This window comes from Humulus lupulus, chromosome 9 (genome assembly GCF_963169125.1).
Source record: "Humulus lupulus chromosome 9, drHumLupu1.1, whole genome shotgun sequence".
NCBI classification, from domain to species: Eukaryota; Viridiplantae; Streptophyta; class Magnoliopsida; order Rosales; family Cannabaceae; genus Humulus; species Humulus lupulus.
Window position 1 is genome coordinate 71,813,835 of NC_084801.1, and position 72,089 is coordinate 71,885,923.

Here is a 72,089-nt window from a genome sequence, read left to right on the forward strand (position 1 = left end):
TCCTGATAACTGTTGTTGTACGAGAACTCAATCAAAGGGAGATATTTAATCCAAGATCCCCCAAAATCTAGCACACAGGCTAGCAACATGTCCTCCAATATCTGAATCGTCCTCTCAGACTGTCCGTCTGTCTGAGGATGATAAGCGGTACTAAACCGTAACTGCGTGCCCATAGCCTTCTGCAGACTCTCCCAAAACATGGAGGTGAAGGTGGGGTCCCTGTCAGATACTATCGACCTCGGAGCCACATGTAGTCGAACAATTTCCTGTCACATATAACTCAGCATATTGCTCCATAGTATAGGTCGTCCTGACAGGTAAAACGTGGGCAGACTTGGTATACCTATCCACGATCACCCACACCGAATCATGCTGTCCCACGGTCTTTGGCAAACCAACCACAAATTCCATGGTAATATCCTCCCACTTCACTCTGGAATCCCTAGAGGCTGCAGCAACCATGCTGTCCTCTAATGTTTAGCCTTGACCTGCTGACATGTTAAGCACTTGGACACATAATCCACCACATCCCTCTTCATACCTGATCACCAATACGAGGCTCTCAGATCTTGGTACATCTTCGTCGTACCTGGATGTAAGGAATAGGGGATGGTATGTAATTCATCTAAGATCTCCCGCCGGATATCAGAATCCATCGGAGATAGAGAAGTCCTTAGCCGCTTCGACTAAGACGTTCTCCCTGTGACCCTTCAATTGGGAATCTTTCCCTTGCGCCTCCTTAATCCTCTCAAGGAGGGTAGACTGAAGAGTTATGTTGGCTAACCGACCAACCACCAACTCTATTCCCACTCTAGTCATCTCCTCCACTAGCTTATAAGATATCTGTCTCGAACTAAACAACTGCCCTGGGCCTTTCCGACTCAATGCATCAGCAACTACATTAGCCTTCCCAGGATGGTATAGGATATCACAATCATAATCCTTAACCAACTCTAGCCACCGTCTCTGGCGCATATTTAGATCCTTCTGAGTAAAGAAGTACTTCAAACTCTTATGGTCAGTGTATATCTCACACCTCTCACCATACAGATAATGTTTGCAATTCTTAAGTGCGAATACCACCGCTGCCAACTCTAGATTATGCGTGGGATATCTCTGCTCATACTCCTTTAACTGTCTCGATGCGTAGGCTATCACCTTCCCAGCTTGCATTAGCACACACCCTAAACCTTGTCTGGAAATGTCACAATAAGCCACGAACTTCTCATTATCTGCCGGTAAACTCAACACAGACGCGGTGATCAGTCGCTGCTTCAAATCTTTGAAGCTGTTCTCACACCTGTCTATCCAAATATACTTTGTCTTCTTCTTTGTCAACTCTGTCAATTGCGTAGCTATCCTGGAGAACCCCTCAACAAACCGCCGATAATACCCTGCCAATCCTAGAGAACTCCTCACTTCAGGAACACTCCTCGGTCTAGGCCAGTCTCTCACTGCCTCAACCTTACTTGGGTCAACCAGAATCCCCTCCTTACAGACGATATGGCCTAGAAATGTAACTTGCGGTAACCAGAACTCACAATTGTTGAACTTAGCATATATACTATGCTCCCTCAACCGCTGCAATACTAAACGTAGATGCTTCTCATGCTCTGTCTCTGACCGAGAGTACACTAAAATGTCGTCGATGAACACAATCACAAACTTGTCCAAATAGTCCTTGAAAACCCTATTCGTCATGTCCATAAAAACTGTTGGGGCATTGGTTATTCCAAAGGACATAACCAAGAATTCATAGTGTCCATACCTCGTGCGGAAAGCGGTCTTTGGTATGTCCTCCTCCTTGATCCTTAACAGATGGTAACCTGACCGGAGATCAATCTTGGAAAACAATGTTCTTCCTTGTAGCTGGTCAAACAAATCGTCTTTCCTAGGCAGTGGATACTTATTCTTAATGGTCAACTTGTTCCGCTCCCTGTAGTCAATACACATCCTAAGAGATCCATCCTTATTCTTGACAAGCAACACTAGAGCACTCCATGGCGAGAAACTCGGTCTGATGAACCCCAAATCCAGTAACTCATGCAACTGAATCTTCAACTCCTTCAACTTCGCCGGTGCCATTCTGTGCGGTGTCCTAGATACTGGCTCCACCCCTAGTACCGACTCTATAACAAAGTCAATCTCTCACTATGGCGGCAGCCTTGGCAAATCTGCTGGAAATAAATGTGGGAACTCACATACCAATCTGGTCTCCCCCGGTCCAACCAACACAACCCTAGAGGTATCCACAACATTCGCTAGGAATCCTATGCAACTTCCCTGCATCTGGTCTCTAGCCTTCAGTGCTGAGATCATAGGCACACACGGTCCACTAGCTGTTCCCACAAATACAAAGGCTATCTCCCCTTCCAGTTCAAAAGTCACCATCCTGTGCTTGCAGTCAATCGTCGCCCCATACTTCGATAGCCAATCCATCCCTAGGATCATGTTGAAGTCATCCATCGCATGCTCAATTAGATCAGTGAACAACTCCCTACCATCTACCTCTACTGGTAAAGCTCTAATCCATCTCCTAGAGACAACCAGTTTCCCAGTCAGCAAAAAAGTTTGGAAACCCCTAGCATACAAAACACTAGGTCGACACAACTGATCTATCACTCTAGAAGATACAAATGAATGAGTAGCTCCCAAATCAAACAATGCAGTATAAGAAGAACCAGCACTAGAAATCAGACCTATCACAACCGAGGGCTAGCCTCTTCCTCAGTCTGAGTGAAAGTAAATACCCTGGCAGGAGTGAGACTGTCACCCTGCTTCGGCTCCTCTTTCCTGGCTTGTGGGCAGTCCTTCTTCAAATGATTGGCACTCCCACAAACAAAGCAGGTCCTAATCCTGCACTCACCCTGATTTTGTTGTCTGCACTGGGGACACACCGGAAAACTCCTCTAGTTGTCACCTCCGCCCTGACGGCCATCAAAAGCACCCCGTGCCCTCCTATCTGAGCTTGGAGGAACAAAAGAATCTGGGGCCTTCCTCTTTTGTTCACTGGAGCCACTACCCCAACTGGACCTATTAAAAGGAGGCACCACCCTCTTGACATCACGCCTAACATCACTCTCTTTCCAAATCTGATCCTCGGCCCCCTCAGCTGTAATGGCCTTATCTACAACCTAAGCATAGATAGTAGTCTTTGGATGCAAAGTGATCTTAACATCACGGGTGATCATAACTTTCAATCCCCATACCAATCTGTCTCTTCTTGCCACATCTGTCGGCACTAAATCTGGTGTAAACTTTGCCAATCGGTCAAATTTCACGTCATACTCTGTCTTGGTCAACCAGTTCCGAGTCAGGTTGATGAATTCGTCATCCTTTGCAGCTCAGACTGCTACACTATAGTATTTCTCATTAAAGATGTTCCTGAACTCTTCCCAAGTCATAACTATCGCATTCCTCCTTTGAACTACTACATCCCACCATATGCGGAGAGCTTCTCTGAAAATCTAGCTAGCACAAGCTACCCTCTAATTCCCCTCAACCCTCAAAAAATCAAGAATAGAGGAAATCATGTTCATCCACTGCTCTGCCCGCAATGGATCTGGCACACCCTCAAAGGTGGGAGGATGCTACTTCCTAAACGTCTCATATAAAGGTTCCCACCTGTTCTCTATAAAAGGCTAAACCGACACTGGCGCCACAACCTGCTGAACTAACAACCCAGTGACCTGTGAAGGAGCTTGCTGCCTCAGCTGTCGAAGTTCTTCCTCTGTTCGTTGCAATCTTACTTCCATTTCGGCAAACATCTGTTGCCAATTCTGTGGGGCAGGTGGAGGGTCCTGACCTTGGTTTTCATCCTCGACCCTACTGCCGCAAAGTCTCGATGATTGTCGAGGCATCTCAACAAATATGCCTGCAATCAACGACACCGCTCATCAGGCATGATAACAACATCCAAAACTACCTCCCAATCACATCAGTCAACCACAAACAACTATCCACATAACATACCAATAGCATATAACACTCAGTGGGCCATGCCTTGGAATCATGCTTATGTTAACTCATTCATCATACTCTATATGAAATAAACAGGCAAACATGGCATTTAAGCACATATTCAAACGTATAAGTCAATTATTACCAACCAACCCTTAGTCGAGCTTGTCACTGACAGCGAGCATACATGTTCGGTCATTCTCCAGAAAACATAAACCTTGGCTCACTCTGATACCAAGTTGTAATGCCCTACTGCCATATAGCTGTTACTAAGAGAGTTTTAAACATGCATTTAAACACGCTAATCGAGGTTTTAAGACAAAAGTGTAATTGAACCATAATCAGAGTCATAAACTTTGAAAATAACCATTTATTGAAAATAACCATTTATTGAAAATTTACAAAGCGTTTAACCTTTGGGATCCCAAAATACTATTTGGAAATATTTACAACTCAAAAATATAATCAAAGTCGACTAAACGACAAAACTCAAGTTTGGTACAACCATCTCCCAAAAATACCCCTGGCCGTGGCAGCCAGGCAGGCCAAACATGTACGCGCCGCTTCACGCTCTCTTTACTCATGTTTGGTCGACTTTCCCCTTGCCCTTACCTGCACCATAGAGCACCCGTGCGACAAATCCCAACAAGAAAACCCTCACAAGCAGATAACATATATATATTAAACACTTAACATATAAACAAACCACCATCAGGCTAAACACATATGGCCATGCCGTCCCAGGCACTTACCAGGCCCAGGGTTCGCGGTCCACATCGTGAGGATATCCCAGGTATCCTTTAGGGTCTCACCCTAGCAACTCGCACTCCACGTGCTAAACGCTGCTCCCGGCCCCTTGCCGTTCTCGGCTGTCGTTGTTCCCGGCCGTCACCGTTCTTGGCTCTTGCCGTTCATTCATATATATGTACACATAATATAACTAAACAGATACTTAAACACATATAAATTAAATCAAAGGGCTACGCCCTACAACACATTCATATGGGGTCGAGCCTTGCAACACAATCATATAGGGTCGTGCCCTACAACACAAGCTCTACAGGTATAGTAGCTTCCTTACCTGTGTCCCGGGCTTTCCAAGCACCGATGTCCCAAGCACAGTCCCCTAGTCTGAGCCTCATAGAAACCCTAGTCACAACGCACCAACAATATCCATCCATCAAGTTCTAATCCATTAAATAGATTTGGGTCATGCTGCTAGGATCACGCTAGAACTGTTGTGATGATTAAGTTGGAATGTTAGGATGATTTTTGGGGTAAATTGGCTGGGTTTTCGTGGTGAAAATGGAGGATTTTTTTTGGTTCGAGGGGATGGGCCGCGACATTTTTCTTGCTGAGCTGCGACTCTCTAGAACATGTTGGAGGCCAAGATGATGGGCGGGAATCCAAAATGCCAGGTTGATGGGGCCACGACACTTAGTGTGTTTTTGGGGTTCAAGGAAGTTTTAGGCTCGAGAATCCAAAAGTTAAGGCTCAGGATGGATTTTATCACCCAGATTGATAGAATTCAAGGTCCCGAAGACTAGAATTATGACCCAAAGTTATTTAATGGATTAGAACTTGATGGATGGATATTTTTCATGCATTGTGACTAGCGTTTCAACGACATTCAAACTAGGGGACTGTGCTCGGGACATCAGTGCTAGGAAAGCTCGGGACACAAGTAAGAAAACTGCTGTACCCGTAGAGCAGGACCAGGCCCTATAGTTTGTGTTGCAGGGCATGACCCTATATGGTTGTGTGCAGGGCATAGCCCCATTGATTCTATTTATACGTGTTTAAGTATTTATTTAGTTATGCTACGTGTTCATATATGTGAATGAACGACAAGAGTCAGGAACAGCGAAGGACGAGAACGGCGAGGGCCAGGAACGGCAAAGGCCGAGAACGGCAAGGGGCTGGGAGCAGTGTTTAGCATGTGGGGTGTGAGTTGACAGGGAGAGACCCTATAGGATACCTGGGATATACTCACGGTGTAGACTGCGAACCCAGGGCCTGGTAAAGCGCCTAGGACGACATGGTCGTATGTGTTTAGTCCGTTGGTAGTTTAATTGTATGCTGAATGATATCTATGCATATGTTATTTTCTGGTTCTGGTAAACCATACTGAGTGACTGGCAAGCAAGTCACTAATTCACATGGAAGAGTGGCTATTGGGTAGCCACTAGCCTTCAACAGGTTCTGGTAAACCATACTGAGTGACTGACAAGCAAGTCACTAATTCAAATGGAAGGGTGGCTTTTGGGTAAGCCTCTAACCTTCAAGCGCTTATAATGTTCATCGACCCTTGAGGTCGGTCTGGCATTAATGCTCTTTGAGTCATTCAATGCTGATAGTCGATTAGATCTAATCTTTGATGGCTTGCGTGATACACGCTAAGGCAGTTCTGACTAATTAGTCAGCGCAATGTGACCAGTGCCCAGTACCACTGCCGAAGTTGACTAGTGAGTCACAACTTTACAGTTGATACTAACACCTTTGCCAAATCTGACTAGTTAGTCAGTTCCATGCACAGGTAAGAAATGCTATCAATGTGTATCATATGCCAATTATCCAAGAATAGGGCATTCAGCATGCTTACTAAACAGTTGCTAGCATAATTACAATCATGCACAAACACTGAGACTCAAGCTCTGACCAATCTCATATTCATCGTTCATGGCATACCCTAACCACATATTTCTCGTGCATCACATGCATCACACTTATTCATCCAGCATGCCTCAATAATAACCTTATGCAAATGGGCAAAACTGCCAAGCATACACTATGCTATCAATGTTCACATTCAACATCCAACATGCATCAATCACAGCCATGCATGTCACATATGGGGTGCAGTTTCCTTACCTTGGGTTCGAGCAAGAATTAATAAAAGAAACAACCTTTGAGAACGATCAACTTTTAGTCCTTTAGCGGTCACCTTAAGCTTGGTTTTCAATCCCCTTCAATGGCTGAATCAAGTCCCTAAGCCCAAGCCTTGATTTCCTAGCTTATTCCTTCAAATTGGCTTCAAAATTCCAAAGGGAGAAAGAAGGGAAATGGTGTACGGCAGAGAGAGAAGGATGAGGTTGATGATGCTCTGTTTTTTCTGCTTTCTACAGCAATCTAAATGATACATATCCTTTGCCAAATGACCTAAATGCCCCTAGGTCACTTAAGGTTTCTAAAGCCACCCCAAGGACAAAATTGTCCTTTCCAACCTATACTGTTAATTATAATTAACGCTCTCCAATCCCCGTTATTCTCAATATTCTCAAATACCTATAAATCATATCCCATTACCCTTTAATTCCCGGTAATGTTCTAATCATCAAAGTGACTCTGAGACTCACCCCGAGCCCCGAACTTAATCCCGTTATGACGAGACCGAAAACTTGCATTCCCATGATCGTCTCATGCCGAATGGCTCGAACCAATCCACATATAATGTGGTAAAATTATAATTCACCCATATGCATGAGATTACACAATCACGCCCCCAACGGCCAAATTACCAAAATGCCCTTGCAATTAAAATATGATCCCAGATGCATGCATTCACCATCATATAATAATATAATTCACATAAACATGCATATAATCATTAAATACCATAATAAATCAATTATGGCCCTCCCGGCCTCCTAATCAAGGTCCTAAACCTTACTAGGAAATTTGGGGCATTACATGATAAGCCAGGGACTAGTTTACCCGACCAGTAGACACTCTTAGCCGGCCATAGAGCTTCCTATCCAACCACAAAGTTTCCTACTCGACCAGTGATACATGCTCAGTCGACCAAGGAAGTTGTATCTGCTCTCCTGACTAGGAAAACTTTGCACCTGACCAGCTAAACTTTATACCTAGCTAGCAGTTTATTATTTTTTCTTATACTTTAGTGAAGACAATTGTTTCTTAATAGCTTTGATATTTTTCTCGTACGACCGAGCTGTTGGCATTTATACTTTACTTTTCTTTGCTAACTTCAAAAATTCTAACTCTTTTTAGACATAAAACATTATAAGTTCTTTGTGAATAACAAAGTCACTCTGATGTATGCCTTATATTTTCGCATGAGTACTTAGTTTTCTAACATAAAAATTCTTGACATTTCATAAGTCCTTACTAAGTATACTTTCTCACACTCTTATTGCTCTAACATTTTATGAGCATAATGTTTATTGTCACACGAATATTTTCTTCTAACGTGAAATTTTGAAAAATTCCAAGTTACTTAAGCTTTGTCAAACAAGTTAGCTTAATGGCCTTTTTTGACTTCGAAAATTTACAAGTCAGCCTAAAAACAGATATCTTAACTCGTGTTCTTATTGCCTATGTTAAGTTATATACCAGTATACCCCATGTGCCCCCAAGTGATCGAGGCTTGAAAGATCCTTGGTCACTTGCTACTTGACCAAATTTGTTCGAGCAGTTATTTACTTGCGAAACACATAGGATATATGGGAAATATTCGAGCAGTTGAACACTGCTTGAACGTACCGACCAGTTGAACACTATTTGATTTTACTGACTGTTGACGGTGAGAACTCGTCAACGAAGTTAAGTTGGAAAAATGATCAAATCCAAATCGCTAATTGGAAAGCTGTAAAAACTTAAACAATAACTCAAGAACAATGATATCACAATAATGGAGACTTCAGTCTTTCATTCACACTTAAGCCTCTGCTACAGTTAAATTTCCAACCCCCTTTCAGGTGGTCTTAGGGTTCATTTTATAGTAGGCTTTAATGGCCTTAGATACATAGTGGTCCAGGGGACCAAGTGGTACATACGTACTGTGTCAGAGGAGTGGCTTCAGAGGTTGTGGTCATACATCCCGTACAGAAGCAGGTGTCAGGAGGATGTCTCCACTACTTGTCGGTACCCATGTCTAATGCGTGGTGGCAGGCGTAGTGGCACAGGAGGTAGTGGTGTCGTCTCTGACCTATGGCCGTAGACGTACGGACCATAACTCCTATCCTTGCATACCCACTCCTGGCGTTCCCTCTACTTGTCTGGTAGGGGTACTATATCCGTACTCTGACTTCTTTAGGTTTGTAGGCACATTCCATATTCATGCATGTACCTTGCCCATTGTGAGTATTCTCACCTCCAAGGTCATGGGCACGGGACCATGGGCGAGGCCATGGGAGAGGCCATGGGCGAGGCCATGGGCGAGGCCATGGACGAGGCCATGGGCGAGGCCTAGGCGTCTCGCGAGGCAACTTGGGTGGCATGGCCTAGGCATCTCGCAAGGCCACTTGGGAGGTGTGGCCTAGGCATCTCGCGAGGCCCTTTGGGTGGCGTGGCCTAGGCATCTCGCGAGGCCACATTGGTGGCGTGGCCGAGACCTTCTCGCGAGGCCACTTGGGAGGCGTGGCCTAGGCATCTCGCGAGGCCCTTTGGGTGGCGTGGCCTAGCCATCTCGCGAGGCCACTTAGGAGGTGTGGCCTAGGCATCTCGCGAGGCCACTTTGGTGGCGTGGCCGAGACCTTCTCGCGAGGCCACTTGGGAGGTGTGGCCTAGGCATCTCGCGAGGCCCTTTGGGTGGCGTGGCCTAGGAATCTCGCGAGTCCACTTTGGTGGCGTGGCCGAGACCTTCTCGCGAGGCCACTTGGGAGGTGTGGCCTAGGCATCTCGCGAGGCCACTTTGGTGGAGGGGGCTGGCGAGGCCAAGCGAGGCCATGTCGCCTTGCGCCTAAGAATCCGAGCGGGGCCGTGCGAGGCCATGACACCTTAGCATCCACACCTTGTAAACCGCGTGTTTTCCCTTGATGAGATTTTGAGCATCAACACTGACTAGTTGTGCATTGTTCGAATTATTAACACACATGCATATTTTTAGCAAGAATCGACCATGTTGCGCATTGTCTCTTGTATTACTCGTAAATTAAAAAAGGACAAAACGTTTCTAATAACGAGTCTTGAACAACAAAAATTGTTCAAAAATTAATGACTGATTAGCAAATAACCAGGTCTTAAACCAAAATTAAATAACAAGTTAAACAAATTGAAATTAAGCTACCATTCCAGTGGTTCCTGATTAGGCTCCATTCAGCCAATAAAGTTTGTTATAAGTGCCCGGAGGAAAAAAATTCTTGTTTTGATAAAGTCTTTCCCAATTTGGTCCTAGCACTCCAGCTAATGGGTCTATGATGAACACTTTCTCAGGAGCAAATCACCGACCTGGAACATTCGATCTTTCACACTGGAATTGTAGGAAGATATATTATATACCAGAATACCCATGTGCTCCCAAGTGATCGATGGTTAATTACTCATGAAACACATAGAGTATATGGATAATTTCTAAGCAGTTAAACACTGCCCAATTATTGTCAGTTTGTCTGATCAGGTGAATACCGACCAGTTGAACACTGCCTGGTTTTTACAAACCATTTGACAATTTTTTCGATTCACTAACTAGTTGAACACTGCTCGATTTGACTTTTCAAGGGGATTACTACGCAAGACCTGCTCTCTCCCACTGCTGGCAAGGATGTAATGACAACTTCTTGGCACGGCCCAGGCAGTCTCTTCCTCCTTGTTGATCATTACCCTCTTTCTCCTTTGGCCAATCGGTGTGATGACTATTAGCCTCATTCCGACCATATCTGTCTTTAAACTGTGAAGTTTTCTTATCTCGACGAGTCCTGGTATGATTATGCCTGGGTGGATTCTTCTTACCGCCTAACTGGTGATTCCTTGATCTAGAAGTGTCTGACCGGTGGCTCCTACTTTTGTCTGGACCCCGAGAATCTGCTCTGCCAGCAGGGGACTTCTAACCAGCGTTATAATTTCTTACTCCTTGGACAGCTGCTCGCGCCACAGTTCGGGCATTGTCCTGGGCCAATTGAGTAGTTGCATCTAGAGCAAGTGCTGCCTCGCGATGTCATCGGTCGACTTCCTCCTGTCATTGTCTGATCTCTTCTCTTTCGGCCTCCATATCGCACGTTTGCTGCTCGAATGTAGCTTTCTGCCTGGCCATTTCCTCAACAAAAGACTCTTGTCGAGCATTGGATTGCATCATCTCTTCTAGGAAAGCCCCCATGGCCTCCTGGAGTTGTTCAACTTCTGGAGTTGTCTCCTCGAGAAAGACCTTGGGCTTAGTCTCAAGGTTTGGAGGTCCAGGTCCTTCTGCTCTAGCAGGCTCTTTTGATGTACCTGACTTTTTGGAGGCCACACTAGTATTTTTGGGGGCCATATTGGTAGGATAACAGTGTATTTCTTGTGTTCAACTCTTAATGAAAGCACCAAAAATGTTGACCACGATTTTGGCCAACGACGAGTGACTTCAAAATGACAGTAAATCTTGAGGAGAAAGTAACTACACAAATAATTTTATAGTTTTTCAGCCCTAATTTATTGGTAATAGCCTAAGTGGTTCAGCCACTTAGAGTTGTGATATATGTAGTCTACACTTAAGATCAGATGAACCTGAGCCAACTGAGATTCTCCAGTGTAAGTATAAAATAGTAAGTTTACCTCTCTCGAGAATACAAGCTTTCTCACTCTAAGCTCTCTTAGAAAATGCCCCAAGAATGCCCTAAGTAACAGTACGAAAATCTCAAATTAGAGAGTTTCCAAGTCTCCAAAAGATTCGATCCCCACAATGATGCCATGAGCTGTTTATTTATAGGGTCATGATTCGTACATAAAAAATATTCCATTTTGACGAGATCCTTGGTTGTTTCAACCAACTTTAATTAATAAATAATAAAAAAATACAAATTTCAACAATATAGATATTACTTCGGGATATCTAAGAGATTTGTGCGGCAGTTGCGAATGATTCGGGTTGAAGCTGTTACTAAGGCTTTATTGACGAGTCACTAGACGGTAACTTCTGAGATTCTGATCCATCGACCAACCAAATCCATCCCTGGAGTGACTGGTCGGCCAAGACAACCCACCAGTTGGCCAAACCACACTACTGGTCGGCATGGGAAAACACACCGGTCGGCATAGCTGGACAGATGAAACCCATTCCTGAGATGTCTAGTTGGCTATATCACGTTGTTGAAGTAACTAGTCGGCCAAAGCACACCACTGGTCAGGCATGACACATCACTGGTGGGGCATGGCACATCACTGGTCAGGCAAATCACTTCTGACCAGCTCCTGACTAGTAATTTCACAACTTCCCAGGTCAACTCTCAACATTTGCACTTCTTTAGTCAACTCATTTATTGACTATTATTGTGTCATTTACTGACCATGCATTGCCACTTGTCCCATCTGATATTCACGTCATCGAACAAAATTTTGGGGATAACAATGGGATTTACTCATGTGGCAGGTTTTTTAATTTACTCATTTTGTTTTGAATGATCCAGATCAAATCAGAGAGTGGCTTTAGTAATTGAGAGTGATTTCTAGAAGGATGAAGAAAGATTAATTCGTCGGGAACTAATTTGGTTTGTAACTTTCTTCTAATTGTTCTTGATACACAATGGTGATTTTAGAGTGGTTCTTTAGATCTCTGTATATTACATTGGTGGTTGTAATCTCTTCTATTTTTCATAGTTAATCTTCTTTAGCATTTTGCCCTACCTTGGATGTACGTAGCAAAAGCATCTTGCTTTTGTCTACTGAACCAAGTAAACATGGTGTTGTGTGTTTATGATTTTGTTCTCGTTTATTGTGTTCATTTTTCATCTATTTTCTTTAGGTTTAATCCTAACATACTGGTATCAGAGCTAGATTGGTGTAATCAGCTGGAAGATTGAAGTTCTTAGTGTCAAAAGGTGGGTTCTAGTAGAAGAAATTTTTGTTGAAGATTTCTTTGCCAGAAGCTCCTTCAATCATGTAAACCTCTAAATTTGAAGTACACAAATTTGATGGCAAGAGCGATTTCAATCTATGGAGACAAAATAAGATGGTGGATTTGGTAAATCTCGAGTTAGATGATGCTCTCAAAGGTAAGTCCTAGATGGGAGATTCAATTAAGAACAAGGCTGAGATTCTCAAGAAGGCATGGAACACAATTATTCTGAGTTTGAACGATTCAGTTCTATGAAAGGTAATCAAAGAAACTTTAGCTTGTGAAATGTTGGATTAGTTATAAAAGTTGTATATGACAAAGGCTTTACCAAATAGAATTTATTTGGAGCAAAAGTTTTATTGCATCAAGATGGATGAGAATAAATCCATTGATGAAAACACAGATGAATTCACTAAGTTAGTTTCCGATCTGGAGAATCTTGAAGTTAAAATAGATGAGGAGGACCAAGCTATTTTTCTTCTGAATTCTCTCCCTCGAAAATATGACCAAATCAAAGACACTATTAAGTATAGCAATGGCACTTTCACTCGAGAGTAAGCGACAGGAGCTACTTACTCCAAAGAATTGGATTTGAAGGCTAATGGCAAACAATCCAAACAGAGTGAAAAAGGTTTGACTGTTAGACGAGGGTTGGAGAATAGGGGAAATCACAAGGAAAAGGATGGTCTAGGTCACAGCCAAGAAATGGTGCTTAAGGGTCAACAGTTTGTTGGATTTGTAATAAAGAGGGTCATTACAATAAGCAATGTCCTCAGTTGGAGTCTAGCAAGGATCAAAAGTCATAAAAAAGACTTTTGGAATCATAGCAGCTGTCTCAGATGAGTTTGGTACAGTTGATGTTTTAATTACCGTTTGAGATGTTTTAACAGTTAGTAATGCATATTCAAAGTACGAGTAAATCTTAGATTATGGGTGTACTTTCCATATGACACCTAGAAGGGAATGGTTTATTGACTACAAAAGAGTTCAGGGAAACAAGGTACTCATGGGCAACAACCAGGCATGTGATGTTGGTGTTGAAGGGAGAATAAAGCTAAAGTTATGGGATGGTACAATCAAGATTTTGACTATGCCACATACGAGGGTTGAAAAGGAATCTGATTTCTCGAGGGCAGCTAGAAAAATTAGGTTGTTCTTACAATGCTCAAAGTGAATTTTTGAGAGTGGTAAAGGGTTTTATGGTGGTGTTGAAAGGATTTCTTGAACATGAGTTGTATGTTGTGCAAGGTTCGGTCATTTTGGGTGAAGTTGGTGTCTCGATATAAAGGGATGATCAAACAGAGTTATGGCACAAAATGATGGGACATATGAGTGTTAAGGGTTTGCTAGAACTCCCAATTCAAGGTCTTTTGGATAAGAAGAAAATTTCAGATTTGGAATTTTATGAGAATTGTGTATTGGTAAAATCACACTCACTCAAGTTTGCTAAAGGAGTTCACAAAACTAAGGGAACTCTATACTACATCCATTCAGACTTATGTGGTTCAACACATGTACCATTATCACTCTCTAACTCTCAATATTTTATTTTTTTTATTGATGATTATTCAAGGAAATTTCTCATTATATTTTCTTAAATCTAAAGATGAGGCATTTGAAACATTTAAAACATACAAAGTTTTAGTAGAAAATCAAACTTGTAAAAGAATAAAAAGACTTAGGACAGATAATGATTTATAGTTTTGTAAGAAAGAATTTGACTCTTTTTGTGTTGAAAATGGAATAGCTAGACATCGTTCATGTCCTAAAATACCACAGCAAAATGGCGTTGCTGAGGATAAGACTATAATTGACAAGGTTAGGTGCATGTTGAATGATTCAGGGATGCCAACATTTTTTTGGGCTTAAACAACAACTACAACTTGTTATTAAATAAATAGATTACCATCTTTAACCATTGATTTCAAGGTTCCTGAAGAACTTTTGTTGGGTTCACCTCCTATTTATGATCATTTAAAGAAATTTGGTTGTTTAGCATATGTGCATGTATGTCAAGATAAACTCAATCCTAGGGCCAAGAAAGGATATTGTTTAGGCTATCCTAGTGGGGTTAGGAGTTATAGAATTTGGCTAGCTAAAGATAAAAAGTGCATTATTAGTAGAGATGTAATATTTGATAAAAATTCATATTATAAGACTAACTTGTAAGTACAAGTTCAACAAGCTACTGAACAAAGCAAGGCTCTAAACAAGTCTCATGTTGAGTTACAAAATCAAAATTCAGGTATTGATGGTAATTAAGGTGGAGCAAGTGATCAAGTTGAAAGTAAACAAGATGGTGATCAACAAGAAGCTGAAGAAGAAATCATGAGTCTTGAAGAACATTTTGAAGATTATGTCTTATAAAGATATAGAGTGGGAAGGAAAGTTCATATTCCTATAAGATATGCTCAAGCGGATTTTATAACATTTGCTATAGATTTAGCTGATATTTTTGAATTGGGAGAGCCAACATCATTCCAAGAAGCCAAAAGTAGATTCGATTGGCCGAAGTGGAAACAAGCAATGTAAGAAGAAATCAACTCTTTGGCTAAGAATAAGACTTGGGTGTTATTTCCTAAGAAAAAGGGACAAAGAGTGATTGGTTCTAAGTGGGTCTTTAAGAAAAAAGGTTGGGATACCTGGTGTAGAAGAAGCAAGGTACAAGGCAAGACTAGTGGTGAAAGGATTTTCTCAAATTGAAGGGATAGATTTTCATGAAGTTTTTTCGCTGGTGGTCAAACATACTTCTATAAGGTTGATTCTAGCCATTTAAGCTATTCAAAATCTAGTGTTAGAGAAATTAGATGTTAATTTGGAGGAAGGATCTTAATGACAGAAATAGAAGGTTTTGAGGATAAAGGTGTTGGAAGCATATTTTCCGAGTGCCCAGCGGAGTGCGATTTATGGCCCTAATAGATTGCAAAAATTATATATATATAACCATTTGTATAAATACGATCTTATGAGCTATATATATAAATCTAATAGAAGAAGTTTTCCCTTGAAGCCTATCAAGTGTCCTTGCTATCTTCTTGTATAAAAAACGATCATATAGAAACCACTCAGGCCATTTCACGCACACGGGTCGCTGCGGTTGAAGAATAGCGCTGCAGCTCAAACTCAAAACCCAGAATTTCCCAGCGTTTTCCCCAAAATTTTCCCGAACCAAAACCTCTAACATCAACATTTAAACCTAGTTCAATCATCAAAATAACACCAGCAACTCATAAAAACAACAATTAACAACCCATGGCCTCTAAGACACTCTAAAACCAACAACTCTCAAAATAAGAACCAAAACCTTAACTCGTCAAAAACACTACAGAAAAGCTACGAAAATAGGTCTTACCTATGAATTCCTCAGTGAAAATTCGAATTCCCTTAGTTGTAGGTACAAACAGTAGCAAGAAATCCTTAAGCTCCAACTCCTAAAAAGTGATTCAAATCCCATCATTGCCTCAAGAAAGAGAGAGAGAGAGAGAAGAGAGACTCTATTTTTTTTTCCTGATTCCTTATAGACTTCCTAAGGACCCTGGATAGATAAGGCATCTGAAGACTAAGCCTATCCTTTGCCACAAAAGACCAAATGCCCCTAACTTCTAGCCTTGCTCTTTAATGCACCTAGGGGTAATGCTGTCATTTGCGACCATTTTCCCACTAAGCCTCAAGTAGTCCTATAAATTACTAAATAATCCTGACATACCCAAATAATCATCAAATAAACTCTCATTACCCAATAATAAATTGCCAAAATATCCCTAGGCTCACCCTGAGATTGGTATTTAACCCAATTGTGACTATTGTGCTAATCCGCTCACTAAGATCACCTCGGACCACACTTCTCAAATATATCTCCACAATACCATGGTCTCACTCATAAAGCACATATATTTATATTACAAATACACCCTCAACAAGTCAAAAATTACAAATATGCCTCAATTAACATAAACCGGCCCACAAGCATATTTAATACACATAAACACGCATAACTATTCACATTACCGTAAAATTCATCTATACCGCATAATCACCCATAAATTCAATTAATTCCACATATAAATCCGATTATGCTCTCATGGCACAATAATCTAACTACTCAGCCTTAATAGAAAATTAGGGATGTTACAACTATCCACAACTTATTGAAATTTTATCCTCGAAATTTATTCAAACATATCGGGATATTAATCCCGCAAATCTGACTATAACTTCAGAGTCAACTCCTTTACCTTTGTATCTCTTATGACACTCTAACTAGAGTGACAATCTTATTCAGTAAAAATTTATTTCTTCAATCCAAGATTTCCACTAGCTTTTCCTTACTCAATAAATCCCACTAAAATTCCAGGGTCTCCTCACCCAATCAGGGGTAGTTCTCAACACCTCTTTCCTTAACATTAGCAACAGTAACACCTTATGAGCTTCTACCCAAGCTGGGGTAAGGCTAATCTATAGGGCCCTGGCCTAACCCTTGTTAGGATCTCTGTAACGCCCTAGGTAGCCAAGACCGTTACACTGTGTGTTTATAAAGGTGCAAGACTTGCTAATCAAGTCCTTTAGTTAGAAACATGTTACTGAAACTATAATTGAACTAGGGTTAAAAGGTTTTGGTTACAAAAGTTACATTTCATGTAATTAAACATTTTGTACATGGGATCCCAAAAGAAATAGAGTTTAAAAGTCAGTTTACAAAAATTCCAGGTTATAAACATGTACTTGCCATTCTAAGGGCAAAACAGACATTTAGGCTTCTCTCATCCTGTACCACTCCTCGGTCCTGGTGATCGATCAGCAGAATATGTTCATTCAGCCTCAAAGCTCTCCAACTCAGGATTGGTCCACTTTGCCCTTGCCTTTACCAGCACCATGTAGCGCCCGTGAGCCAAGGCCCAACAAGAAACCATAATACAGTGTAATAGCAATAAACGACTATAAGACATATAACAAGTCATACTTCTCACAAAATTAGTGATATCAAACTATAGACCAATAATCAGTTATTCCGATAACAAACTCGTCACAATCATCAATTAAACAACATTAAACATATCATGCCAAAATACAAGGTCGGTGTCCTTAGGCCGCACCCTCTGATTATCCCACTGACTCCGACTCACTTAGGCTGAGCTTAGTGATTATATATTTTACCTCAGTTACCAGTGGCTGAGCCGCGTCCTGTGCGCAAGTATTGATTCCGACACTCTTAGGCCATTTATCACATATCCCATGGCATAATACCATTTCATGACATCACATATAAACATAGGGAGATCTTAGTCCCAACACTAACACATAACCGAGTGCAGTTTCTTACCTTTGATTCGGATAGCTTTGCTTAGTCAAATCGACCTTCAAGCACGATCCCATCCGATCCCTAGCGTACACCAAGTCTGTAACGCCCTACTGCCTTAGAGTCATTACTAAGTGAGTTTAAAAGTGCAACTAACTCGCCAATCGAGATTTTAAGACAAAAGTGTACTTAAACCATAATCAGAGTCATCAACCTTCGCAGCTCAGACTGCCACACTGTAATATTTCTTATTAAAGATACTTCTAAATTCTTCCCAGGTCATAACTGTCTCATTCCTCCTCTGAACCACTACATCCCACCAGATGCGGGCGTCTTCTCTGAACATGTAGGTTGCACAAGCTACCCTCTCGTTCCCCTCAACCCTCATAAAATCAAGAATGGAGGAGATCATATTCATCCACTGCACTGCCCGTACTGGGTCTGGTCCACCCTCAATGTTGGGAGGATGCTGTTTTCTGAACCGCTCATATAAGGGTTCCCACTTATTCTCCACAACAGGCTGAACTAGCGCTGGCGCCATAACCTGCGGAATAGGCAACCCAGTAACCTGTGGAGGGGCCTGCTGCCTCAGCTGGCGAAGCTCTTCCTCTATTCGTTGTAGCCTTGCTTTAATTTCGGCAAACATTTGCTGCCAATTCTATGGGGCAGGTGGAGGGTCTTGACCCTGCTTATCATCCTCTGCCCGACTGCCGCGGAGTCTAGATGATTGATGAGGCATCTCAACAAATATCCCTGCAACCAATGACGCCGCTTATCAGGCATGATAACAACATCCAAAACCACCTCCCAATCACATCATTCAACCATAAGCAACAATCCACATAACACTCAAATAACATATAACACACAACAGGCCATGCATTGACATCATGCATGCATTAAATCATTCATCATGCTCTCTGCCAAATATACAGGCAAACAGGGAATTTAAGCACATATTTCAACGTAATGGTCAATCATACCAACCAACCCTGAGTCGAGCTTGCAACTGACGGCGAGTATACATGTTCGGCCATTCTATAGAATCCATAAACCTTGGCTCGCTCGGATACCAAGTTGTAACGCCCTACGACCATAGAACCGTTACTAAGTGAGTTTAAAAGTGCAACTAACTCCCTAACCGAGATTTTAAGACAAAAGTGTACTTAAACCATAATCAGAGTCATAAAATTGAAAATAAACCTTTCATTGAAAATTATAAGAAATATAGCATTTGGGATCCCAAAATCATTGTTTAGAAATGTTTACAACTCAAAATTTAGTTAGAGACAACTAAACGAAAAAATTAAGGTTTTGTACAAACATCTCCCAAAAACACCCCTGGCCAAGGCAACCAGGTGGACCAGACATGTACGCGCTGCTCATCTCGCTCGCCATACTCAGGGTTGATTGAGTCTCCCTTTGCTTTTACCTGCACTGTAGAGCACCCGTGCGCCGAAGCCCAGCAAGAAAACCCTCAAAAGCAGATAGTAAACGCATATCAAACACTTAATATAAAATGAAGCCAACACCAGGTCATACAGGTACGGCCATGCTGTCCCAGGCGCTTTACCAGGCCCTGAGTTCACGTTCTAAACCGTAAGGATATCCCAGGTATCCCTTGGGGTCTCACCCTGACAACTCATACTCCACGTGCTAAACGCTGCAACCGGCCCCTTGCCGTTCTCGGCCTTCGCCGTTCCTGGCCTTCGCCGTTCCCGGCCATCGCCGTTCCATCATTAATATATACACATAATATACGAAACAGATATGAAAACACACATAAATTCAGTCAAAGGGCCATGCCCCACAACGCAACCATATAGGGACTAGCCCTGCAACACAAGCTCTATGGGAACAGTAGTTTTCTTACCTGTGTCCCGAGCTTTCTAAGCACCAATGTCCCGAGCACAGTTCCCTAGTCCGAGCCTCGCCAAAAACCTAGTCACAACGCATTAACAATTCCATCCATCAAGTTCTAATCCACTAAGTAGCTTCGAGCCATAATTCTAATCTCCGGGACATTGAATTTTATCAATCCAGGTGATAAAATCCATCCCAAGCCATAACAATTAAGTTCCCAAGTCAAAACCTACAGGTCACCTTGCACCTGGGCTAGGGTCGCGACCCAAGCCCTTAAGGGCCACAGCTAGCCTCAAAACAAAGGCTAACACCTCCCTGGACACACACACGGGCCGCGACATGCTTGGCCAAGTGCTGCGGTGCCTCGAGCTCCATGGCCTCCCTAGGCCTCGCGTGCACACGGGCCGCACCCTTCGCCTCCAAACCCAGAAAAACCATTTCTTTCCCTGCATTTCCTTGGAGCCAACACTACCAAAATCACCTCAACCCAACACTTAAACCCAAAATTCATACTTATACAACCTAAACATAACAAACAACTCAGAAACCAGTTCCTACACCCATCAAGCAATCAAAACCAATCCTAGAATCTAATCCATGCATGTCTAATTCCTAACACCCAATATCAACAGAATTCAGCTGCAAATCAACATAATTAAACACATTAGGGAGCTTAGCTTGTATAGAATTGAACCGACCACTCAGTTCCTTAAGCTCCAAGCCTCCCAAACTCTAGCTTAAATCCTAGTTTCCAATTGGTTTTCACATAAAGAACCTCCAAGATGCCTCTAAATCTCCAAGAGTAAGAGAAAACTAGAGTAAAGGAGAGGGAGAGAAAGATTCAGTTTCTGATTTTCTAAAGGCTTGCTGGGCTTTGTTTTATTTAACTTAAGCTTTAAGGTTACCTCAAGGCTCGGGGTACCAAAAACATCCTCGAGGGAAAAATGGTTAATTTCCCCCATATTCCCTCCTAGACATTCCAACCTCAAATATTTCTCCAAATATATATTTGCATAACCCGGTAACCCCATAAAACATTTGATACCCACAATACCCATCGACCCGCCTCGGGTCGGATTCTCAACCCCGTTGTGACTTTTGACTAATGGCTCCCTAGGACTATCTCAAATCGTGCTACACAGATTTATCACAAACATATCACATTTATGACCTCGGGGCCCACATGCATATTTAATTAAACTAAACATGCATCTCCATCACATATTCACATAAATTCACATATTATAACAATAATTCACTTTGTTGACGGTGAGAACTCGTCAACTAAATTGTGTTGGAAGAAATTATCAAGTCAGGATCGTCAATAAAAAAGCTATGGAAATCAAAGCAATAACTCAAGAATTATGACAGAATAACAATGGAGAAATCAATCAATCTTTCATTAACTCTCAAGCCTTTGCTACAGTAAAACTTCCAACCCCCTTTCAGGTGGTGTTAGAGTTCATTTTATAGTAGGCTCTAGTGGCCTTAGGTACATAGTGGTCCAGGAGACCATGGGGTACTTAAGTACTATGTCAGGGGAGTGGCTTCAGAGGTTGTGGTCGTACATCCAGTACAGGAGCAGGTGTCAGGAGAATGCCTCCACTACTTGTCTGTACCCATGTCTGATGAATGGTGGCAGGCATAGTGGCGCAAGAGGTAGTGGTGTCTGCTCTGACCTTTGGCCGTAGACGTACGGACCATGATTCTTATCCCAGTAGTTCCACTGGCACTGGTATCCGTACCCAGCATTAGATTGTACAAGTATGTCCCATTTGACCCTTGGTGTATGGCTCCACTTAAGTGGCCACCATGCGGCGTGGCTCACGTTCCTTCGCGAGGCATCCTTGGAAGACCTATTGATGGCGCGGCTCTTTGGCTGTCCCTGAGGTTGAGTGTGTTGTGGATGTGGCCCCCATGAGGCCATGGACACCGAGGCACGATGACGGGGCTACCACGACGAGGCCACTCGGGCCCATGGCGAGACCACTTGGTCACTTCGGCCTACGGCGAGGTGAGGCCACTTGGGCCTATGGCGAGGCGAGGCCACTTTGGCTTATGAGGCAAGGCCACTTGGTCACTTCGGCCTATGGCAAGGCAAGGCCACTTGGGCCTATGGCAAGGCGAGGCCACTTAGTCACTTCGGCCAATAGCAAGGCGAGGCCACTTCGGCCTATGAGGAGAGGCGAGGCCACTTGGGCCTATGGCGAGGCGAGGCCACTTTGGCTTATGAGGCGAGGCCACTTAGTCACTTCGGCCTATGGCAAGGCGAGGCCACTTCGGCCTATGAGGCGAGGCCACTTTGGCTTATGAGGTGAGGCCACTTAGTCACTTCGGCCTATGGCGAGGCAAGGCCACTTCAGCCTATGAGGTGAGGCGAGGCCACTTGGGCCTATGGTGAGGCCCCTCAACGCGAGGAGGCTGGTACTAGATGGTGGCACGGGCTTCCCAGCTGGGCCATGACAAGGGACGTCGCGCGCGGTGGCCGAGCGAGGCCAGGGGGCGTCGCGCCGAGGTGGCCGAGCGAGGCCAGCGGACGTCGCGGCGAGGTGGCCGAGCAAGGCCATGGGGCGTCGCGCCTGGGCGTCCGAGCGGGGCCGTGCGTGACCATGCTGTCTTGGCATAACCCTCATGTTTTGCCTTGGTGGAATTTGGGCGTCCACACTTGCCCCCCAGTCTATGAGAGGACCTTTAGGTGCTCTTGTAGACTATTCACCTTACTTCTTATAAATAGGCTCTCATACATGGCCTAAAATCTTCACTCCACTTCTTTGGCTTATTGGTTTGGAGAGCCCTTCCTTTTTCAAGAGGTAAGGGGTTCAATCCTCCATGACCCCATTTTTGCCATAGTTTCATTTGTTTTATTTTTTCACTTCATTTTATTTCATTTTTTTTTACATATGAGCTAATTTCTTGGTGTGTCTATTTTGTGACTAACACATCTTTCTGGTCCATTCTTGCAGACACGCATTTTTGACTCTTTGTTGCTTTTCGCTCCTCGACCTCCTTTGGACCCCAACTTCGCTCTCTTAATCGCTTGAGGTATATTTTCTTTCCTTCTCCCTTTTATTTATTTATTTTTTTTATCGGGTGCAAACCAGCAGTACTTGGGATGGGGTACCTTAGCCCAAGCTTGTAGCGAGTTTGACCATATGCACGCCCCTCCTCTTTTTTTTTTATATCCTGTAGTGGGTCATTTAGGGCGTTTGCATCTAGAGATATTAAGCCTATTCCTTTGTGTTTTGTAGCCTTTCTCTCATTTATACGTGAACCCCTTTTTGCTGTTGGGACGTGGTTACATGGCCAGTGACGGCCCGTCTGACATACCCCCAAGGGCTGAGTTTATTGACCTGTCCTCGGACTTAGAGTCCCTTGAGGGCAACCGTCACCAGGAATATGATTCCTTAAGGCAAGCCCGCATTCACCACCTTGAGTGCATGGCCGAACTTAGGCGTAAAATTTGGGTGGTGGAGAGCGAAATTGACTCGGTGTCGAGAGGAGATGGAGGACCTTCACCCCTGGACCTTAGTGACCATATAGCGCGTCTTAGGATGACCCTTTTTGAATTGTGGTGGGAGTTAGAATTTATGGAGGGACACATTCCGCCAGAACCTCCCACTCCCTCCTCGCCTGATGACGGTCATGGGGCTGCTAGCTCCTCTCCCCAGCCCCTAGTCTCAGTTTATCCTAGCTTAGTGCTTCCGCCATCGCTCCCTCGATGGAAAACTCTTGCTAGGAAGAAAAAATGGAGGGTTAAGTGTTCTGCCTCTTCCTCACATATTTCTTTTGATTTTGCAGATAAGCCGAAAGCACACAGACAGGTGTCCATCCAGAAAGAGGACGACTCCCCTCTACTGGAGCGTGTATCACATGTGTCTCCGAACAAATTGAAGGAGATCGTGAAGCACTACCGCGTTGCTCCAGAACACACCCTATATGCTCCTCAGGAGGCATGCCGGGTCGACCACCCTAGGAAGGGTCATGTGGCTTTGAGTGAACATATTTTGAAGGCGGGTGGTACCATTCCTTTGCACCAATTTTTCGTGGCGGTTCTCAACTACTTCGACTTGGCCCCTCTTCAACTGTCACCAAACAGTTGGTTGACTATAAGTTGCCATTTCATTTGGTTCAAGGAAAAGGTTGAACGCGCCCCGACGGCGCAAGAGGTGCATTCCCTGTACAACCTCATGGCAGTGCACAAGTCCGAGGGCTTCTACTACCTGCAGAAGGCCAACAACGAGCTCCCCTTGATAGAGGGCTCAGTGTCCAACACAGGGTCTTGGAAACAAGACTTTTTTTGGGTAGAGGGCCCTCTCTCTGTTCGTGAAGACTTTCGCGCCGGCCCTAGTAAGTGCCCTGGTCTTTCTTTTCTTCTTATTAGAACTTACTGTTTCGTACTCTTGCTTGTACTGACATTGGCGTGGAACATGTAGAGCAATTTGCTAATCCTTCGGTCATTGGGCCAGAGGCGGTGGCTATAAATAACCTCATTGATGCAGACTCCGCCCTGAAGAAGGCGGCGTTCCTATTTACTGTGGCGAACCTCAACCGCCACCAGCTGTCCCCGGTCTCTGACCCCAAGCTCCTGTGGTCAGTTACTGGGTCTAAGAAGACTACGGCTGCGCCGGCTGGGCTGTTCCCACACGATGGTGAGGCCGAGGGGGAGCCAGGGGATGCCCCCCTTGAATGTGGGGGATCTCATCAACGCCCCCTGTCCCCCGAGGGATGCCCCCCTATGGCTCCTATGACCAGGATATGGCCTTTCAATCTCTGGACCCGCAGGCCGCAGCGGGATGTTACGCTCCCCCTGGCCTTGATGGCTGTGATGCCTTCCCCCAGGTTCCCCATGACATTGGCTTACCGGGGGCTGATTTCATCGACCTCGCGGAGCCCCCTTCTAATCTACCAGGGTCTCAGTTTTTCTCCTTTCCTGCGCCCTCTCCTGCTTTGGCGAGCGGGTCGTCCGTCCCTGTCCAACAAGATGCTCCCAGTACGGAGGCGGAGCCTTGGGTGACTAGGATGGCCCCATCTTATGCGCAGCGTTACATTCAAATTGCCTCGGGCCTCCCTGTCTCCGACTGGAGGGGTCTAGGGAATGTGACTCAACCAGACCTTGGGGACACTCTAAGGTGCGCCGCGACCTGGGTGAGTTCTTGCACCTTGCGTCGATTAGTATTATGTATAGATGTACATGTGTTTTTCTTTTTGTTACTTATTGCTGACGCCATTGACTTTTTTGTGCAGATCTACACTGTGTCTCTTCGGTATGCCGACACGTCCAGCACCCTCTCCGCATCTACTGCTGAGAGGGACTGTCTTATAGCTCGGGTCCAGGAGCTTGAAGATGAGCTTAACGAAACCAAGGTCAAGTTGTCAAAGGACTGGACTAAGTCTGCCAACTTGCTCTCAAAGAGGGAGAAAGCGAAGGCCAAGATCAAGGAGCTAAAGGGCAAAGCTAGACGCTTGGAGCGCGAGCTCCAGGGGGTCAACACTACTGCGGCTGCGTCGCAGCAGAGGGTTTCCCAATTGGAGACCGAAGCCGAGGCCCTTAGGGCCGAACTACAGTCGGCGCAGGAGAAGAACGCTTCCTTGGAGGCGGAGAGAGCTTCCTTGGAGGCGGCGAGGGCATCCTTGGAGGCGGAGAGGGTCATCACCGAGCGCAGGTCTATAGATCGTGCTCTTTACAATGTGTGGAGGCAGGACCCTAACTTCGACTTCTCCTCTTTTGGCAAACAGGCCATTGCCCGAGCGGCCTTGTGGAGTGCCCACTATAGGAGGCCTTGAAGTAGTCTTGCCCTTTTTTTTTTTTTTAACTTTGTAATACCATTATCACTGCTACTTTTCTTTTGGTAATTCTTGTACTATCTCAAGAACTCTTTTTTTTTTAATGTATAAATATATGTGTTGCTGTTTATTTCCTGTTCTACTGCATTTGAGGCCCTTTTAAGCCTGTGTGATGGGGTTTGGTTGGTTCCCCTCTTTTATTTACCAGGCTGGAGGTCCTTTGGAGCCCATGCGAGAGGGTTCACTGAGACCTCTTTTGGTGCCTCTTGATTACTTTTGTAAGGATATTTTGACCCTTGGGTTCTAGCTATCCTTTTATATATTTTTGTGCGCTCTTATTATTTGTTGCGAGAAGCGTCCTTCTCGTCATTATGCATAGTACTATTTTTACAAGGGTCTCTTTCAGGATCCTTTTTGGCTAGGCGGCTTGGCGGCCGCTCTAGACTTATTATTGTCGTTACCATATAATGGCTAGACTTATTATTGGCTAGACGGCTTGGTGGTTTGTGATGCCACCTCCCACCAAATTTACGCATCCTCTCTCAGCATATATGTGGCATAGGCCAATCTGTCATGCCCCTCTACCCTCATAAAGTCCAGAATGGTAGTAATCATGGTCATCCACTGTTCGGCTTTCAATGGATCAGGTCCTCCCTCAAAGATCGGGGGTTGCTGCTTCTTGAACTGCTCATACAATGACTCCCATCTATTTACAACCTCAACCGGTTGTACAACAGGTACCGCTGCAGGTGGCACAATAGGGGCAACGCTCCCTGATGGAGCATGCCGCCACAAAATCTGGATTTGTTCATCCTGGCTTTGTAGCCGAGCTTGCATGTCTGCCATGAGCTACTGCCAGTTCTCAGGAACTGGCGGAGGGGTCAGGCCCTGATCAACATCCCTAGTCCTAGACCTGCCGGCTATTTGTGAAGATTTTCTTGGACGCATAATTATCCAAGTCAATCTGCAATGAACGACACGACAATCAGACTATGATGACAGGGTAATTATCCTTTTAGGATCCATCACTGGAACCCCAATCATTCATAAGCAATCAAAGTATAACATTTTATCCAAATATTCATCCACATGCATAGTGTCACGGGCTGACATTTTGACAGCAGAAATGCCCGTGTGACACCTTGACTCCTCTGAGCCAAGGTCAGCCTTCCAACCATTCGAATAATAATGGGCACATTTTTCGCGCGACCGTGTGCTTCTGCACACTTCTGTCTCTCGAACAACTCTTGCTGAGTCATGCTCTCAAGCATCTACGAGTGCAAACATGCATCAAGGCTATCTAGCCAAGACACTCACATTGTCCATAGGTTCTCACTATGGCAAGGCAAATCCCAACACCAATGCTCACCCAGACATTCGCAAGTCAAGGTAGCATGTGTGGCCAAGAACCAACACCAAGCTGACATGCCAACACCTCTCATCATGCCCCATTCGATACTATCCGATTAGCTCACGTCACAGACCAAGGAATTGATACATCCATGGTCCAATCCTCAAGGCACCATACCATCATGCATGTTGGCAAGCCCTCGAGATTGGCTGCCAGACTAGTAGCACACACTGGACCTCTGTCCTGCTCAAGCATAGTGCACCCTCCAATGCTTGCATGCTAACAAGTCCCACGAATGACTTCCCGTGCCATCTCGTGTAGAAATTCATGGTCATGGTGCACCACGACATCTCTCGAAGGTTTGGGCCACGTTCCATGCAAGCGGCATCCTGGCAAGCCAAGGGAACCGTACCCTTAAACCTCTGGCAGCACACTTCGACGCACTACCGGCGCGACCCGGTAATGTCCATGAGTACTCCTACTCATGGAGACATATTAGTCCCCTCGTGGTCCTCATATGCCCGCCCTACTAGTCTTCCCAACTAGTAGTAGCTCACTTGACGCACCTGCGCCAGGGGGTGGTGGAGAGCGGACACCAGGTGCTCCCCCTACAAAGAGCCTTCCGAGCTTTTAGCCTTCTACTAGGAACATATATGATATTTGCTTGGGAGACATATTTGGCTTCCAGCTCGCCAATTCTTCGAATCTCCCAAATCCGATCGTACCATTACGTTCATTGACCCTTCAATATGGAACCTACCTAGACCCGTCCATTTCCGGGCAATATTAAAGATATTTACGAAAATGTCACTGCCGTACAAACTAGGCATCAGCATGCTCACCAGCCTGCACCCTCGCATGTGCATCTGACCGAGTGCCATCCTAGCTTGTAACATGCCCTCAAGGCTGGCAAGTTACACTCTCCCCCACTTAAATTTTTGATGCCCTCATCGACAGAACGCTGGTCAATCTTCATCTTGCCTCGACTCCTAAGCTCACTCCACGCTTCTTCCGAATCTTGACTCTGCACTAGTCCCTCCACCACTGTAGAACCACCAACTTGGTGATGATCTCCCACATCCACCCTTGGACTCGATCAAGGACCCCATGTCATCGTCGCTATTCAGAATCCTCCCATGAAGTATTGCTGCTGCACTCGAATACTCCTTGTATACATGAACTCCTCCGAGTCCATAACGGTGCCCCTCTAGTTAACCAAGCAGCTCTTGCAACACTGACCCCAAAGCCAACACATCTTTTGATTGTTGCTTTCCTGCCAATCTTCCAATGCCTACTCTCCTATTGACGAGGAGGAAATTAAGGTGCACCCCCTCAGGGTGAGGTTCGCAAACCAACCGTTCCCAACGACACCTACGAAAAATCCTTCCATTGAAGGCATGTCTCTATTCAACGTGGCACTCATGCCAACTGTAGCCTTTATGCAATATCTAGTGCATCCTTGCACACAGACTTCGCGAAGTAGTCTCCCAGACTTTTGGCCCTCCGGCCTTACTGCATACCCATGGCTTGATGCGAAATGGCCACTCCTGACCATAAGCATCACTGCTCCTCTGAGCTTCTACAATGTGGTCAATGATCTAACATCATTCGGAACCACTACACTGCCTTCTGGCTTATGCTCATGCTCACTCTCAGCATCGTGCCTCAATTTCTGTCCTCAAATCAACCTTGCCTAATTCTAGACGGCCTGTTGAATCTTGATCAACTTGACTGCACTTTACCTCACCCTTGAGGTCTGAAGTTGTCCCAATCCGCTGTCTCCCTTCGGCATATGTTCTCAGAATCATTCGGCTTGTGTTCCCATAAACCACTAAGCATGTCCCATAATATGCTGCAAAACCTGCCCAATCTTGGTCTCAGCCTATGCACATGCATACTGTCTATTTGTAGTTTCAATTGGTCACCTGACCTACTCGCATCAGTCATGCATGTCTTCACACTGTACAACCCATCTGTTGTTGTGTTTCTCTCTAGATTCACACACCAAAACTGAACAAGTACCCTGATCCTTCGAACATATGAATTAGTGGGCTCCCCCACTTCAACTTGGGAATAACTTCTCTACTCGAGGTGTACCTCTCAAGGTATAGATCGCAAGCTAACCGTTTTTCTCGTGCGGTCCCTCGTTCCATTTATCACTTTTGAAAATGATGTTGAACTAATGTGTCAGCCATTGTGACTCTTCGCCCCTCGACATCTCTACGTTGCCTTAGTACCTGAGTCCTGTTAACTTTCACCTTAGGCAAACGTTGCACTGATGTTACCTTAGTACTTGAGTCCTGACGACTTTCACCCTAGGTAACTAACTCTGTCTTTGTCTCTGAGTCTCCTTGACTTTTACATTCTGAACAATTAACGATCTCCATGATAACTCATCTCAATGCTTTTGTAATGGAACTTTGGTCTGCTATTTGGATGTTTGAACCGTGAAGGTCTCTCCCCCACTTCAACTGTTGGCGTCCTCGACAACTTGCCCACACGTAATAATTCGTGTAGCACCATTGTCGATTCCCTTATGCGTGAGCTCTCCACATAGCTATCCATCTTCTACATACTAGCATCTTGCCCCTCCGGGCAGCTTCTCTAGGCTTCTATGGTCACTAAGTCCTGATAGCAAGGCCCTCCGGCCCACATTTGAACTCAAGCACCATCTCTGCCTCCTTAAGCCTTCTTGTAGCACTAAGTTTCCTTGACGCGGCTCTCCAGCGCTCTCAAAACTCTAGTACTATTCTGACCACTGCTGTAACGACCCAAATTCGCTATTAAGGCTTAAGGGCCTTGAGTAGTGTGCCTGGAGGGCACAATGGGATTTTGTGTGTGACTTTAATGAGTTTAATGCATGATTATGATTTAATACACGTTATATGACTATTTGATTATTTGAGATGCATGACTATGTGAATTATTATGCATGTAGACCTGATTATCTTAGAAAGAGCATAATTGTAATTTTTCCATTTTGGGCATGACTGTGTTGATATCTATGATCTGTGACTCGAGACGATCCTAGAATGAGTGGGTTAGCGTAAAAAAGTCAAAGCAGGAATCTATACCCGGCTTGGGTTAAGCCTGGGGAGTTTAAATGAGAATTTGGAAAATATATTGAGGTTAATCTTGATGATGAGGAATGTATAATTGGTGACTAATCAGGTATTGGGTAGCAAGCGGGAAATTATTAGGAACACTTGAGGAATTAGTGGGAATTTGGGTAATATGACTAAAATGTCCCTACATTGACATAAAGGTTTAGAATTATTAAGGGAGGGAGTTTTGGTCTTTAGGCTTGTTAGAGATAAGTTTAAGGGAGCTTTATACTTAGTGGATTTTGTATAAAAAGAGTTATAAGGCTGAAAAGAAAGAAAGAAGGAAGAGAAAAGAAAAGAGAGAAAACAGAGGGGTTTGGCTTTAATGAATCGGTTTGTGGCTCTCCCAACCATCTTCCTTCATTTTTCTTGGAGTTAAGCTCAGTGAAGAGCTAGGGTAGGCTGAGCATCAAGGATCCTAAGCTAGACTTGAGGATTGGCAAGGATTAGCAAGATCACATCAGAAATTTGAGGTAAGTTCTTGGGGATTTCAGTTTTAGGGCATGACTAGTTTGAGCTGTGTATTTGAGCTAAATAGATGGGATTTTTGGGGAAATCAGGTCAAGGTTGTGAAGGAGCAAGCTAAGGAGGTCTAGGGTTCAACTCAAGGTCGAATTTCTATCCATGTTATGATTTCTAAGACCTTATCTTTGTTGTTTGAGTGAATTTCTGGTTTTTGGGTTCATTATGGTAGATCTTGAGTTTTGGGTTGCTTGAGCTTGGGGTATGAGTTCTTGGGATGCTTGGGATGAGTGTGAGGTGTTGATAAGTTTGTTTTTGGGCTTGGGAATGATTTGGACAAGTTTGGGATTGAAATGGTAGAAGGAAATCGCAAGAAGCGATTTTTGGGTTTTGCTGGTCTGCAATTAGCGCCACAGCGCTAGTCAGGGGGCGCTGTAGCGCTAGCCCCTATTCTGGGGGGTGTGGTTCTGCTTGTAGCGCTACAGTGCCCTCTTTACAGCGCTGTAGCGCTGCACTGTTCACAGAAGGGGATTTTTGGGTTTTTGTTGAGGGATTTTGACCTAGGGTTCGAGGCTCGATTCCACCACTTTGTTTTGGGGATCTAGGACTTCCCGGGGGCTTGGGATTGGTCCCAAGGCTAGGTTTTGGACTTGAGGTTTGGTAATGACTTTAACTTATGGATTTTGCTTAGGTAAGCGCTAAGGCTCGAGTAGGATCGTGCTCAAGGAGTCAGGTGATCAAGGCTACCAAATTTAAAGGTAAGAAAACCGTAACACCCGGGATCAGGGCATGGGCCCACAGTGTTATTGCAGGGCATGGCCCTAGATTGTTTTACTTGTAAATCTATGACCTTGAATGAATTATTATATGTTTGAACAATTATTTCGAAATGTATTATGTGTGCGATTATAATGAAATGAACGGCTAAGGCCGAGAGCGGCAAAGGTCGGGTACGGCCTTGGGGCCGGAAGTAACACTCAGCACATGGGGTGCTTATAGCCAGGGTGGGACCCAAGGGATACAGGAGTTATCCTTACGGTGAGGACCGAGACCCCAGGCTGTGGTAAGGCCTCTGGGGCGGCATGGCCGTGCTTGATAAGTCTGATGGTTTTCCTATTTAACAATGGATTATATGTCAGCTATATTCTATGCATATGTTATATACTGTATGGGTTTTCTTGCTGGGCTTCGGCTCACGGGTGCTCTGTGTGGCAGGTAAAAGCAAGGAGTCAGTCAACCGGCCATGAGTATGGAGTGCGTGGGGGCGGCGCGTACATGTTCGGCCTGCCCGACTGCTTTGGTTGGGGGCATTTTGTATATGGCTGTATTAACTCATTCTTTTGATAGTTAACCTGGTGTAAATCTATTTTTGAGTTGTAAATATTTTGTAAACCTTATTTTTGGGATCCCAGATGTTTGATACTTAATGTTTTCAATGAAACTAAACATTTTCAAAGAGTATAGTCTTAAATTCTGGTTTATTCACACTTTTGGTTTTAGAAACCACGTAGAGTCAGTCCAAAAGCACGATTTCTGTTTTAAACTCACTAAGTAATGACTCTAAGGTAGTAGGGCGTTACAACTGCGCGCGGTCTACTCGACCCTGCTGGCCTTTGATGCATATATTCCACAACTCAGCATCTCATACGATGCCACAGTGTTGCCCACACCAGTTAATCATTGTGAGGCCACACGTTCCACTCAATTGTCTCGACGCCTCCCTTCTTGGACGAAACAAGATAACATGTAGACACCTCCAAGTATGACTGCCCTCTGACGATCGCGGCCACGACCACCTTGGTCTCCCTGTGATGCCATTTGGCACACAAGTAGCAACTGAAGCATTCCATGTTCATCTTTATCTAGTTCCCCAAAGCTATCCACTCTCGACTTCTGTCGTGACTGACAAGAGTCTGACGGCCACTATTATGCTCACCTACTCTTGCGTACAAGTTCCCTTTTCAACAACAGCGCTCCACGCGACTTACACTGTCACTCAGGAAAACCTGAACTAGTGAACCCAGCATAAAACCTTGACCTCTCGATCAAACCTTGTCTCATGTCAATGAGTTCCAACTCTTTTGTAGCACCTCTCCACAATTGCACGTGGTTGTCTTTCTAGCATCACTGAACTTTCTGATTCGAAGCAACCATAACTTGTCCCCTCTCTAGGATATCTAGTATTCCCACGAAGAAGAGCAATTAAGTCTCATCCCACCTCAGTCTACTGATCCTTTCTAGGTGACTAAAAGGCTCAACGACATCTGTCCAAGCATCCAGACCTTTATGGTCCTTCAGCACGCCTACATCCTTTCTAGGCTGGGCCAACCAAGTTCACCCCAACTTGAGATGAACCTGGCTCTGATACCAACTGTCACGGGCTGACATTTTGACAGCGGAAATGCCCGTGCGACACCTTGACTTCTCTGAGCCAAGGTCAGCCTTCCAACCATTTGAATAATAATGGGCACATTTTTCGCGCGACCGTGTGCTTCTGCACACTTCTGTCTCTCGAACAACTCTCGCTGAGTCATGCACTCAAGCATCTATGAGTGAAAACATGCTTCAAGGCTATCTAGCCAAGACACTCACACTGTCCATAGGTTCTCACTATGGCAAGGCAAATCCCAACACCGATGCTCACCCAGACATTCGCAAGTCAAGGTAGCATGTGTGGCCAAGAACCAAGACCAAGCTGACGTGCTAACACCTCTCATCATGCCCCATTCGATACTATCCGATTAGCTCACGTCACAGACCAAGGACTTGATACGTCCATGGTCCAATCCTCAAGGCACCATACCATCATGCATGTTGGCAAGCCCTCGACACTAGCTGCCAGACTAGTAGCACACACTGGACCTCTGTCCTGCTCAAGCATAGTGCACCCTCCAATGCTTGCATGCTAACAAGTCCCACGAATGACTTCCAGTGCCATCTCGTGTAGAAATTCATGGCGCGCCACGACATCTCTCGAAGGTTTGGGCCACGTTCCATGCAAGCGGCATCCCGGCAAGCCAAGGGAACCGTACCCTTAAACCTCTGGCAGCACACTTCGATGCACTACCGGCGCGGCCCGGTAATGTCCATGAGTACTCCTACTAATGGAGACATATAAGTCCCCTCGTGGTCCTCATATGCCCGCCTTACTAGTCTTCCCAACTAGTAGTAGCTCACTTGACGCACCTGCGCCAAGGGGTGATGGAGAGCGGACACCAGGTGCTCCCCCTACAAAGAGCCTTCTGAGCTTTTAGCCTTCTACCAGGAACATATATGATTTTTGCTTGGGAGACATATTTGGCTTCCAGCTCGCCAATTCTTCGAATCTCCCAAATCCGATCGTACCATTACGTTCATTGACCCTTCAATATGGAACCTACCTTGACCCGTCCATTTCCGGGCAATATTAAAGATATTTACGAAAATGTCATTGTCGTACAAACTAGGCATCAACATGCTCACTAGCCTGCACCTTCGCATGCGCATCTGAACGAACGCCATCCTAGCTTGTAACATTCCCTCAAGGCCGACATGTCACACATAGCAGTGCTGATAAGCACGCCTCAATATCATCATGCAATAGTCAAGGGCCAGGCCCTATCAGTATCTCATGCTCCCTATTAATCAGGCAGATATCAACAGTCATATCTCATTCAAATCATTTAAGCACGTAGTCAAGTATACACAATTTACCAAACCCTGAGTCGAGCTTGTCTTTCACGGCGAATGTACATATCCAGCCAATCTTCAGGAACCCTTAAACCTAGGACGCTCTGATACCAAGTTGTAACGCCCTCGACAGCCAAGACTGTTACACTGTGTGTTTATAAAGGTGCAAGACTTGCTCGTCATGTCATTTCATCAAAACGTGTTGCCAAAACTATAGTTGAACTAGGGTTAAAAGATTTTGGTCTCAAAAGCTGCATTTCATATAAATAAACATTTTATTTTTAATGGGATCCCAAAAGCAGTAATCAAAGACTGTTTACAAACAATTCAAGATCTAAATACAATAATTAGCCACTTTAAGGCAAAACAGACGGTTAAGCATTTTTCGTCCTGTTCCACTCCTCGGTCGTGGCGGCCGAACAGCTGACTATGTACATTCAGCCCCGCACCTCTCCACCTCAAGGTTGGTGCAACTTGCCTTTGCCTTTACCTGCACCACGTAGAGGCCTAGGTAGAAAACACAATAACAAAGCATAATCATTCAAAATACAATCAGATAACTCATGCCACATAAGCATGTACTCAATAGTTTAAGCATTCATGTTAATCAAGTATTCGACATACCAATTATATCATTCCATATTAATAATCAATTCACATATGACAACTAGGGTTAACGCCCTTAGGCCGACACGATTAAACCGAGCTCAGTGAATATTAAGCTGTCCTCGGCTACCAGTGGCCGAGCTGCGCCCTGTGCGCAAGTATAATTTATGGCACCCTTAGGCCGTTTTTCAAATGTCCAATGATGTAATACCATCTATGACATTATACAGATATTGGGAGCACTTAGTCCCATCACAAACACATAACCGGGTGCAATTTTCTTACCTTTAGATTCGCTAGCTTTGTTCAATTGATCCTTAAGCATGATCCCTCTTGAGCCCTAGCGGACACCATGTCACAAACATAGATCAGAATCATCGGCAAACCTCAAGTCCAAAACCTAGCCTCGAGACCAATCTCGAGGCCTCGGGAAGCCCTAATTCCACCAAACGGGGTGGTGGAATCAAACCCCAAACCCCCGAGCAAAAACCCTTGAAAATAACCCAAAAACCCTTTTCTGGAAACAGGGTAGCGCTAAAGCTCTCTTTGGAGGGTGCATCAGCTCTACAAATAGAACCAAAAACACCCCAGAACTATTGGCCTAGCGCTACAGTGCCCAAAGGCTAGCGCTCTAGAGCTAGTCACAGAACAGCAACCCTACATTTTTCCCTCCTTCGATTTTCCCGAGCCAAACTTTACCAAATCTTTTCTAAACTTCAACCAAACTTGAAAAAAAGCTTATCAACATGTCTAACTCATCCCAAATGATCCAACCACATAAAAATTAAGCACATGCACTCCAAATCCCAAAATTCACCAAGGCTGGACCTCAAACTCAGAAACTCAGCAAAACAACCAAAACCTCAGGATTTTAGAGCTAGAATTTCATACCTTCAATGGAGATTCGACCTTAAGCTAGCCTCTACACCTCCTTGGCTTAATCCCCTCAAATCCTCAACTGTAATTCCCTTAATTCCCCATAAAAACTCAGTTAAGAAAATCATCTCAGCCAAAACCAGAAACATAAGAGCAGACTCTAGAAACTTACCTCAGTTGGATGCCTAATCCCTGCTGAATTCTCACACTTGATCAAGGTCTCAAGCACAAGGCCTTGGCAAAGAACTCCTCTGAATTTTAGCTCCAAAAGACCCCGAGGAATGGAGAAGAATCCTAAACCGACAGAGAGAAAAATGAACTTTTATTTTTCCTTCTTTCTTTTTTTACCTTCTTCTTTTCTTTTCTTTCCTTCAGACTCTAGAATTTTCCCACTAAGGCATAAAGCAATTTAACTCTTATCCCTTATAAGCAAAATGACCAATTTTCCCTCCCTTTACTTCTAAGCCTTTTAATCCACCTAGGGGCATTTTGGTCATTTCACCCAATTCCTGTTGTTATCCAGATTTCCGGATAGCGTTTAGATGGATATCCTCGGGGAAGCAGAATTATCAATGTCTTTCACGGTAGGTGACCAGAGCTCGCGGATGGACAGAAAGGCTTCGCCTCTCCCGTTTAGTGTCCGCTCCCGAAGGGGTATCCTTCGGGGAAGCTCCTTCCAGGAGAAGCTCTTCAAGTGGTCTTCGCGGAAACAGTTCCGTGCCTCGCATGGAACAAGACCAGGGGGTCGAGTCATGGAGGAGGCATAGTTGGAATGATATCCGCCTGACACAGAATCCCGCCTGACACGCCCGACAGGTCAAAGCCGCACACATCCCAGCACGCCTAAAAGTACTATTTCACCTACTGTTCCGCTGAAAACTTGGAAAAGACGGCTGCCTTTGTGCATTCCCCATACTTTCACGCAAATATACCCACATAGAGCCTGGTAGCCAGGTGACTACGGTAATTGTATCCCTTATTTATGGCTGGTGTAATTAAGACTCCTGTGAGTAGAGAAAAACCCTAATCCAAAGCCCTAGCTATAAAGACCCCCTCATTTTACAATAGGGGGGATGGCCAACAAATCACAAAGCAAGAACTCTACTAAAATCGCTGTAGCTTCATCTTCTCCAAGAGAACCCGAGAGAAACACTGTGAGGTTGTGAGTTCCTTATACACCAGCTGTTTGACTGTTATTCTCTACAAGTATAATAACATCGACTCGTGGACTAGGGCTCGTTAACGCCTGAACCACGTAAAAACACTGTTTGTTTATTTACATTTCTGCATTTCTATAGCTCTTGTCTTTTTATTATTCCGTTCGTATTCGTTTCCGAAAACCTCGGTAAACATTTTGGTGCTTTCATTGAGAGCTATAGGAAGTTGTTAGTCAGCTCTTTTTCTGTGTATTGAAAAGATGGTGACTACGAGAAAATCTGCGGTTGACAAAAGTGCTAGGGTCGACCCCGATACTATGATGGAAGATGTGGTACAAAACGAACCCTTGGACCACCATGGTGAAGACCCGACATCCCGCCAGGATCGGGTCAGCACTGAATATACGACATACCTAGAAAGCGAGGAAGAGTATGTCCGAGACGGTTACTACAAAGACGGCTACTACTACGAGAAGGATCCAGAACTGGTCCAAGTAGCCGAAGAACTGGTGGTCACTAAGGCCAAGCTTGCTGAGCAGGAGCGCGTCTCCGAAAAAATGCAGCGCATGATGGAGCGCCTCCAGAGCAAGTTCGGAGACCTAGGCGACTCGGACGAGGAAGCCTTTGTTCCAGGTGGTGCTGATGCCACCATGCCGGATCCAGCCGCCGCTGGACCATCCAAAACCGCCCCTAACAAGGGGAAAGAAAAGGTTGGGGAGCCTGTACGCACTAACGCCCCTGCACCTCCTAAAGGCGTGGATCACCAGGCCGACTGCCCCCCCCCCCCCCCCCCCCCCGCGCAGAAGGTCTCTGGCGCTTCTAAGCCCAGACGTCCTTCAGCCCCAAGGGGGCACTCTGTGCCTAAAGGGCCCGGTGCTAAGGCACCCAGGCCTAGGGGAAGGAACAACCGCCCCAGTGATTCCGTCAACCAGGACGGTCGGGCTGCGGAAACGCACTCCGAAGATAGCTGGTCCACGGTGGATCTAAGAAGAAGGTTGGAGGCCAAGTATGAAAAGGCCAAAGGAGAAAAGGCCCGGCCTCGTGGAGATGACCTGCGAAATCATCTTAATGACAAGGTCCGGGGACGTGACCTCCCGGAGAGTGATACAAAGAGGCTCGAGGAACAGATCGCTGCCTTGACCAAGCTGGTCCGGAAGCAAAGCGGGGCCCTGTCAGACTCCGAGGAGGAGGACCCGGAACCATGTATTCGGAGGATCGCAGAAACATCCCTCCCGGATAACTTCAAAATGCCCCACAAAGAATTATATGACGCGAGGACAGACCCGCGCACCCATCTAGCTAAATACAACAAAATGATGCAAGTGGCGCGCGTCAGTGAAGATGCCAAATGCATGTGCTTCTCACTCACCCTTACCAAGTCCGCGGAGGACTGGTGGAAAAGATTAGCTCCCGGATCCATCCACAGTTTGAAGGAGCTACAGTCCGCGTTTAGAAGGCAGTTCATTGCTGCCCGAGACCACGACATGGAAGTTGGTTCCTTAACCAACATCAAGCAGCTACCCAATGAGAACCTCAAAGCTTTCATTCAGAGAATGATGGAAGCTGCTGCAAAGACCAAGGTCAGCGATGACATGAAGCTGATCGCCCTTCAATCGGGCCTTACTGTCGGCTCCCTGCTATGGGGGGAAATGCAAAGGAGACGGGCAGAAACGCTGTTCGAATTCATGTGAAAAGCTCAGGGAATCATCAACCTTGAGGATGCCTACCAGCAAGCCTTTGGAGTTCCCCCAGCTCCAATGCCTTCCGTGACTGCGCTGAGCTTTGCTTCGCAAGCTCCCGCACCAGCCCTCACGCTTCCAAGAGCCCAATTCACTCCAAGTGTGTATGGGCCTTCCGCGTCTGCTCAGACGCCGAGTCAAACCCATTTCTCTGGGTACGGAGCTGTACAAACCGGATGTAGTATCGCTCCTGGCCTGCCGCAGTCGCAAGCAGAAGTCCCAGAACGAAATTTGAGCCAATCGCGGAGTAAACGAAGCGGAAGAAACTCCAACCGGGGAGACCATTCAAAGAAACCCCGGAAGGACTATGAGCCCAAGTTCACGGAGTATACCAGTTTGATAGACTCGCGAGAGAATGTCTATCGGGCGACCTGTAATATGGTCAACTACAGGAAGCCCCCGAAAGTGTCTCACGGAGGAAGGCGTCCGCGAGACTCCAATAAGAGGTGTGAGTTCCACGGAGACGTGGGGCACACCACGAACGAGTGCCTTCAGCTGAAGGATGAGATCGAGTCCCTGGCAAGAGCGGGACACCTCGGTCAGTGGGTGAGGATACCCATAATCTATCCCAGACAGGGAGTAGTTCACGGAGCTGCATATTCTCCGGGACAAAGGGGGACCGCTAGCGCTCCTGGAGCCGGTCACCCCCAAGCTCTCGGGTCTCAGTTCCCAGCGCTTCCTGCTCCAACCGCTCCGGCACCCATTGCCTTGTTGGCTCCAGGACCTGGCAACCCATATCCGCGCGGCCTTGCTCCGCCACCCGTTGACGGACACGTAGCCACCATTTCCGGAGGACCGCACCTTGCCGGAAGCACCCGCAACTCCCCGAAAAGGTACTTGAGGGAGTTAGAACACACCGGGGAGATGTGCGCCTTGGTTCAATCACCTGCTCAACGTCCCCGAATGATGGACCTTCCCATCACCTTCACGGAGGAAGACGCCCGACATGTGCACTTCCCCCACAACGATCCCCTCGTGGTGGAAGCCCAGATTGCCAATAGAAAAGTCTCACGGATCTTGGTCGATAATGGAAGCTCCGTAAACATCCTCTTCAAAGCGGCCTTCCACTCGATCGGATTAACCGAGACAGACCTGACCCCATGCCCCATCCAGCTTCAAGGGTTCAATGGGGATGCACTCATGCCATTAGGCAAAATTCAACTTCCAGTCACCCTCAGAGGAGAAAGCGACGCTTGTGCCTTCAAGCACAGCACATTCGTGGTGGTCGACTGCCCCACGGCGTATAATGCCATCCTAGGCCGACCGGTCCTAATAGATTGTGGGGCCATAACCTCGATACGCCACTTATGCTTGAAGTTTCCATGCGACGATGGGCGTATCGGCACCCTCCGAGGAGACCAACGAAGTGCACGAAGCTGTTATAACGTCTCCGTCCGATCCGTCTACACGGTCCAGGAGACGGTTGTTGCCATTCCTTTGGCGGAAGAATTACCAGAAACTGGGGGTGCTCATGAGGCATACTTTGACGAACTCGACCCAAGAGTGGGAATCGAGAAAGCGATAGAGCCGATGGAGGAAGTCGAAGAGGTGATCCTCAACCCGGGAGATCCCACCAAAGTCATTCAGGTGGGGAAAAACCTGCCGTCGGCCATTCGAGATAAGATCGTGGCCACTGTGAAGAATAATCAGGATATCCTGGCATGGTGCCACACTGATATGACGGGGATTAATCCTAATGTTGCGTGCCACGCACTCAACATAGACCCATCTGCAACTCCAGTTCGCCAAAAGAGGAGGCCGTTAGACCCAGTGAGGGCCGAAGCCGTCAAAGCTGAAGTGGACAAGCTGATGTCCATAGGTTTTCTCCAGGAGTCACACTATCCCGTGTGGTTGGCCAACCCAGTTCTGGTCCCGAAACCCGATGGGTCCTGGAGAATGTGCATTGACTTCACGGACCTAAACAAAGCCTGCCCGAAAGATTGTTTCCCTCTTCCGCGAATCGATCAGATGGTAGACGCTACTTCCGGGTATGAACTCTTATCCTTCATGGATGCGTACTCCGGATACAACCAGATCAAGATGCATGTCGCGGACCAGGAACACACCAGCTTCCTCACGGACAAGGGTGTCTACTGTTACGTGGTCATGCCTTTCGGTTTGAAGAATGCTGGGGCGACGTACCAGCGTCTAGTAAACAAGATGTTCAAGGACCAACTGGGGAGGAACATGGAGGTGTACGTGGACGACATGTTGGTAAAATCCAAGACCTCCGGGGACCACAGTGACGACCTTGAGGAAGCTTTCGCCGTGATCCGAAAGTACGGAATGAAACTGAATCCGAAGAAATGTACTTTCGGGGTCTCGTCTGGGAAGTTCCTCGGTTTCATTGTCATCTCCCGCGGAGTGGAGGCCAACCCTGAGAAAATTAAAGCATTCATAGATATGCCTTCTCCCCGAAAGCATAAGGACGTCGAAAGCGTTACCGGAAGGATAGCTGCTCTCAGCCGCTTCGTATCCAAGGCCACTGACAAGTGTATCCCCTTCTTCAATGTGTTGCGAGGAAACAAGAAGTTCGAGTGGACCCCCGAATGCGAAGCAGCCTTCCAACACCTCAAGGAACATTTAACCCGAGCTCCCATTCTGTCCAATCCTGTCGAAGGAGAGGCGTTGTTCTTATACTTAGCTGTGACAGAGCACGCAGTGAGTGCCGCTCTCGTCCGGGAAGATGGCCGTATCCAGCTCCCGGTGTATTACGTAAGCAAGAGGTTACTGGACGCCGAGTCCAGATATTCAATGATCGAAAAACTCTCCCTCTGCTTGCTAATTGCTTCGCGGAGGCTAAGGCCATATTTTCAGGCGCACACCATCAAAGTACGCACCAACCACCCTCTCCGACAAGTCTTGCAGAAGCCCGAGTCTTCTGGCAGATTGCTTAAATGAGCCATGGAACTGAGCCAATTTGACATCCACTACCAGCCACGTGTTTCCATAAAATGACAAGCTCTCGCAGACTTTATTGTGGAATGCTCAAGAATGAATGACCTCCCGGAAGATCCTGTCCCGGAACTTCCCGCATGGAAGGTCTACATAGACGGAGCCTCAAATGAAAAAGGAGCTGGAGCAGGGGTCATCCTAATATCTCCCCAAGGACATCAGCTCCAGAGCGCCATCCGTTTCGCATTCCCAGCGTCCAACAACGAGGCAGAACACGAAGCCATGTTGGCTGGATTACAACTGGCCAGAGAAGTCGGAGCCCAAAAAATCGAGGTATACAGCGACTCCCTACTTGTGGTAAACCAAATATCCGGGGAATACCAGACGAAAGGCGAAAAGATGGCTGCCTACGTGTCTCTCTCCCGCGGCCTCCTGCAGCATTTCAAAGGCTACCAAATCCGCCAGGTCCCCTGGGACCAGAACTCACTCGCGGACACGCTGGCCAAGCTTGCAATAGACCCGGGGATTGAACAATATGGCCTAGTGCCCATCGGGCACTTAGAAGCACCTAGTACCGAGACACAGAGGGTAAATGCCATCATCGACCATTCCCATTCCTGGATAGGACCCATCCTCAGATTTCTCACCACCGGAGAGCTCCCCACTGATAAAGCTGACGCAAGAAAGCTCCAGTATCAAGCTCCCCGATACGTGGTTATGGATGGAAAGCTTTACCGTAGGGGGTTTTCCATACCCTTTCTTAGGTGTGTTGCCGGAACCGAAGTCAGTGCCATCATCCATGAGGTTCACGGAGGCTTCTGTGGCGACCATACCTCCGGGCTGAGCCTCTCCAAAAAGATCCTTCGACAAGGATACTTCTGGCCCACCATGAAGAAGGATTGTGTGGATTATGTCAGAAAATGTGAGCAATGCCAGAGGTACGCCAAGGTTCCGCGAACGCCTTCTACAGAAATTACCTTAATGACCAGCCCCTGGCCGTTCGCCGTCTGGGGCATTGACCTAGTAGGTTCCCTTCCAACTGGAAGGGGCGGAGTGAAGTATGCCATAGTCGCGGTAGACTACTTCACCAAATGGGTTGAAGCTGAACCTATGAACACGGTCACGTCTAAGAAGGCACTGGACTTTGTCATCAGGAATATAGTGTGTCATTTTGGGCTTCCACGAAAAATTGTGTCCGACAACGGGAAGCAATTTGATAGTGAACATTCCACGAACTTCTGTGCTTCACATGGAATTATCAAAAGCTTTTCCGCAGTTGCCAGACCCCAAGCTAATGGGCAAGTGGAGGCAGTAAACAAAATCTTAAAGACCACGTTGAAGAAAAAACTCCAAGCCTGCAAGGCTCACTGGCCGGAAGAACTTCCGCGAGTACTTTGGGCCTATCGCACAATAGAGAGAACTTCGACGGGGCACACGCCTTATTCCATGACCTTCGGTTGCGAGGCCGTCATCCCAGTAGAAACTATGATCCCCTCTCACAGGCAGGATACCTACGACCTTACCCGGAACCACGCCCTTCTCCAGGAATCCCTGGACATGATCGAAGAGCTCCGGGAGCAGTCGCAGGTCCAACAAAAAATGTACCAAGGCAAGATAGCCCTACACTTTAACACAAGAGTCAAGAGCCGTACATTGAAAGTTGGGGATCTTGTCCTACGGAGAGTATTTCCTGCTACGCAGGATCCGGGAGTGGGAGTCCTCGGACCCAACTGGGAAGGCCCCTATGAAGTCCAAGAAAAAGTGGGCCATGGGACGTATCACTTAAAGAGACTCGACGGATCTAAAGTCCCGCGCGCCTGGAACGCGGAGCACCTCCGCCGTTACTATCAGTAGGCCCCGGACTATCTAGTCGAAAGTCCTTGGTGGACGTAGCAAAAGTGTAAAATGTGGAGATAATCCTCCCCGCTGTAAAACACATGCCTCAGGCTAATTTAATGAAACACGGAGAGGTTCACTCCGCTTTTACTGCATTTTTTATCCCTGTGTTCAAGGCTGCGTTTCAACAAGTGACCACGCGGTCCGGAGACGTTCGGACCCCACGCTCACTTGGGGGGGGTATACATGGCTAAGGCATAGCCATACGCCCCTTGAACAAAATATACGCAGAACACCACTCGTATGCTAGCATTTTTTAAATTGTTAAGCTTAGGTTAATTTGTTATTGCCATAAACATACTTGCATTACGTGTCATGTGCGCATTATGTGTTTTTGCCATAAACATACTTGCATTACGTGTCATGTGCGCATTATGTGTTTTTGCCATAAACATACTTGCATTGCATGTCATGTGCGCATTATGTGTTTTTGAGAAAATTGCCATTGAAATGCCTGCCATTATGCATCATGAAAATTATCTCCTGTAGCCCAGCGATGAACAGGACTGGGGGTTGGGGCACATTCAGAGAGCTACGCCGAAACACCCCCAATTCTCTGACAAGTCCTTTGCAGAATACTCCGCGACCGCTGTAGAGCTTTGCTTCGCAAGCTCCAGCTCCGGGTCCCGCAAGGCGAAAGATGGCAAGATCCGCGACCGTTGTAAGCCTTGCTTCGCAGGCTTCAGCTCCGGATCTCACAAAATAATTCATGGCGAGCTCCTCGACCACTGCAAGTTTCAGCTCCAGGAGCAGACATGGTCGATCCCCCACTCACAGTAGGCCTTGCTTCGCAAAGCCCCTGCTCCGGGATCACACCTGGTGGGCGTGGCAATTTCCCCGACAGCAACGAGCCTTGCCTCGCAGGGCTCCATGCCAGGTCCCTGAAGTCAGCCACCATGAGGTTCGCAACGACAGTTAGTTTTGCTTCGCAAAGATCTAACCTTAAGTCTAGCGACGCTCACCAAAAGAACTCCCGTTCCGAGCCATGGAACGGCTCACCTTAGCAATCCCAGCGAACAGTATGACTACAAGTCCCAGGATTGGATATTTGCCTTAGGAAAGCTAAAATACGGTGAAAGGAGTCTGGCCGTTGGAACCAGGAAACCTTCGTAACCTAGAAACTACGTGGGAAAAGACATCAGCCGTTAGAGCTTCAAGTTGGAAGTGTATAGGTTCTGGCCGTTGGAACCAAAACCTCATGCGCCCCTACAGCAGTTTCTACCGTATAAAAGTCTACCCTAAACGCAAAGATAAATAAAGAACTCGGCAGAAAAGAAAGGAGAATGCTATAATTATGGCAAATATGTCTGCAATGAGAAAAGAGTACAAGGAGCTTCGCCCCAAAGAAAAACTCAAATGAAAAATAATTAAAGATAAGGCCCCTTCAAGCATTAGGGGTGGCAGCAGTGTCCGCATCCAAGGCCTCGAGGTCGGCGGTTTCAACTGGGGCTGGCGGAGTCAGCTCGTTGGAAGGCGGAACGTCATCACGGGCAGGTTCAGAGGTCCCCGCCTCTCCGGGATCTCCTGCCTCAGGGGCTCCAGCAGGTTCGTCAATGTTGTAAGTTTGGACGTACACCACCGGGCCTTGATCCCACACCTGTAGCTTCTCCCTCATGGCGTCGGCATCCTCTCCCAGATAGCCTAGTACCTCCGGGTTCGTTTTCCAGAGTTGATGCATGAGGACCACGTGCGATATATTAATCGTCCTGTTAAGTACCATCTCGGCATCCTCCTTCTCCTTCAAACGCTCCGCCTCGGAAGTTGCCAGCTTTGCCTCCGCGATAGCTAATTGATCTTTCAGTTTTTCCACCTCGGTCTTGGATGCATCCCGCTCTCCCTTAAGAGAATCAATCTCCTTGCGCTGCATCTTATTCTGGTTCAGCACGGATTGCTTCTCGGTCACATGCCCCCTGGCGGTGAATTGCAAGGCTCCGATCTCTTTATCCTTCTCGGCGAGCCCCAGCTCCAGGCACCAAAACCCTCGTGGCTCTAACTAGCCGACTCGCCCAGCACCGACAGACGGTGCCACATCAGGCCTGGGATGTTCTTCAGACCTGCCTCCGAGGAGTACAGCTCCAGCATGCTGTAGTTCCTGAACAGGTTCGGATTCTGGTCCATCTCCCAGATTGAACTATTGGTAGACGGTGGGCTAGCCGCGACCACTTTTGTCTTTCCTTTCCCCTTTGCGCCGGCGACAGGAGAACCCTTCTCCCGGGCAGAATCAGCCTCTACCACAGGGATGAGTTGTTCCTTTGAGATGTTCGTCACTGAACAACAGACACAAAGAAGAAAACACTCTAAGCAGTCAGCACCCTTGTCATACCCTAGTGGTATCAAAGGCGTCGGGGAGACCCTCCCCGAAAATTGCTTGGAGAGGCTCCCACCGAGCTTGCCGAAGGGTTGGCACCATGCCACCCAAAGGGCAGCAAGGAACCAAACTCAGACTCCGAGCCTAAGCCCGCCGAGAGAAGTGTTTTTCCAGAGAAAGACACCCTAAAGGCGTTCATGCTTATGCCCTAAAACAGCAAACCAGAACAGCGCAAGCAAGACAAGGAACGACTTTCCAAACGCAAATCGTCAAAGCATGCAAAGAGATTACTTATCGACTCACATCAATCGCATGCCTATCAAAGCCCTATTCACGCATGCACATAGGCGATACTAGCAGAAAACTCAACTCTAACAGCTACCAACAACCTTAGGTTCGGGAGGAAAGAGCAAAGTAGAAATACTTACTGGTATTCGGGTAGTTGAAGGTTGAAGGAGTAACCGGATCACTGCACAACACGATCGCGAGAAGTAAAAGCTGCAAAGATGAACGGCGATTCCAACCCTGAACTTCGGCGAATAAACCCACTGCCAAATCAAAAGAAAAGTTTCTAAATTCCTTACCAAAAGAAGTGGCAAGTTCGAAGGAATGGAAGCTTGGAAGCCTGAGAGTTCGAAGGTTTGGGAATCTGAAAATCCGAAAGATAGAGAATTTGAAAGCGTAAAGAGGAAGAAAGGTCCGTTCCCTCGTTTTTATAGCAGGAAAGAAGTCGTTTCGAATTCCTTAAGTGGACGGTCCCGATCTTCCCATTCCGTGTGCATCGGATCCAACGGCTGGAGATGAAGCGACGATCCTATTTATGACTCCTCGGATGGGAATAAAGTATTTATTTCCCATCATTATATCACCTCGGGCCCGGTGTACCATTAAAAACCGTCAAATCATTACTCAGATGCCTGACGCACGCATACTCAGCCGGTCGCCTCGCGCACACATCTTGGTCGCAGAGCCATTCCCGGCATGACGCGTGGCTCTTGCCGCGCTTGAGTACTTGAGTTCAAACAGAAGAAATTTCCTTTCTTTTTCATACTAACACTCAAGCGGCAAAAAGGAACCCTTCCAGGAAAACAGGAGGTGGCCCCTCGCCTAATCTAAGAAACCGGAATACCCGGAGGACTGTACATGCTCCCGGATCTCTCAAAGCTCCGTGACCTTGGGGGGTAAATGTTATCCAGATTTCCGGATAGCGTTTAGATGGATATCCTCGGGGAAGCAGAATTATCAATGTCTTTCATGGTAGGTGACCAGAGCTCGTGGATGGACAGAAAGGCTTCGCCTCTCCCGTTTAGTGTCCGCTCCCGAAGGGGTATCCTTCGGGGAAGCTCCTTCCAGGAGAAGCTCTTCAAGTGGTCTTCGCGGAAACAGTTCCGTGCCTCGCATGGAACAAGACCAGGGGGTCGAGTCATGGAGGAGGCATAGTTGGAATGATATCCGCCTGACACAGAATCCCGCCTGACACGCCCGACAGGTCAAAGCCGCACACATCCCAGCACGCCTAAACGTACTATTTCGCCTACTGTTCCGCTGACAACTTGGAAAAGACGGCTGCCTTTGTGCATTCCCCATACTTTCACGTAAATATACCCACATAGAGCCTGGTAGCCAGGTGACTACGGTAATTGTATCCCCTATTTATGGCTGGTGTAATTAAGACTCATGTGAGTAGAGAAAAACCCTAATCCAAAGCCCTAGCTATAAAGACCCCCTCATTTTACAATAGGGGGGACGGCCAACTTCATCTTCTCCAAGAGAACCCGAGAGAAACACTGTGAGGTTGTGAGTTCCTTATACACCAGCTGTTTGACTGTTATTCTCTACAAGTATAATAACATCGACTCGTGGACTAGGGCTCGTTAACGCCTGAACCACGTAAAAACACTGTTTGTTTATTTACATTTCTGCATTTCTATAGCTCTTGTCTTTTTATTATTCCGTTCGTATTCGTTTCCGAAAACCTCGGTAAACACCTGCTAATTCCTCTAATGTCTCTAATATTTACCGCTTAATTCCCGACACCTAACTAGTTTCCAATTATATTCCTCAATATTAAATAATCTCCAATATATTACCTAAATTTCCCAAAAATACCCCCAGGCTCACCCCGAGCCGGGTATAAATCCCCGCCGTGACCTTTTCGCTAACTCACTCTCTAAGATCGCCTTGAGTCACAGATTATAAATATATCCACATAATAATGTGGTCTTATCAATTTATCACAGATATTTACATTTATGCCCTCGATGGGCCAATATTACGAAAATGCCCTTATAACTTACTAAGGGCCTACATGCATACTAATGCACATAGTCATGCATCACAAACATCCAAATAATCATATAAGCATGCTTTTCACATAATCATGCATTTTATTCATTTAAATCCCATATAATACAACTATGCCCTCCTGGCACACTAATCAAGGCCCTTAATCCCTATTAACAAATTTTGGTCATTACTTTTTACCTTGTACATAATTGAACCCACCACTCAGCTCCTTAAGCTCCAAGCCTCAAAAACTCTACCTTGATTCCTAGTTTCCAATTGGTTTCCACATGTAGAACCTCCAAGATGCCTTTAAGTCTCCAAGAGTAAGAGAAAACCAGAGTAAGGGAGAAGGAGAGAAAGAGTCGGTTTCTAATTTTCTAAAGGCTTCCTAGGCTTTGTTTTATTTAACTTAAGCTTCTAGGTTACCTCAAGGCTCGGGCTACAAAAAACATCCCCGAGGGAAAAATGGTAAATTTCCCCCATATTCCCTCCTAGACATTCCAACCTCAAATATATCTCCAAATATTTATTTCCATAACCCAGTAACCCCATAAAACATCTGATACCCGTAGTACCCCTCGATCCGCCCCGGGTCGGATTCTCAACCCCGTTGTGACTTTTGACTAACGGCTACCTAGGACTATCTCAGATCGTGCTACACAGATTTATCACAATCATATCACATTTATCACATTTATGCCCTCGACGGGCTAAAATCACAAACATACCTCTAATATCCAAACGGGGCCCACATGCATATTTAATTCAACTAAACATGCATCTCCATCACATATTCACATAAATTCACATATTATAACAATAATTCACGTATTTCCTTCCAGGCACACTAATCAAGGCCTAAGCCTTATTAGCAAATTTGGGTCATTACAAAGTCACAGCCATAAATTAGAACCATCACTAACTTCAATTCCAAAACCTAACCTCGGGACCAATCCTAAGCCCTAAGGAAGCCCTAATTCCACCAAACAGGGTGGTGGAATCAAACTCCGAGCCCCCGGGAAAAACCATAAGAAATAACCCAAAAACCCACTTCTGGAAACAGGGTAGCGCTACAACGCCACAAAGTGGGTTCTACAACCCTACAACAAGAAGCAAAATTCCCAGAAATAGCAAGGCCTAGCGCTGTAGAGCCCAAGAGCTAGTGCAACAACGCTAGTTACAGCACCAAACTTCCCAAAGTTTTCTCCTTCGAATTTCCTCGAACAAAATCCCCCTATAACCCCTCCAAACCTCAACTACACTTTAAAACAAGCCTACCAATCACTACATCTCACCCCACATGGCCCAACAACCTCAATTCTAATCACATGCATCATCAGACAAAGAAAATAAGCATTGAACTCTGAATTCAAGAACTCATTAGAAAACCAGAAACTACATAGCAATTCAAGATGACCAAACCAAAAAATCCTCACCTTTTATGAAGATTTCAAACCTAGGTTGCCTCTAGTATCCTTCCAGTCCTTAGCTCCTCAATCCCCAAAGCTCAACACCTTGAATTCCCATCCAAAGTTCAGATTCAAGATCAACACAACAGAGTTTGGCAGTCCCAGAAAAAAAAAACTAGAAACCTTACCTTAATTGAACTTAATTCCAGCAAAAAATCCTAGCTTCACCAAGGATCCAAGCTCCAAGCCTTAGCCTAAGAATCCTCTGAATTACAGCTCCCAAAAATCCTCAAGAGATGGTGAGAGAACAGTGATATCGATAGGGAGAGGAAGAGAGTTTCTCTGTTTTTTCTTCCTTCTTTCTTTCCTTCTTCTTTTCTTTTCTTTAAGATTCTAGTTGTTTCTACAATTCCCACTAAGACATACATGCAGAAAACACCCTTATCACCTCTTAACCAACAAAATGACAATTTTTCCCTCTCATTAAAATTCAACCCTAAAACACTCAAATGGAAATTTGGTCATTTATTCAGAATTCCCGCTAATTCTTTGAGTGTCCCTAATAATTACCGCTTGCATCCCGACACCTAACTTATCACCAATTAATTCTTCGAGTGTCCCTAATAATTACCGCTTCCAATATAGTTTGGTCCTCCAAACTAATTCTGAACTAGGATATTTCTAGTCCCTCATCTCATTCCCTTAGAATACGTAATTCACATTTTCTATCTCATAATATCTCATCCAGAATCATTCTTGATGTTGACCAGTATTAATCACCACGACAATCTAGTTAGAGGACCGTATTTGCCTCGATGTCCTAAAAACTTACATATTCGGGGTAAAATTCTTAAATTATGAGTCGTCTCTTCAGGTTATTAGTCTGTTTGAAGTTAACCAACTGTTCAAAATTCCAATCTCATACTCTTCCCCCTCTATGACCCTTTTCCAAAACTTGGGACATAAAGGGTCTCATTCCGATGCTATCGACTTTGGTGTCCCAACAGAGACGTACTATCTCCTTTTGCCTATACTTATCGTGACAATAATTTGCTCACACAAACAAAAGTGTGCTATCTTAATATGTTGATTCATATCTTGATTCATAAAGTGTACCATCTTACCTGTATTCTGAGGTGTTCCATCCTTACGGTCCATAACTACAACCCTCCATTCTCACTCCAGGATACCTTAGAGTCATAATAGCCTTTGTGGCTTCTGATTATCATTTCTCACTTGTTAACGGATCAGGTAGTGCCACTCCCAATATAAAAAATTTTGGTCTTAACACCCATTCATTCTTCCTTGATACAACAATCATAAAGGGTAGTATGAGACTCATCCATAATCTCTACCTTGATGCCAGCATCAATCGGATCAGTCGTCCAATCCTCGAATCTTAACCTATCCATAATAAAATGGTCGGATTCTTAACCATTCCTACAAGATCTTCTTTCTGTATTCCATTGTTCATAGAGGTATGTCTGCCAATTATCAATCATGGCGTGTGAATCAACCCTTATTTAAAATTTTGAGAATCTGGCACACAACTATCCGTTTAGACAAACTTTAGGTTTCTATGTTACTTCAATCAAGGGTATGACCATCCGAAAAGATGCTTCAAGTAAAAGCTGAGGTGTATTACCGATTCCTATTGCTTCAATCCCCAAAGGCGCTCCTTTTAAAAATTCCTTATTATTTCTATCTTTATTTACTCATACGCAATCCCATCACTTCCCATAATGCGACCTTAGACATACTATGGAGAAATCGAAACTTATCCCTTCTAGAACCTTACATGTAACTCCTCGCATCCTCTGCCTTGGTGGTATCATTGAAAAGTATTACTCGTGTTCTATTATTAATCGGAAGTAATAAAAAATATTCTCAATCGACCCAAATATGACTTGTCCACACCATTCTTGTACTCTCCACTTTTTGAATTTACGTGGGCTGCTAAAGTATTGGTCAGTTCGAGAGCCTTCAATGAAAACCCATCACCTCATACCTGGTGCGAGTGGTAATTCTTGAAATGTGTCTTTCCTTGATCCTTAGATGGTAATTATCAGATCGTGAGTCTTATCCTGAGTGCACTGTCCTACCTTGAAACTGGGCAAATAAATCCTTCATTCCTGGCAATGGATATGTATTCTTAATAGTTACTTTATTTGGCTATCAATATGCACTACACATTCTTGCAGACTTGGCCTTCTCCTTAACAAATGGCGTTGACATGTCCCATGGCAAGATGCTCCATCTGATCACCCTTATGTCAAATAAATTCTTCCACTGAACCTTTAATTCTTTCTGCCCAGCTAGCGTCATTCTTCATGATAACTCTCTGATACTGGTTCTATTCATGCCTTAATCCCATAGCACACTAAATTCCTTGATGTGACAGTGATCCTCTAGAATCCTTGTAAATCCATCTAAAACCTCACTGACCGATCCCATTTCCCTCTGGTTTAACTGACATAACCCTAGTGGTACCTACCACAATAGCTGGGCATCCCGTAAACGCAGCCGAGTCCTTTCCTTTTAAACCCGGAAGTCACCATCATCTCTTACAGTCCATGGTTGTCCCTTATTTGGCAAACTAATCCATACTTAGGATCATACCAAGATCCTCATGTAACCATCTCAGTTAATTATTACTGCTAATCTTCCACCCATAATCCTCTACCCCATGTCCTGGGAACTAACTTTCCTAAGCAGACACAAGAACTCAAGCCCCATAGCGTAATAACCATACAGTCTGTCCCACATATATATGTCTTCACTAAGAGATACACAACATCAATCTTAATAAGCACAATATGAAAGAACAACAACTCAAAAGCTAACATGTCGCCTCCGATGGACTAGCCTCAGGCTCTAACTCTATCAAGGCGGACACTCGAGCTGGATTCAAGCTATCTGCACTCCTTGGTTATCCCTTCATCAATCTCGCACAATCCTCCTTGAAGTGCCCAAATATTCCACATAGAAAACATGCCTTAGTTCGGCATTCAACAAGATGGCATCTCCTACACTTGGTGCTTACTAGAAAACTTCTCACGACCTCGTTGCTGCCTTGACGGTCACCCTGAATACTATGACTCCTCCTGTCAGAACCAGGAATAGTAGAACTGTTAGGGGTCTTTCATTTCTAGTTACTATGGTCTCTGCCCCTACCTGATCCCGCACATGGGGGTACCATTGTCTAAGCGTCTTGCCCTACGATACTCTCACCCCATATCTCATCTCTTGTGTCCTCTATAGAAAGAACCCTCCCTACTGCCTAAGCGTAGGTAGCAATCTCATGTCTTGGAGCAATCCTGACTCTCTGGACTATTCCAGAGTTAAGTCTTCGAACGAATCGTTCCCTCCAGGCCACATCTGTTGGTACCCAATCAAAAGTGAATTGGCCAACCCATCAAATTCTTTGATATACACTATCACCATCTTACTACATTGAACCAAGATCATAAACTCACTAGTCTTCGCAATTCGAGCTGTGTCACAGTAGTACCTCTCGTTGAATATTTGTTTGAATTCCATCCAACCCATCATGACAACATTATGAATTTGGGATACCACTTCCCACCCTGTTCTGGAATCCTCCCACAACATATACATGACGCAAGTCACTCTATCATTGCCAACCACTATTAAGCTCTAAACGGATCCAAGCCTCCCTCAAAAAACTAGAGGCTAATGCTTTTGAAATCTTTCATATAGTAGCTCCCATATGTTCCCATCCTCAGGTTGAACTGATCAATAAAAAATAGCAAACCAATACAATATACACATAACATAATCATATGACATTCAAGGGGGCATGTCCTAGCATTATACATGCAACATGCTCTTTATAAATTAATCAGGCAAGTAGGGCAATTCAGATAAGAAATTAGACAAATATTTTACTTAATGTCGAATAACCCTGAGTCAAACTTATCTCTGGCAATGAGTGTACATGTTCGGTCAATCTCCAGGAACCATAAAACTTGGCAACGAGCGTACATGTGTATTTGACTCACTAATCGAGGTGTTAGATCCAAAAGTGTAATTAAATTAATGTAAAGACTCATTTCATAAAACTTTCGTATAAAAGATTTGTACTTTTATTAAGATCGTAAAAGGGTTACATTGGGATCCCAAAATATTGTTTAAGACATATTTACACTTCAAAAGTTATTGTACAGTTGACCTAGGCAACAAAATTAGACATTTTACTATGCTCCTCAAAAGAACCCCAACTGTGGCGGCTAGGTAGGCCAAATAAGTATGCACGCTCCATGCCCTCCAACTCATGGCTGATCGACCTTTTCCTTGCCCTTACCTACACCTTAGAGCACCCGTGAGTCAAGTGTTAGACAGAAAACATCACATCACAACATACAATAATTTATTTCAATAAATGCATAACTAATCAAATACAAAACAATCGACAAGTTTCTATTAAAATTCACAATAACATCTTAAGATGGCCAGGGTGCTTTACCAGGAACCAAGTTCACGATCTTAACTGAGACAGTGAGTAGAACATCCTTAGATGGCCTTGTCCTAGCGGCCAGCATTCAACATGCTTAACGCCGATCCTGGCCTTTGCCCTCCAGACCTTTGCTGCTCCCAGCCTTTGTTGATCCTGACCTTTGCCTCTCTCGGCCTTTGCTGATCCCGACCCTTGCTGCTCCATCACAGAAACATGTATGATGTAATAGTTGCAAACATTTACACATAACATTAAGCACAATTTAAGAAAGAATAATCGGGTCATGCCCTGCTCTATGGGCACATACATTTTTCTTTCCTTGAGTCTGGAGCCGATATCGTATGGAAATCCTGAGCACGATCCCTATCCCTGAGCCCTAGTGATTAAACCTAGTCACAAGCCATAATGGGTAAACATCAATTACTTAAACTATTAAAGAGTTTCACGGTATATTTCAAATCTTCGGGATCTCAAATTCTACTAAACAGTGTAGTAGAATCCTTAAATTCTACTAAACTTGAAATAAATCATTAAATCCTATTCCCAAAAATAAGAGAAGTTAACCTTAAGAACAACATAGTCAGAAGCCTTCCTTAGGGGGACGCAAACAGAGGTGCCTCGAGGCCCATTCCATGTGCTTCAGTGTCAATTAACAATTGAGACCATATGAATTATTGTCATATCTCCTTCTCCCACTTACTCCTATGTTTTTTAATTATGATCAAATTAATCTAATTAATTATAGATATGTAAATGACTTTAATTACCAATCATAATGAGACTAAGTTCATTAATCATTTTAAATGAATTTCAAATTGACCATAAAACTATTAGGTGAACCTAAATGACATTAATGCCTTTTAAATTATTAATAAATCACATTTACTAATATTGATTTATGGGTCTAACATAAAGCAAATGTCCATTAGGTGTGACTTACCAATTTTAAACTATTAAAGTTAATTAATTATGTGCATCCTTTTAATAACATTAAAAATAAACAAATAATCAATTATATTGATCCTATTTAAAACAAGTTTCTAAAAAAATAAGATGCATGCTTTAAATATAAATTGTATGAGACTCATGTATGATATGTTATATGCATGAACATGTTATCAATCATATCAATAAACATAAAATAAAACACACTTGGAATTTGACGAGTCTCTCAGGACAATTACAACCCATTAAAATAAATCTAATCTATTACAAAATTAGAACTTCAACTTATTTTCATGTTACTTGAGCTTCCATAACTCCTCCAAGACCCAATGAGTCAAACTCATTATTTAAAATTTATTAAAATCTAATTTTAATAGGTATTTCAAAAAATACCACAATTTTTTAAACTTTATTTTAGAACCACCACTAAGCCTTAATTTTTTAAACAAATTAATATAAGAAAACCTAAAGCATGTTTCTAAAATTAAATTCAAACATAAATAATGATAAGAACACTTACATTATATGTTGCGGAATGATAGAGTCCTTCCTTTAGTTTTTCTAACCCTTGTATCCTTTCTCTCGCAAGGTATTACAAAGTGTTGACGCGGTTTTTAGTCAGCAATGAATTATGAAAATAGCTGGGATGGATTAGTGCTTAATGGTAAACCACAATAAGAAAATAATACTTAAGAATACTTGAAAAGAACTCTCGAGAACACTTGTCATTCTTTTACGTGGTTCGGAGGTTAAAATCCCCCTAGTCCACGAGTCTATATTATTATTGTTTGTCTCTCTAAATTTTTACAGAGTTTTTTTTAGTATTCTAAAAAAACCAAGCCTTTTCTCTATCCAAGATCTTAGAATTTATAGAGAAAATCCCTGGATAGGCCTTGGGGTCATCACGTGACTTAACCCTCAGTGTGACCTGCACAAAACTTAAATTATAAATATTACAATTTACTCTAAGGAATGGTCATATCATTAGGTAGAACTAATCATGGATCCTCAGAGACAATCAGACATGCGATGCTTGATCATGCATGATTATATTACGTGTCCAGGATTTCAGGGATTTGCGGACATGCTATGTCTGAACATGCACGTCTATAAAATGTCTACGAGTTTATAAAGATCCAAGGATACGTCAAGTCTCTAGCGTACCTCGAGCTGAGTGCATCGTCAGCTCGTCACGGATGCTATGCCTTATAAACGTTACAAGATCATGCTTATTACTTTGCATTCCCCAGCTCGTGCTATTGACCTAGGGTACCATGCTGCCTTTGTGGATAAAATACGGACTTGTTAGTCATGTACTACAGTTCTTTACTTGCCTCGTGCGGAATCTTAGGATACACATTTTCCCGCCAAGTCCCTACTCGTGTTTATATGACGTCACCTTCTGACTTACACGGCGGGGACTTTTAAACTTCTGTCGTGGTTGCCCAGGCTTGCCAACTATTCGAGTACTGGACACGTGGAACACTACGATTGGCGTCTGTTTAGGTTATGAGGACTGCAATAATTGCCTGGCCAACTTTTTGCCACCGTTTTGCCTTTTGAAACACTACCCTCAGATCTTGAACTGGTTTGATCCGATGGTCCACGTGGTTTTATGCCCTTTATGTATAAAAAGCGACAGGTCAATTCCACAGTTTACATTCTTTAATTCAAAAAATTTCCTCGTCTTCTATCTTCTATGTATTCAAACCTTCTTCCTTTTCAGAGAAAAGAAAAACCTTCAAAAACCCTCTGTGCCAAAAATCTTTCGAAGACCCAGCCGTTCAGCTGCCCAAAAGTGAGTTTTCCAAACCATACGAAGTACACCTCTTCTATCGACGATCATACTGTAAGTCCTATCACTTCTTATGGGCTTTTTCCTTATAGATTTCTGCAATTTATTTATCATGTTCTTTCATGCTTCGCCGTAGTCAGTATTAGGGGGTCTTCTTGATTTTTGGCACATAGGTCTCAATTTTAGGCTTACACAAAAGGTTTGGAACCTTTCCTAAGATTATGATACTCACAACATAGGATATTTTCTAGGTAGATTTGGGCGACCTTTGACAACTTTAGGAAATATCCATTCGTTGCATAGAAGATGAAAGGTTAGGCTTCAAAGAAAAATCAGATAGCTTAGGGAACATGTTTTTTTTTTTATTTCTGGGTGGTTTTTCTCTAAACCGCCCCCCAAGGACAATAGTGGTTGGATTTTCTGACACACGGATCCCTAAACACCAGGGGTCTGTTGGGAAACCTAGGCGCGCAGCGTAGGTAGCGCGTGGCACCACACCACGAGTTGAGATTAACTCAGCTTGGTAATAAAAAGCACTGATCTTCCTTCATGCTTTCTTGCCTTTATAAAATGTTATGTCGCCTACTAAGTGATACGTCGTTCTTGTTCGCTAGGCGATCTAATGGCACCCAAGAAAAGCGTACCCAAGAAGAGTGTAGTCGGCTCCTCGAATCAACAAACTAGAAAGGGAAAGAAGATTGCCCCCAAATCTCCTATTCCTCAGTTCCGTCTCGTGGTGGAGAAGGAGGTCGTGGTCGGACCTAATGCGTTCTTCGAGGCAGAGACAATTTTCTCCAAGATCACGACCCAAGGAATGGTCAACAAGATAATGTTGTCCCATAACATTGAGGTCGGGATTGGCATCCTTATAGCCCGACCTCCGTATGAAGGGGAAAGGAGCTGCGCGCCTCTCTAGGATGACTTCGCGACCTGGAGTGATGAGCATCTGAAGGCGGGGGCCTTACTTCCTATGGACCAGTACTTCGCCGACTTTCTCAACTACGTGAAGTTGGCACCGTTTCAGCTTCCCCCGAACTCATATCGACTGCTGGCGGGTTTGAAGTATCTTTTCTTGAAGCACGAGTGGGAGGTCCCCACTCCAGCAGACATTCTTTACTTTTTCTGCCTCAAGGCCAACCCAGAACAACGAGGGTGATGTGATGGGATTTATTACTTGACCCGATTCCCGAACTCGCCCTCGATCATCAAGCTTCCCAGCAATCCCAACAACTATAAGGATCAATTTTTTATGTCGAATGGGTTTCGCAATTCCGAGAATCGGTACTTCAATCATCCACGTAAGTTCTCCTCTCCTTTCTTAGCTCGTGAAATCATTCTCTTTGGTCATGGAACTATTTCTCGTGTATATACTAAATGAGTAGTATTTTTGTGCAGCCATATTTGCTAGGACGGAAAAATCTGTGACCCTCGGGGGTCAGTATGACACGCTATCTAGGCTTTCGTCTAGTTTGAAGGATCACCGCCAGCTCGTGATCGATGACACGATGCTGGCGTGTAAGTTAATTGCTGAAGGCCAGACTCTAGCCTTGAGAAGGACATTAGCTAATCTCCCAGTGGTCTGCGAACTCCTGCCTATCCTCGAAGGGGATGAAAAGGTCACTGAAGCCTAGGAGCAAGAAGAAGTGGAAGTACCTCTGGTGTGAAAGAAGCAGGCTCCTGAGGCTGCTCGGGACCCTGAGCTAGAGCGAGCTTCTTTGGGGGCAGCAGCAGGCCCCTTCGGCCAACGTAACCCATACCCCTATAGGGATTTAGATAGGGTTGTCGCAGACCTTAGGTTAGTTAGGTTTAATCCAAACCAGCTCGCCCATCGCCACCCTAACAACCCAGACCATAATTTAGCCATGCTCCAATGCGTAGACCACTTAGTGTTGCACCATGACATGGGCTATCCTAAAGGAACCGTAGTTGTAGACAACACCTTATCCTTTAGGTCAGTCTTTTTTGAAGAGTATGGGACCAATCTCAGGTCGTGGCCCTCTCTGCTCCAGGGGACCCTTACTCTTAGACTTACGCAATACGTAGAGGAGTCAAGCCCTGAGATAGAACCTGAGCCTGAACCTCCCCTAATTCAAGAAGTTGTAGACTTAGACTCCCCCTCTCCTCCAGCAGTTCCAAGGCCGGAGGTTGTGGCAATAGACTCTTCCTCTAGCACGGAGGGTAGGACTTTTTATTATACTGTATTCGTATACATATTTTATGTAAAATGATGACTTTATATGTATATTAATATCCTTCTCATTATTTTCAGGCAAGGAGATGGCACAACCAGGGGTTCCCAATATCCGCGCGATTTTCCACGAGGGAAAATCCAGCTCGGGGCCAGTCGTAAAGAAGCCCTGGTATACAACAAAGAAGGCGCCCCCTGCGGAAGGGACTACCTCCAAATCCCTGGCCAAGGGGAAAGGTCCTAGCTCGGTAGCTCCGGCTGCTGCTGCTCAGGATAAAAGGGGTCCGCCTCTGCCTCCTCCTCAATTTCCATTTGCCTCTACTTGTTATCAGGCAGCACAAGCTGATCCCCCAGCTTCTACTGTCCCTGACACCACCGTACGTATCCCAGTCAATGCTCAAGACTTGGAGAAGATCCCTGATACATTTCGGGGGACTCTTTATGAGACGGCAAACCATGTGGTGGAACATATCTACAAGGCCAATCCAAAGGACCTGAGGGTAATTAAGGAGAGGAGCCCGGAGAACGTCCTCGAATCAACGCTAGGGATGAATCTCATAGTAAGCCAACTTTCCTTAGTTGAACATATGCTCTTTTGATTTTACCCCAGTATGCGCCTAACTTGTTTCCTTTCTTTTTGCAGTCGGCCTTGGCTCAGCACCGCTGCATAGCTAGGGCCAAGTCTAGGAATGAAGATCTTTGGGCTGAGCTCCAGGCTGCGCAGACCACCTTGACTGCAGCCCTAGCTGCCCTCGCAGTTGCTCAACAATGTGAGTTCGATGCCAAGGCTGCCCTTGCATTGTCTCAAGAGAGCGAGCAGGCTACAAAGGTTGCCTTGGCTGCTCTTCAAGTTGAGGTCGCGGAGGCCAAAGCCAAGCAGCTGGAGGCCGAGGTTGCTATTAAGGAGGAGAAGGCGGCCTCACTATCCTCCATGGAAAGCAGGCTATATCACTGTTTGTCCTTCAACTAGGATGGCAACTTCTCCTTCCTGACTTCTGAAGTGTGGGATCCATACCTCGGGAAGTTCAATGCTCGGATCCTACAAGAGTAGTCTGAGACCGGGGATGCTTCCACTGTGGGCGAGCAGGAGACCAAAGAGATTACATCCTCAGTGTGCCATGGAGGGGCATGATTTTCTTTTTCTTTAACTTTTTTTTTGTAAACATTTTCTCTTTGGCCAGGTGCAAGGTTATTTTTCCTCGAGACAATTTATTTATAATTCATATATCTACTTTTTAATCTCTTTCTCTTTTCCTCAATTGTTTCTCATGTTTATGCTTTTGCACATTCAAAATCTTAGGAATCGACTTTTTTGATCGGGATAGATAATTTGAATTTGGTTATGTCCAAAATTAATGTGTTGATTTATATCATACATGTTAAGTATCAGGCCTTGGACTTGGTTATGTCTAGGATTTTAAATAATTCAAAATTAGTCCTAGTTAGGTCTACTGCTATCTCGAGCTTCTAATGAAGCCTTCGAATTTTCAATTTTTCTAACTTCTATGTTTTAGATCTGGTTGTACCCAGGGTTTTAAATGATGTAGAACTTAGTTCATGCTAGATCTATTGACAACTCTTATTTTCTTTTTTCTTTTTAAATAAAACATCGATTAATCAATTTTACTAACTTCTAAGTTTTGGACCTGGTTGTATCAGTATAGTTTTGTACCTGGATAAGTCCATAATTTTTAATGATTTAGAACCTAGTTCATGCTAAATTTATTGACACCTCGTGTTTTCTTAAAAAAAACATTGGTTAATCAATTTTACTAGCTTCTAAGTTTTGGACCTGGTTATGTCTAGGATTTTTTATGTTTCAAATGTTCCGATCCATCTCCATCTCGGGTTATATGCCCCCAAAGTAACCAGAAAGTGAACTTTCTCGGGTGCTAGGACAAATGCTATCACACAAACTAATACCTAAATAAACTATATAAAAGACAAGAAATACATAACGATCCCTTAATTTCTTAATCAAATGGCTTTTATAACTAAGCCTTACATAGATGGATGGTATCATCATTGATAATATTTCTTCAAGCGCATGGCATTCCTGGTCTGTGGGATTATTTCTCCACTAAGTCGGGCTAATTTGAATGTTTCTTCCCGCACAACATCCACGATTTGATAGGGCCCTTCCCAGTTCGGACCTAAAGCACATTCTTTGGGGTCCTTGTTTTCCATTAGGGGATATCGCGATTTAGCTCCGAGAAGTCTTTTGCTTATATAATATCTTGTTTTTGAACCCGGTCTTCTTCCCGGACCAATACGGCGCTGGCTGCATTTTCTGTCACATCCAAATAAAGGAATAGGGGCTCCCATACCACTGGCTTAGACAGTACTGGGGTTCGGCCAAATGCATTTTCAAATTGAGAAATGTCTGTTCACACTCCTCAATCCATTCAAATTTCTTATTCCCTCAGAGAAAGTTATAGAATGGCAAGCATTTGTCTGTGGACATTGAAATGAACCGATTAAGGGATGCCACTCTTCCAGTCAGGCTTTGGACTTCTTTACGCGAGCTGGGTGAAGGCATTTCAAATAACGACTTGATTTTATCTGGATTTGCCTCTGTTCCCCTTGTATTGACTATGAATCCTAGAAATTTTCTCGACGCCACTCCGAAAGTACACTTCTGGGGATTCAACCTCATGTTATATTTCCTCAGGACCTCAAAACATTCATTTAGGTCAGATACATGGTTGTTGGCAGTCTTGGATTTGACTAGCATATCATCGACATACACTTCCATGTTTTTTTTTATCTAACCAATGAACATTTTGTTAACTAACCGTTGGTAGGTAGCCCCGACATTCTTTAATTCAAAGGGCATGACTTTATAACAGTATACGTTTGTTGGATTCATGAAGCTAGTATGCTCCTAGTCCGTAGGATTCATCACGATCTGGTTATATCCAGAATACACATCCATGAAGAATATGAGCTCATGCCCCGCAGTGGCATCTACCAATTGATCATTTCTCGGCAATGGAAAACAATCCTTGGGACAAGCTTTGTTCAGGTTGGAGAAATTGATACAGGTCCACCATTTTCCATTTGGTTTCGGGACCAAGACAGGATTCATGATCAAGATCAAATATTTTGCTTCACGAATGAATCTGCATTTTAACAATCGAGCTACTTCTTCCTCTAACGCCTTAGCTCGAGTTGTTCCTAAACGTCTCTATTTTTGGGATTTTGTAGGTACGCTTTTATCAACGTTTAGGGTGTGCATGATCACACTCGGGCTTATTCCCACCATGTCTTCATGAGACCAGGAAAAAACATCTAGATTAATTTGCAAAAATTTTATCAGCTCCGTTTTTCTCTCCTCGTCAAGATTTTTCCCAATCTTAACGATTATCAAAGCGTCCTTGGGATCTATATTTACCTCCTCGAGCTCTTCGATAGCTTGGAGCTCTGATCTATCCTCACCCATTCGTGGGTCAATATCATCACTTTGGGTTATGCCTCTATCCCTCATTTCATGAGGTTCTTCCTTCCCAGAAGCAACTTCCATTTCCTGGGACTCCTCGCCTCCATCATTTATGGCCATCGCTTGTTGCCCAGCTTGGGATTTTCCCTTCATGGAAATGCTATAGCATTCCCTGGCAGCGAGTTCATCGCCCCTGATAGTGCATATTCCCGCTGAGGAAGGGAATTTTATTGTTATGTGGCGGATAGAGGTTATGGCTTCAAACGTCATCAACGCAGGTTGACCCAAAATTGCGTTATAGGCCACTGGACAATCGACGACCACAAACTCAAGGAGTTTGGAGACAGTTCATGGACCTTCTCCCAATGTCACCACCAGCTCGATTGTTGCGATGGCCGCCGATCTTTCATCAGAAAATCCATATAGAATCATGTTGGTTTCCTTTAGGTCGGTTACAGATAACCCCATTTTTTCCTAGGTGGACCTAAACAGTAGATTCACAGAACTTCCATTATCTACTAGTATCCTCCTAACTCTTTGGTTGGTGAGCTGAACTGTTACAACTAAAGGGTCATTGTACATGAATTGGACATGGCCGGCATCTTCCTCCATAAAAATGATCGGTTGTTTTTCTAGACGTTGGTGCTTTGACAGTCGTTGCTCTGGAATGAACTCCACTCCATTGTAGGATTTTAGCTCGTTGATGTACCTCTTCTAGGCACCTCTGCTCATGCCTGCCAGGTGAGGACCTCCAGAAATGGATGCTATATCTCCTCTCGTGATCGGAGGAGGGTTTTCCTGATTCACCTGACCTCCATTTGGATTAATTGGAGTCTTCGGAGTTGATGGAATGTTTTGTCTAGCATGTTGTCTAGGAGTTCTTCGATTGCGGGCGTACAGAGCCAACGGTCCTGCCCTGATGAGAGTCTCGATCTCATCCTTTAGTTACCTATAGTCATCATTATTATGACCGATATCATTGTGGAATTGGTGAAATTTTGAGGGATCTCTCTTCGCCCTTTGATTCTTTAACGGTTCTGGCTTCTTCCATGGAAGGCGAGCATAATTCGCTAACATGATGCACTCTCTAGTATCCGTGAGGTCGGAATAAGTTGCATAGATTGGTTTAAACTTCTCCACGGACTTGTTTTTCTTTAACCCGCTCTGACTACCTTCACCATTTTCCTTTCTTTTGCCACCCCCTTGGTTATTCTGGGCAATGGTCTGAGTTGTAGCACCAACCACAATTGTTGTTGCAACAATGGGTTGAGTAGGGGCCTGGCCAGTTCCTGCAACAGAAGCTCACGCTTCTTCTAGATTAATCCACCTTTGAGCTTGATTCAGGAACTCATCCACTGTGTTAACTCCCTTTCATTGTAATTCTTTCCATAGGTCGCCTCCCATAAGGATCCCTATTCTCATTTCCATGAGTTTGGAACTTTCATCGACGTCTCTAGCTCGTGCGGCAATGTTGGCAAACCTACTCAGGTATGCTTTCAAAGTTTCTCCAGGCTGTTGCTTTACATTTGTCAGGGAGTCAGCCTTAATCCAAGCTGCCTGAGAAACCTTGAAAGCTTTCTTGAAATCGGTAGAGAAATTCTTCCACGAGCTGATAGAGTGCTTTTTGTACTATTTGAACCATTACCTAGCTGCCCGATTAGAGTCGAGGGGAATATTAGGCATCTTAGCTCGGGTCAAATGTTGTAGGCCATCATCAGGGTGTTGAACATGACTAAGTGATCGAACGGATCTCCATCTCCATTAAATTTTGATAAACGGGGCATCCTGAAACTCGACGGGTACGCGGTTGCCGCAATGTTTGGGGTGAAAAGCTCGAGCTCATCCCCTGAATCATATTCATTTTTTTCCTTTTCTAGTAGGAGTCTTTTCATTAGCTCCTCCATCTGGGCTAACCTTCCGAGGGTTTGGTCATTGATTCCTTGGTTGTTCTGGGGCTGTTCCACAACTCATGTTCCATCATACACGTTCGCGGGTTGTTGTGCCTCCAATTTCGAGCTTGTTTTGGTGGGACATTCCCATTATCACGTACTTCAGAAGGACCTCCCTCTTGACGAGTGTAACTAACTCCATTTTGGGCTGAATTTCTCGTCTGTGAGTTTAGGCGATCTCGAAGGTCAGCCTGGGGATCGATCTGAGGGCTTTGAGCCGAACTCAGGTGATTTTGTCAAATCTGTATTGGACCTGCCACTTCGACGGGCCTCAGTCCAATAACTCCGATTGGAGAAACTTAAGGCCCATGACTGAGGATGAGGATCCGGGATATTGCCACGTGTCTGCGGGGCATAGGTAGGGGTAGCCAGGGGAGGATTTCTCCTGCTATCCGCATAAGCAGGAACATTTTGCGCAAAACGAGGCGGTGTTGGATGTCTTATGGGCGATGGGGGATGCCTAACTGGCGAGGCTCCCACAGGCGTTTTCAGGCTCATACGACGGTGGTACGGAACTTGGGGTCGAGGTCCTGACCGATCGACTTAGTCTGGATCAGCTATCCTGGCGGGACTTATGTGACCCACCTTGCCTCTTTCCAATATTAACGTCGGTTGCAAGAGGGGGTAGCCGAGCCAAAACCTCCTCGATTTGCTTGTTTTCTCTGGTCAAATGGCTTCTTAACTGCCTATTTTCCAGTTCTACCACAGTCAAGTAATCCCGGTTCAGATTCGACAGCAATGACGCTGAACTCCTAGTGTCTCCATGGTCCATCGATTGCATTCCCGATCATTGCGGGATTTCAGGGCTATGCTCATTAGAAATAGCGGTATGGCGAGGCTCCTGCCCACAAGGCTGATCCATTTCATGGTTGTGCCTGGATCGGGTGACCACCATGTTGAACTCTGACTGGGATTTTGATGAAAGCACTAATCTGAAGCTCTCAATGAAAGCACCACACTGTTAACGCGGTTTTTAGCCAACAGTGAATTATGAAGATGGCTGGGATGGATTAGTGCTTAATGGTGAACCGCAATAAGAAAATAATACTTAAGAATACCAGAAAAGAACTCTCAAGAACACTTGTCATTTTTTTTATGTGGTTCGGAGGTTAAAATCCCCCTAGTCCACGAGTCTATGTTATTACTGTTTGTCTCTCTAAATTTTTACAGAGTTTTTTTTTAGTATTCTAAAAAAACCAACAATTTTCCCTATCCAAGATCTTAGAGTTTATAGAGAAAATCCCTGGATAAGCCTTGGGGTCATCACGTGACTTAACCCTCAGTGTGACCTGTACCACACATAAATTATAAATATTACAACTTACTCTATGGAATGGTCATATCATTAGGTAGAACTAATCATGGATCCTCAGAGACAATCAGACATGCGATGCCTGATCATGCATGATTATACTATGTCTCCGAGATTTCACGGATTTGCGGACATGCTATGTCTGACCATGCACGCCTATATAACGTATACAAGTTTATAAGGATCCAAGGATATGTCAGGTCTCTAGCGTACCTCGAGCAGAGTGCATCGTCAGCTCGTGTCCCGGATGCTATGCCTTATAAGTTTTACAAGCTCCTACTTATTACTTTGCATTCCCCAGCTCGTGCTATTGACCTGGGGTACCCTGCTGCCTTTGTGGAGGAAATACGGACTTATGAGTCATCTACTACAGTTCTTTACTTGGCAGCTGTACACGAGCTAAATAAAAGACTCGTGCTAAATCTTAGGATACAAACAAGGAAACTGAACAATTCTTCAATTTTCTTCACAGCATTCCAAATTATCCTTAGAATCACCTAGACTACGGTGGACAATTCTGAACACATGAGATAGATACAGAGAGAAGAAGAGAAAGCAATAATGAGGCTTAGAAAAAGAGTTATGTTTGTAGAGAGAATCTAAAACCTAGTAGATCTTCTAATCTTCTTAGAAAGTTGTTCTTGTCATCTTTCACTTAGCACTTCTTTTATAGACTCAATTAGGCCATTTAATTTAATTAAAAAATTAATAAAATAATAGATAATATCAGCCATATGTTGAAATTTTCAAGGGCTTTAGGCCCGTGAAATTTCCCATTTAATTATATGCTTGTTGGACTTAAAATCAAGACCTGTATTATTTTGTATTGATTAATTAATTAAATAATTATTCAAATCTTTTATCAAATTAATTATTTATAATTTGAACCTTAATTTAAAATTATTTATTAATTAAGATACCCATTTATCTTAATTAATAAATCAGCCCTAATTTCTTTTTTCTCTTCTCTAAATTACATAACACTGTGAAACTATACCTGTACGCCCTGGATTTCCCACGGGCTGTTTAGCAGGACGATCCTCGGACTAAACATGATTTAGCCCGAGGCTCCCACAGGCCAGAGGCTTTATCTTCAGGACGGGCCCTTTCTAGCTCAAGGGGATGGAGTTTCCTGCTCCCTCTTGTTGTTCCAGGAGCTGGGAACAACATCCGGCGACCACTGACGGATCAGCTCGGGTTATGGATTGCTCCGGTAGCGAGCTTCTCAGGAAGCTCTGACCCTATGGGAAGTCAACACGCAAGATAAACGTGCATAATCCTGCCATCATGTGTCCGATATCCCCTTGACTTCTCGGACACACCGCAGGAACGTGCGTATTCAGACACCCACGGACGGGTTGGGCCGTGCGGCCCATTATCTCCTTCCATACTGATTAGACCACACTTGTGTGTCAGGTTTAGGAAGTAATCATGAATATCACAGACTTGATATGACAAATGGTAAGGTCACGGGATGACCTCCCTACCAATTTCCAGGTGCCTTCTCCAATAAATATGGAGACCCTGGGAATTGATAGGGGTTCGAAAAAATAGTCTTGTAAGAACTATATATTTGGTAAACCAATTACCCAGAAAAGATCAATAATATTGACTAGTGGAGTAGAAGGATTTTTAACCTTCGAACCACTTAAAAACGTGTTTAAGGTCACCTAGTTCTTTTCACAAAGATTTCATATCTGCGGCGGTTCTACTTTTAAGTACTAATCTCTTTCTCTTCTTCTCTTAATTACCTGTTGCCGAAGAACCGCGTCAACAGTTTGGTGCTTTCATTGAGAGCAAGTCCAATTAGTACTACCACAAACATACAACTATGGTGACCACTCGATCCAAACATGGCAACGAGACAGAACAGCATGATGGGCAGGAGGCCCGCCATGTTGCCCTCCCCGAGGAGCAAGTTCCTGAAGTCCAGCAAAGGCCAGGAAAGCAGCCGGCCGGCCAAGACGACACTGGTAGTTCGACGCCCCGGCCGCATAATCCGAATCCAGGTTATTATACTGCGGTGGAGATGGAGAATGCTCAACTGAGGAGCCAGCTAGCAGCAGCTGGTCAGCAAATCCAGGATATTCTGAGTCGACTACCCCCTCTCACAACCAACGGTAACGTTGGAGAGAGGCAAGGCGAGGCTCTTAAGTCTCGTCGGAGTAATCGACCCAGGCATAGCCGTTCGGGTAGACTCCCTGCAGCCAACTCCACCCCTTCATCACGCCATCAAGAGGCGAACTTCAGGGAAATGCCACAGACCGAACCGCAGCAGTACAGCCGTTCGGTTAGGACATCAACCCCTAGCTCTCAGCCTTCCTCGAGGACACCCGGAAGAGATAGGGGAAATTCCCAAAGGAGGGCCGAGGAGATCCGGAGACGTCAGCCCGTCCCCGAAGAGCGTCCAGTTCCTCGTCCAGATCGCCCAGCGCGAAACCATCAAGCTGGCAGGGCCGAGAGGCCCCCACCAAATTTAGTCCGTCCAGACGGCACTAGGATCGCCTCTCCGGTCAGGCATCCTCCTTCTCCCATCAGATATCCGTCTCCTCAGACCATCCGAGACATCCTGACCTACGGAAATAGTAGGAGAGACCCGCCATCGGCCGGGCCTTCCCGCAGCAGCAGGGCGCCGGGAGGAGGAGCAGGTCAGGGCCGCCAAAGACGCACATCGAGCCTGTCCAGCAGGAGTCACTGGACCGGTAGTGCACGGAGTGATCTTTCGGGAGGAGACCTGCGACAGCGGCTAAGTTCAGCACAAAGTCACCATAATACCCATGGAGGCGACCTTCGAGATCGCCTCAACTCTCACAGAGAGGATCGAGTTAGGGATGGTAGCCAGGCCCGCTCAGTTGGGGTCCGATCCGAAGTACGTAATGGCGGGAATGCCCCAAATGACCTATCTCCAGATAGGAGGGGCAATAACCCGCCTAATATGTACAACGGGTCCGGAGCTGTTGAACAGCCCCGGAATAACCCAGGATCTCAGGACAAAACCCTAGAGCGCTTAACTCAAATGGAGGAGTTGATGAAGAAGCTCCTGTCGGAGAAAGAAAAAGACGAATATGATTCAGGGGATGAGATGGAGCTCTTCGCCCCCAACATAGCAGCAACGGCATACCCTTCCGGCTTTCGTATGCCTCACTTGTCAAAGTTCAACGGGGATGGAGACCCATCTGACCACTTAGGGATGTTCAACACCCTAATGATGGCTCATAACATCGGGCCAGAGCTTCGTTGCTTGATCTTCCCTTCCACCCTAACTGGACCTGCCAGGCAGTGGTTCAAACAAAGTAAAAGGCAGTCAATCAGCTCCTGGAAGACCTTTTCGGCTGACTTTAAGAGGGCATTCCGCGCCTCTCAGGCCGCCAGGGTCCAGGCCGACTCCCTAGCTAACGTGAGACAGCAACCTGGAGAAACGCTAAAAGCCTACTTGAGCAGATTTGCAAATGTCGCTGCTCGAGCCAGAGACGCCGACGACAGCTCCAAACTCATGGCTATGAGGACCGGGATCCTAGTAGGCGGAGATCTGTGGAAGGATATTCAAAGGAGGGGGGTCAGCTCAGTTAGTGAATTCCTTAACAGAGCCCAAGAATGGATAAACTTGGAGGAAGCTGAAGCTTCAGCCGCGGGGACCAGCCAGGTCCTCGAGAAGCCCGCTGGGGCGGGAACAGAGATCGTAGTAGCGACTCCCGACGTCACGCAGAGCAACCAGCCCGGTGGCGGCAAAAGAAAAGGAAATGGTGAAAACGTCCAGCACGGTCAAAAGAAGAATAAGTCCGTGGATAAATTCAAGCCCGTGTTCACAGCGTATACCGAGCTCACCCAAACCAGAGAGAATATTTTCCTGGCCAACGCTACGCGAGTCCCCTGGAGAAGACTGGAGCCAATAAAGCACCCTAAGGGAAAGAGAGACGCTTCCAAATTCTGCCGTTTTCATAACGACGTCGGGCACAATACCGACGACTGCAGGCACCTCAAAGATGAAATCGAGACTCTCATCCGAGCAGGTCCGTTGGCGCAATACTCGCGGAACAGGGTCCCCACAGGTCGACCCGCTCCGGAGATCCCAGCCAGTCAACCTGGACCTCGAGTAGATCAGGACGTCCCTCCCCCCATGGTCGAGGGAGAAATTTCCACCATCTCTGGAGGGCCACACATTGCTGGCACGAGCAGAGGCGCCCAGAAGAGGTACATAAATGAGTTGAAGGCCCACAATGGAGGGGAGTTCGTCCCGGAACAGCGTCAATCAAAACAACAAAGATTAGAGAAACAACCAGTCACTTTCACGGAGGAGGACGCGGGCCATGTCCAATTCCCTCATAACGATCCCTTGGTCGTAGCAGTCCAGCTCGCCAACCGGAGAGTAAGGAGGGTGTTAGTGGACAATGGGAGCTCGGTGAATCTCCTATTCCGTTCAACCTTAGAAAAAATGGGTCTGACCGTCTCCGAGCTAAAGGCAACCTCGATGATGCTATATGGTTTTTCAGGCGGAGGGTCAGCAGCGATAGGAACGATCGAGCTGGTGATCACCCTATGCGACGAGTCCCGAACAGTGTCCAAACTGCTCGAATTCGTAGTCATTGACTGCTCCGCTGCCTACAATGCAATTTTGGGCCGACCAACGCTCGTTGCTTTCGAAGCTATCACATCCGTCCGGCACCTCGCCATGAAGTTCCCTACTTCGACAGGGGTCTGCACTATCAAGGGCGATCAGCTCGCTGCCAGGGAATGCTACAGCATTTCCGTGAAGGGAAAATCTAAACCCGGGCAGGTGGCGATGGCCATTCAGGATGAAGAGGAATCGCAGGGACCCAAGGCGGCCCCTGAGATTAAAGAACCACGAGCTCCTATGCCACTCCTTAGACTTGATGGATGAGAGGCGAGAGGATTCACAACTCCAGCTCGCCCATTATCAACAGAAAATCACTCGCTACTTCAACACTAAGGTCAAAAGACGTGCCTTTAGCGTCGGCGATTTGGTCTTGAGGAGAGTTTTCCTGGCCGGGAAAGATCCCAAAGATGGGGTTTTGGGACCAAGCTGGGAAGGACCATACCAGGTCATCGAAGTCATCAAAGAAGGGACGTATAAATTAGCTCGACTTGGTGGAGGGGCGGTCCCGCGGACTTGGAATGCAATCCACCTAAAGAAATATTATCAATAAACATTTGTAAGACCTAGAAGGTCACCTTGCAAGGGTAATTTTAAAGTAACAACGAAAGACCCTTTCCCAGTTACTTGGGGGGCATATGGTACCCGGATATATCCAGGTCTCCTTAACGACTTAGGTGTTAATTTTTATCTATGGATAAGAGTTATCACAAACTAAGTCCTATCCTGGTCTTAACCAGGTCATAAAACTTGGAAGTTAACAAAAATTTGTTGACCGTGGTTCTTCTTTAAAAGAGCCCGGGATACGGATAAAAGTTGACGCGATCTGAGTTTTTTCAAAATAAGCTCCTGGTCTTAACCAGGTCATAAAACTTGGAAGTTAACAAAAAAATTTTGACCGTGGTTCTTCTTTAAAGAGCCCGGGATACGGATAAAAGTTGACGCGATCTGAGTTTTTTCAAAATAAGCTCCTGGTCTTAACCAGGTCATAAAACTTAGAAGTTAGCTAAAATTTGTTGACCGAGGTTCTTCTTTAAAGAGCCCGGGATACGGATAAAAGTTGACGCGAACTAAGTTTTTTCAAAATAAGTTCCTGGTCTTAACCAGGTCATAAAACTTAGAAGTTAGCTAAAATTTGTTGACCGAGGTTCTTCTTTAAAGAGCCCGGGATACGAATAAAAGTTGACGCGATCTGAGTTTTTTCAAAATAAGCTCCTGGTCTTAACCAGGTCATAAAACTTAGAAGTTAGCTAAAATTTGTTGACCGAGGTTCTTCTTTAAAGAGCCCGGGATACGGATAAAAGTTGACGCGAACTAAGTTTTTTCAAAATAAGTTCCTTGTCTTAACCAGGTCAGAAAGCTTAGGAGTAAACTAAAAATTTGTTGAACGCGGATCTTATTTAAAGAGCCCGGGATACGGATAAAGTTAACTCGAACTACGTTCATAAAAATAAAGAGATAAATTATGACCAAATGCATAAAAATATATATGTAAAACTGGTTGAGCAAATTGTCTCGAGGCGGAAACGCCTCACATAAAAAAGAGAATTACAATAAAAAAAAAAGTGTTCAAAATACGAAAACAAGAAGCATCCTAAGCCCCATCAGCTGGCCCTTTGGAGGTCGCGGTCTCACCCTGCTCCGCCGCGGCAGAGGCCTCTCCAGTCTCCGATGGAGGAGCCTCCTTATTCAGGCGGGCTTGAAGCCGCGGCAACAGGAATGCCCAGAGGTCCGGCGGCATGAAGGAGAAGTCCGCGTCCGGATTGTGGGACCAGCAGTGATAGAATAGGTCCTGTAAGGACTGCTCCGACACGACCCGCTCGTCTTTCAGGGCGGCCTGGGAGGTCTGGACTTCGGCCTTCGCCACCTCAAGGTCTGCCCGCGATGCGGCCAGGGAGTTTTTAAGCTCTAGGTTCTCGGAGCGAAGCTTCTCTAGCTCGGATG

The 72,089-nt window shown here is 45.1% G+C and overlaps 1 protein-coding gene across 1 annotated transcript; it reads left to right on the forward strand.

Moving 5' to 3' along the window:
* Positions 1-13,096: 13,096 nt before the first annotated feature.
* Positions 13,097-59,803, forward strand: LOC133799793 (uncharacterized). Its single transcript, XM_062237789.1, has 6 exons — positions 13,097-13,281; positions 13,685-13,797; positions 23,685-23,836; positions 25,131-25,403; positions 59,166-59,333; positions 59,477-59,803. The coding sequence occupies exons 1-6, from the start codon at positions 13,097-13,099 to the stop codon at positions 59,801-59,803; spliced, it is 1,218 nt and encodes a 405-aa protein (XP_062093773.1).
* The last annotated feature ends 12,286 nt before the right edge of the window (positions 59,804-72,089 follow it).

Coding starts and splice junctions, on each gene's coding strand:
- LOC133799793 (XM_062237789.1), top strand. CDS start 13,097: ATGGATGAGAATAAATCCATTGATGAAAACACAGATGAATTCACTAAG. Junction 13,798..23,684: donor AAAGCTAAAGTTATGGGATG/GTACAATCAAGA, acceptor TTGATTTTGCAG/ATAAGCCGAAAGCACACAGA. Junction 23,837..25,130: donor CCCTATATGCTCCTCAGGAG/GCATGCCGGGTC, acceptor TTTTTTGTGCAG/ATCTACACTGTGTCTCTTCG.